General features: G+C 55.2%; 5 protein-coding genes, 1 long non-coding RNA gene and 2 other non-coding genes across 16 annotated transcripts; 3 read left to right on the top strand and 5 right to left on the bottom strand.

The window, feature by feature from the left end:
* The first annotated feature begins 366 nt into the window (after window positions 1-366).
* Window positions 367-502, top strand: LOC125080294 (small nucleolar RNA SNORA18). Its single transcript, XR_007121316.1, has one exon. It is a non-coding gene; the product is annotated as a small nucleolar RNA SNORA18 (small nucleolar RNA).
* Window positions 503-5266: 4764 nt separating this feature from the next.
* CD248 (CD248 molecule) lies at window positions 5267-8042 on the bottom strand. The gene has a single exon (XM_047693695.1). It carries the CDS (start codon window positions 7859-7861, stop codon window positions 5546-5548), a length of 2316 nt encoding a protein of 771 aa, XP_047549651.1. The 5' UTR covers window positions 7862-8042; the 3' UTR covers window positions 5267-5545.
* Window positions 8043-17131: 9089 nt separating this feature from the next.
* Window positions 17132-23680, bottom strand: RIN1 (Ras and Rab interactor 1). Of its 3 annotated transcripts, none has more exons than XM_047691510.1 (10): window positions 23245-23671; window positions 22917-23097; window positions 22680-22794; window positions 22513-22585; window positions 22277-22368; window positions 21388-22125; window positions 20905-21210; window positions 20458-20589; window positions 20162-20313; window positions 17132-19264 (listed from the first exon to the last, which is right to left on the bottom strand). In XM_047691510.1, exons 1-10 carry the CDS (start codon window positions 23328-23330, stop codon window positions 18770-18772), a joined length of 2370 nt encoding a protein of 789 aa, XP_047547466.1. In that variant the 5' UTR covers window positions 23331-23671; the 3' UTR covers window positions 17132-18769. The 3 variants fall into 3 exon arrangements, with proteins under 3 accessions (XP_047547466.1, XP_047547468.1, XP_047547467.1); XM_047691512.1 differs by lacking the exon at window positions 17132-19264 and adding an exon at window positions 19293-19659 and having other exon boundaries at window positions 23245-23675; XM_047691511.1 differs by lacking the exon at window positions 17132-19264 and adding an exon at window positions 19681-19912 and having other exon boundaries at window positions 23245-23680.
* Window positions 23681-24307: 627 nt separating this feature from the next.
* Window positions 24308-29803, bottom strand: BRMS1 (BRMS1 transcriptional repressor and anoikis regulator). 5 transcript variants are annotated; one of them, XM_047691519.1, is made up of 11 exons: window positions 29729-29803; window positions 28520-28665; window positions 28346-28436; window positions 28059-28186; window positions 27798-27877; window positions 27606-27702; window positions 26906-26998; window positions 26716-26770; window positions 25779-25843; window positions 25214-25253; window positions 24748-24849 (listed from the first exon to the last, which is right to left on the bottom strand). In XM_047691519.1, exons 2-10 carry the CDS (start codon window positions 28656-28658, stop codon window positions 25249-25251), a joined length of 753 nt encoding a protein of 250 aa, XP_047547475.1. In that variant the 5' UTR covers window positions 28659-28665; window positions 29729-29803; the 3' UTR covers window positions 24748-24849; window positions 25214-25248. The 5 variants fall into 5 exon arrangements, with proteins under 5 accessions (XP_047547476.1, XP_047547477.1, XP_047547474.1 ...); XM_047691520.1 differs by lacking the exon at window positions 26716-26770 and having other exon boundaries at window positions 24308-24849; window positions 29729-29792; XM_047691522.1 differs by lacking the exon at window positions 26716-26770 and having other exon boundaries at window positions 25779-25817; window positions 29729-29798.
* Window positions 29804-31738: 1935 nt separating this feature from the next.
* B4GAT1 (beta-1,4-glucuronyltransferase 1) lies at window positions 31739-34231 on the bottom strand. Its single transcript, XM_047691517.1, has 2 exons — window positions 32848-34231; window positions 31739-32603 (listed from the first exon to the last, which is right to left on the bottom strand). Exons 1-2 carry the CDS (start codon window positions 33901-33903, stop codon window positions 32412-32414), a joined length of 1248 nt encoding a protein of 415 aa, XP_047547473.1. The 5' UTR covers window positions 33904-34231; the 3' UTR covers window positions 31739-32411.
* A 242-nt stretch (window positions 34232-34473) lies between these two features.
* On the top strand, window positions 34474-34555 carry TRNAS-GCU (transfer RNA serine (anticodon GCU)). The gene has a single exon. It is a non-coding gene; the product is annotated as a tRNA-Ser (tRNA).
* Window positions 34556-41651: 7096 nt separating this feature from the next.
* Window positions 41652-49930, bottom strand: SLC29A2 (solute carrier family 29 member 2). Of its 3 annotated transcripts, none has more exons than XM_047691515.1 (12): window positions 49603-49930; window positions 49276-49357; window positions 47612-47772; window positions 47235-47374; window positions 46701-46835; window positions 45947-46044; window positions 45649-45733; window positions 44946-45082; window positions 44578-44683; window positions 44380-44465; window positions 43427-43626; window positions 41652-42749 (listed from the first exon to the last, which is right to left on the bottom strand). In XM_047691515.1, exons 1-12 carry the CDS (start codon window positions 49629-49631, stop codon window positions 42710-42712), a joined length of 1299 nt encoding a protein of 432 aa, XP_047547471.1. In that variant the 5' UTR covers window positions 49632-49930; the 3' UTR covers window positions 41652-42709. The 3 variants fall into 3 exon arrangements, with proteins under 3 accessions (XP_047547471.1, XP_047547472.1, XP_047547470.1); XM_047691516.1 differs by having other exon boundaries at window positions 41652-42753; window positions 43427-43509; window positions 49603-49920; XM_047691514.1 differs by having other exon boundaries at window positions 41652-42753; window positions 49603-49900.
* A 190-nt stretch (window positions 49931-50120) lies between these two features.
* On the top strand, window positions 50121-50808 carry LOC125078607 (uncharacterized). Its single transcript, XR_007120925.1, has 2 exons — window positions 50121-50175; window positions 50726-50808. It is a non-coding gene; the product is annotated as an uncharacterized LOC125078607 (long non-coding RNA).
* The last annotated feature ends 15403 nt before the right edge of the window (window positions 50809-66211 follow it).

Consider the following 66211-nt stretch of genomic DNA (forward strand, 5'->3'; position numbering starts at 1 on the left):
TCAGTGTATGTGTATTATTCTTTCAAATAACTGCTGAGGTATTAAAATATAAGTACCTCTTTGGGGCGCCGGGGTGGCTCAGTCTGTTAAGCGTCAGACTCTTAATTTTTGGGTCAGGTCCTTACCTGGTCATGAGATCGAGCGCCACACTGGGGCCTCCCAGGGAGAAATCCTTGAACTCACCAAAACCATGCTAGAGGCTGGCCACAGCCGGATGCCCTAAAACTGAGCCTTGACTGGACCCCTCATCTGGACCCCTCGCCCGGATCCCATAAAGTCACAGGTAATGCTTTGTGTAACCAGCAGTATCAAAGCACAAGGGGAGTGTATGTCTTGCAGGCTCCTCGGTGAAAGCAAGCCCCGCCTGTTGAGGTCGACCCCATGGGGCTTTTTCGGTAGACCTGTATCGCTGGAAATGCCTCATAGCATAGATGTAGATGTGTGGTTTCCTTTATTCACAGAACTATGTGTTAGATCTATGGGAAAGAACTACAAAACATCGATCTAGAAGCTGTGCAAAAGGCCTGTCAAATATTTTATTATCTTTTTGAAAATATTTTTTATTTGGGGCGCCTGGGTGGCTCCGTGGGTTAAAGCCTCTGCCTTCGGCTCAGGTCATGATCCCATCGAGCCCCTCATTGGGCTCTCTGCTCAGCAGGGATCCTGCTTCCTCCTCTCTCTCTGCCTGCCTCTCTGCCTACTTGTGATCTCTGTCTGCCAAACAAAATAAATAAAATCTTTAAAAAAACCACACATTTTTTATTTAAGAGACAGAGAGAGCATACATGAGTAGGGGGAGGGGCAAAGGGAGAGAATCTTCCAGCAGACTTCCAGGGGAGCCCAGAGCTGGTACAGGCGGGGAGTGGGGACAGGGGTCTCCCCTGGGGGCTCCATCCCACAACTCATGAGACTCTGACCTTGAACTGGAACCAAGAGCTCAACACTTAACGGACAGAGCCACCTAGGTGCCCTGCAGTCAAATATTTTCAATCTTAGGTATTGGCATATCCCAATAATCTGTACAATTCCAGAGTGTGATAGTTCAGGGATGAATATGATTTGACATTATTCATGTTTAGAGAGTGTCTGGAATTGAGAACCAGAAAGAACCATCTACTCTGCCCCCGAATGTGGCCCTAAAGTAAAGAAATTGGATTCCAAAGATTACAGGTACAGAATTTCTTAAGTATGTCCATATTCAAGTGGAGATCAAAGAAGCCCACCATGAAAGATTGTGGACTGGGGCGCCTGGGTGGCTTAGTTGGTGAAGCGACAGGCTCCCTTCTCCCTCTGACTTTCCCCCCTCTCATGCTCTCTCTCTCTCAAATAAATAAATAAATAAATAAAATCATTTAAAAAGGATTGTGGACTGACACCAACTGTGGATTAAACATTCTTTTTATTTTATTTTTTAAAGATTTTTTTTTATTTATTTGACAGACAGATCACAAGTAGGCAGAGAGGCAGGCAGAGAGAGAGAGGAGGAGGAGGCAGGCTCCCTGCTGAGCAGAGAGCCCGATGCGGGACTTGGGACTCGATCCCAGGACCCTGAGATCATGACCTGAGCCAAAGGCAGAGGCTTTAACCACTGAGCCACCCAGGCGCCCCTAAACAGTTCTTTTTAAAGGACTGTTTTGAAGATTATGATTCTGACTTGGGAGGAACTAAAGTGATTGGGCGTGGAAGGAATCACATAAAATTCCTTAAATAAAAATGTATTGACCAAAACAAACAAACAAACAAACAAACAAACAAAAGCCAAGTTCCCTGGAAGGTGGGTATTTCCTAATCTGAGACGTGGCTATTATTATGGACTGGCTCTGCTCTAGGGGTGAAGATCATGGAATCCATCTGGGTTCAAACCTCTGCTTACTAACTTGGTCAAGTAGGGTGGGTGGGTTCACGCAAGGCACTCAGGCAAGCGCCTTCAGCTTCCTCATCTGCAAATCCTGGTGAGAGCGGCCCTCACTGCAAGGTCCTTCTTGACCTCAAGTGGGTAAAGACATGCAAAGCCCTTAGAACAGGATGAGGGAGACGATTATTTTCATTACGATTTAGCACCGAACCCTACTCCCGTTCATAGACCCCAGGACGCCAGAACTGGAAATCTCATCTGGAAAGCATCTCATTCCCCAGACTTTGAGTTGTGGCGGGGGAGGGGGGTATAGTGGGGGTTGGTGGCGGGGGGGGGGGGGGGGGGGGGGGGCGCTCCACCACCAAATGCCTAAAGCAGAAAGTGAAGGGTGTCCAGCGTGGTGCTGGTACCTACTGGAGCTCAGTAGATGTTAGTGCTGCCCGTCTTCAACCTTAGCTCCCCAGTCTGCCCCAGTAATGTTTGAAAAGCATTCCATTGCGCCCCTGACACTGAACTCTGGAGTGTCCTTGACTCCTGGAACCCCCGTCTAGTGTGGGAGTGAGCAGGGGAATATTTTCAAACGTAGCGATGACACTGCGAGTGTCAGCTTCTACAGGAGGGTCTGTGAGCCTAAACCCACTCCCTCCTGCCAAAGGCACCTCTCTAAGGAAGGTGTTCACGCTTTGGAGCACTAGCTGGGGGAGGGGAGGATCCAGCCTTAAGGATTCAGGTGAGAGTCTGTGTTTTCAGTCCTGGGAAACAGGATTCGTGGGTAAGGTACAGCAAAAGTTCCCCCAGCTGCTGTAAAGACTGGCGGGGGGCCGCTTCAGCTCACAGAGGCCCCCTTGGGGTCTTCCAAATACGACAGAGGGCCCATGCGAGTGGATCTGCTGTTTTTCTTGAGAGCAAATATTTGCCGAAGCAGCCAAAATGGAATAATACAAACATTTAATGAATTAAGCAAGTATTTATTGAGCCCTAATGTGCTTTGGGAGACTGGCCGGTGGCTGCAAGCCCGGGCGCCGAAGGCAGGTGGCGCCAAAGGCCCATTCTTCCACGTCGCCCGTCGGGCTCTCGACCTCATCCCAGAGCTCCCTCCAGAGAACCTACAATCTAGACGACCGGAAACCGTGAGTGGGGAAGGAGACCGGGTGCCAGGACCGGGTTCAAGGGTATCCTGGTCAGGGACGAGGAGTTCGGATCCACACTAGTCTGAGCAAATTCAGAAAGCGGTCGGCGACTTTGGGAGTCCCGGGCCCGGGAAAGCCGAGAAGGCGGAACCTACAGGTAGGCGTGGCTATGCATTCACACTAGGTGGAGCCTGAGAGAAGAGGTATGTAACTGGGGGCGGAGCCTGAAGAGGAACTAAAGGGGAACCCGTAAGCTCCTGGAAGACGGAGTTCGCAGCTCTCCTGGACAGAGGAAGGGTCTCTGCGCGATCTCCTGCACTCGTGAGCCGAGTCTCCGGCTCCGAGGAGGGGCGGAGCTTGTGGTTCTGTTAGGCGGGGCACACAACGCGGCGTGAGAGGAAAGTGTTCATACTTTCTGGAAGCGGGAACCAATACTGCCAGTCTGTGCGAGCCGCCCTAAGGAGGCGGGGCTTATGACCCCCTGGTGGGCGGGGCCATTGTTACTGCCTCCGCCGGGGCGGAGCAATAGTTCTTGGAGAATCTCTGAGCTGGCAGGGGGCGTGGCTGTGGCTTTGGTGGGCGGTGCTTCTGAAGAACTCCCGAGGGGCACGTTGACAGTAGTGGGCGGGCGTGGCTCGTAGCTAGGAGGGAATCTGTGGGATAGTGCCGGCATCTGCCTGCCGGCGACGTTCGCGCCTGGATGAGGAGGGGTCTGAGGGTCGGTGGGCGGAGCCCAAGACACAGCTCCGGGTCTGGGCAAAGCCCAGCCTGGGCGCAGGCGGGGGTTCTGCCTTGGGAGGCAGTCTGTTTAGGCCCGCACGCAGCTCCGCATCTGTTGCTCATTACGGGATGACAAAGAGCCGGTTCTGGGCCCCCTTCCCCACGCCCATCCCCTCCCTCCGACAACAGTGCATTTAACTCCTTCCTGCCCTGACGGCGCTCTGGATACCCTGCCCAGGGTCCCAGGAGGGAGCTCCAGTCTGTGCCATCCTGGCAGGCTTTGTTACCCGCCCCAGGCTGCTTCCACACCTCCTTCTCAGACTCAGGCTTCTAGGCCACCCCGCGACTCCACTGTCATGCATCGAATCTCTCCAGCGGCCTCTCTGAGGTTAAACGCTTAGGCAGGATCTGGCGGGGGCGTCTGGTTTGAGTTAGGGGAACATGAAGCGGGGGCCTGGGGGCGGTGCGTAACGTTCCCTCCACCCCCTCCACGGCGCCCGGTTTGTCCCCAGTTCTGACCCCTCCTCTACCGGTCCCCTGCGGCCGGGCCCAGGTCCAGGCCCTGGGGCTAGAGGGTGGCATAGGGCACCCAGTAAGGAAGGGGCCTCTAGGCCACCCCTCCTCTCCTGTCTGGGTGGTCGTGGTGGTTCTGCTCCGTCCTAATTAGAGGTCCCTTGGAGACTGCAACTGAAAAATTACAGAGGCAGTGGGAACCGGAGCCTCCCCCCTCCCCTCCCGCCCAGGTCCCACCTCTCCTCGTCCCCAAGGCAGTGAGCCCAGGATGAGTTTGCCAGGTTCCTGCAGGCTGTGATCTTTGACCATCCCCTTCTGGATTCATGGGACACCTCAGCATTGAGCAACTTGCCCAAGCTCTGGTCTCCTGGGTTCTCTCTGTCCCAGCACCACCCGCATGGAGAAGGGCAAAATGCAGCCCAAGCCTTGCTCAGAAGCCTGCCAAGGGAGCTGGATATGGGATGTCTCCTCGAGGTTCTGTGCTCTCCCCATCCCAGCCTGCTAGGCAGTGACTCCCACCTCTTCCCCAGAGCAGGGAGGGACAGGCACCTTCAGAGCACCTATAACCCAGAGGAGTGGCAGCTCCCTTGAGTGACCCTGGACCCTAGCTGCCAACTTCTGGGCAGCCTGTGGGGGTGGGATGGCAAGTACCAGAAGACAATTAGAATCTCACCCCTCACTCCCCAGAATTGCCAGACCCAGAGCTTAACTTTGACTCCTAAATCCCAGTTTGGCTGCCATTGATCAGAAGCCCTCGTTCTAGAACGCTCCCCCATTTTTAGCCCCACTTGCTTGGAGTTTTGCTAAAAAGAAAAGCAAATATGAAATTCTCTCCATGCCAAAACTCCCACTCCCGGGCTAGCTGTGTGACCTTGGGCAAGGCTCTGCCCTCTCTGGGCTCCTGTTTACCAGAGAATTTCTGAAGCATACCCTCCTTTAAGGTGTCTTACCTTATTTCCTTGGGGCCCACACAAGCTGAAGGAAGGTCCCCTCTTTTTTGCTGAGTCCTCCCAGGCCCTCCCCTCAGACATCAATGGGGGTCAGGAACTTTGGGTGAGGTTGGCACCCCGTTTATTGGAGAAGACCCCAGCACCCACCCCCTGAGGTCCTGGGAGCCTTGGCGTCTCCTCTGTCATGAGTGCTGGGCCGGGGAGCGGAATTCCCAAGAGTCTAGTCTGGTAGTTGACCGAAAGAGGATCCTGGCTGGGCCCGGGGGAGCAGGAAGCCCTTTGTCCAGCTGGGCAGCCCCCGTGGGTCCCTGGTGCAGCCTGGGCCATGTGTCCAACGCAAGCACTTCCCCCCACCCCGCGGGGGGGGCTGCGCCCCATCACACGCTGGTTCTGCAGGTCTGCACCCCTGTGAGGCTGCCCCGGTGGGGCACTGGTTCTGTTGGGCCCTTGCTCCCAGCGTGGGTGACCCAGCGATAGCAGTCGGTAACTCGCTTGTTGGGTGCGTGGGGACCACAGCGGGTGCAGTACACGATGCCCAATGCGAGTAGGACCACCAAGAAGACACATGTGGGTACTAGGAGTGCCACCAGCAGCCACCGGTCATCCCTCCGGCCGTGGCCTGCCGGACTGGAGTCCCCCAGGGCTGTCGGGGCTGCTGTGGGGGCTGCTGAGGGCAGCCATGGGGCCACCTTAGCGTCCCGGGCACCCTCCCTTGGGACTTGTGGGGGTTTGGAATGGGGGTGTGTAGGGCTGGTGAATGAGGTCTGGTTAGTGGGGCTCTGGGGGGGCTCTGAGGTGAGGGTAGTGTGGGGGGCTGGGGGCTGCCCAGCAGGAGACCCAGGAACTTGATGGGCAGGGAGCACAGGGGGTCTGGAGGTAGTGGTCAGAGGGGGCTGGACAGTCGAGGTAATGGGAAGGTGGGTGGCCTGGGCTTGGAGGACCGGGACATCTGGGGTGACAAGGGATTGATGGCCCCCGGAAGTGGTACCCAGAGGAGTGTGGTTAGCAGGGATCTGAAGCACATGAGCCGTGGTCTGGGTATCAGTGACTGGGGTGTCTGGAAACACAGGGGACAGTTCAGGATATTTGGCTGAGATAATTGGGGGCTGGTGAGCTGGAGGCTGTGCTGGGCGAGTGGCAGAGATAATGGGGGGTTGGTAGGCAGAGGGCAAATCTGGACGGTTGGCTGAGATCATGGGGAACTGGTGGTTAGGAGGCAAAACTGGATGCCTGGCAGGGATCACAGGAGGCTCGGGGGCAGGGGCCCAGGGTGGGCGTGTGGCAGAGATGATAGGGGGACGGTGGGCAGAAGGCAGTGTGGGGCGTGTGGCAGAGACCACCACGGGTCGGGTGACAGAGAGCACCGAGGAGTGGTAGGGGACCCTGGGAGCACTAAGCGGGGGTGGCCAGGTGGGGTCCAGGTAGGGCATCGGATGCTCTCCCTCCTCTGGGAAACTAGGTCTGTAGGCCAGGCCAAAGTCAGGCGGCTGCGTGGCCTCCATCCACGGGATCCCAGGCACCTCCGTCCAGCTGCCATCAAAGGTATCCCAGGCCTCATGTTCATCCTCTTCGTCCTCCCCATTATCAAGCAGCTCGTCCCCTAGGTCCTGGGCAGTGTGGGCTCCCATGGCCCCAGCCGGGCTGCAGCTGATGCCGTCAGCCTCGAGCTCGTGGCCCTCCCTGCAGTAGCACTCAAAACCACCGACGTAGTTGACACACATTTGCTGGCACACGCCAGCGATCTGGCACTCATCTGTGTCCACGCAGCGGTGCGGTTCGTCCTCAGCCGGCCGGAAACCCAGGCGACAGTGACAGCTATAGCCCTGCGGCCCGCCGGGCTCACACTGCTGTTCACACGGAGCCTGGGCACAGGGGTCCTCACAGCTCTGCCCGTCCGCCGCCAGCCGGAAGCCCTCAGTGCAGCGACAGGACACGCGGCCGTCCACCTCCTCCACGCACTCGTGTTCGCAGCCCCCGTTGTCCGGGCCGCAGCCGGGCGCTGGGCACAAGGGCCCGGCCCGAGACCAGCCCACGCCACCATCGGGCTGCTTCACGCAGAGCAGGGACGCTTCTCTGCCAGCCTGGCACGGCACGGCTGCCACGGAGCCGAAGGGCAGCCACTCAAACTCGGTAGACACCAGGTGGAAGGGTGTGGTGTAGACCGCCGGGCCTGCCTGGCCCGCCTCGTCCGGCAGCGCGGGGCAGGAGCCCTCGAAGCCAAACTGGCACAGGTAGCCGTCGACGGCCAGCGTGCACGAGCCCTCGAGCCAGCGATGCTCGCCGCTTGCCTCAAGGGCGGCGCAGCGCTGGGCTGGGCAGGGCCCTCCTGTGGCCAGCTGGGCCCAGTTGGTGAAGGCCGTGTCCTGGTCTCCCGTGGTCCACGTGAAGCCGCGCAGCGGGCGCTGGGGTTGGCACTGGCGGGCCTGCCGCTGCAGGCCGATCCACAGCAGCTGGCCGGCTGGGCCCGAGCCCACCAGGCTGTCCACACGCCGGGCCTCCTCGGGGGTTCGCGGCGTGGCCAGGTCGCCCCCCAGCTCGCGGCAGGCCCGCCAGGCCTCCAGGAAGGTGCGGCGCCGAGGGAAGAGTGCGTAGCAGCGGCCGGGGCCACAGATGGCCCGGGGCTCGGCCGCCCAGGGGGCCTGGCCCAGCGTGGGCACCGCGGCCGCCCAGGCCAGCAGCAGGCGCAGCAGCATCGCGATGCCCCCCGACTGGCCCGGGGCCGGCTCGCGGCCGCTCTTGACAGGGGGAGGGACTGGGGCCTCCGGCAGGCGGGCCAGGGGCGGGCCTGGGCCAGGCTCAGGCCTTGTAAGGAGTGGGCTGGGGCCGCTGCCAGCTCCCCGCTCCCGCTCCCCCGGGGCCGCTGGAGCAGGAAGCAGTCGGGCGGGGGCAGAGGTGGGGGGTGCCGGAGGGGCAGGCGGGGGGAGGCACCGCTAGCCCGCTGGGAGTCGGGGAGAGGAGGCTGGTAGACCCTCAGAAGGTGCCGGCAGTCCGGGCTCTTGGCGGTGGGCTGAGGTCCCTTCCCAGGGACTCACCCGAGATCCTGTCTGGACGCACAAACCTCATCGGACTTGTGAACTGTCTCAGGACCCAGCGGTTCGTCATACATGTGGAAACATGCTCTGACTCATGGCCTTCACATCACACACGTGTGTGTGTGCGTGTGCGCGCTCGGCTACCCACGCAAGGGCACTCTCTTGACACTGCCCCGTCGTCCCAGACTCGTACACGCCCTGACACGCCAACCCCCTGTGGATGCACATCCTAAAGTGGTGTGGTGTCCTTGTGGGGTTCTCCGTGCCCTCGCACGAGACACCCTCACGTTCACGTGCGGCCCTGAATGGAACCTGTTTGATCACGCAGGCGTCGCACATGGGCATCATAAACCCTCATTCATGAACGAAACTCCTGCCTCAACCTCCCCCCACCCCCAAGCTTCCTGGCTCCAGCTGGACCGGGTTGGGGGGGAGGAGGAGGGGCAGGGGGCTGCCCTCCCTTCACCTCTGCTCAGCCTGGGGCCCTGGGAACCTGGGCTTAGAGGGGGAGGAGGCAGCCCCCAAACAGGAAATGCTTCTCTGGGCTCCTGCTGCACAAGGGCAGGGTGCGTGGGGGAGGGGGCAGGCAAGAGCCAGGCTGCACTGCGGGATGGGGGAGCAGGGCTGGCTGGGAGCGGAAGGACGGGGGAGAAGCCATGTATGGGCGTGAAGCTCACAATGTCACATACATGTGTATGTGACACAGGCGTCACATGTGTGGAACCTTCCCTGCCCCCAGAGGCTGCTGTGTGGGCCTGGCCAGGGTCCCTCCGCCCGCCCCTCTTGGAGGCCTCTGGAGGCATGTGCGCTGAGCCCATCATCCAGGATGGTCCCTGGGGAGCGGGCTGTCAGATTAACCCATGAACACCCTCTCCACTCTTAGCAGAAGTTTGATCCGGGGGTGGGGACGTGGAAGAGAGGATCTGCCCCTCAGTGCTCTGCCCCTGATGTGCTGTGTGACTGCTGGGAAGTCGCTGACCCTCTCTGGGTCTCTGTTTGTCTTATCTACAAAATGGGGTAATGGGTCAGGGCCTTTCAGCTCAGCAAGGCTGTTGTATCACAGCTCGTGGTGTTTGAAAATGTGCTTTGTCAGCAGCAAAGCATGAGGCTAATGTTCCTTAGTCTTCTGAGCAAATCTTCTGGGTTGGGGGTGGGGACCAGAGCGCCTTTGCTAATCACCTTACAGTGCCAGGGCTGGCCCTGCAGACTCAGCCAGTCCCCCTGAGAACCAGGGCTTTTGAAACGCTTGCTACCTCCCTGGCAGGTCCTTCTTTTAAGGTCTACATCTATGAAATGTATAGAACTATCCCCCTTCTCGTGAGAGGAAGGTCAATATGGGGCAGTGCATCCTGCCCTTGGCTCAGGCCCAGAGCCTTGAGATCATCCTTGACTCCTCTTTCTCCCACACCCCACATCCAGTCTCTCAGCAGATCCTGTTGACTTCACCTTCGGGTAGAGCCACAATCTGACTGCTTCTTGACACCTTTTTTTGCCCCCCTCTGGCCCGGGCCACAGTCTCCTTCCACCCAGATTCTTGCAACAGCCTCTCCTCTGGTCTCTGTCTTGCCTTCTCCATCCTGCCAGAGGGATCCCTTTAAAACCCAACACAGATCTGGTTACTCCCCTGCTCAGAACCTCTGGGCCTCCATCTCACTGAGAAGACAGGCCAACATCTTGGCCATGGCCTTCAGGGTGATGTGGTTGGCTCCCAGATTTCTTACCCCACTCTCACTCACCCCTCTGCTCCAACTACTCTGGCCTCGAGGCTGTATGTGAAACTCACCAGGTCCAAGCCCACCTCTTGTAGGGACTGCTTTGTGCATTGTAAGATGTTTCTTACATCTTAGCAGAAAGCCTGGTTTCTTCCTAGAGGCCAGTAGCATCCCTCCAGTTGCGACAATCAAAAGTGTCTCAAGACATTGCTGAATGTTATGCCCTCCATGGAGACTCTTGCCCTAGGAGACTGTGAACTCCATGAAGGCATCATCATTGTCTCGTTCCCTACTGTATCCCCAGAGCCTGGAAAGTTCCTGGCCCATCGATGCTGTTCAGTAGGGTTTGTCGAACGAATGAATGAGTGAATGAATGAATGAGACTCAGATAAATGAAGAACCTGGCCCAGGGCCATGCTGGGGGAATCCAGGATGCTCTCCGGAGCCAAAGCCCACCTGCTCCCCACACCTCCCCAGCCTTCCCCAGAAGTCAGACCATTTCAGAACAGGGAGATCCCTGGAAAGCAGCAAACCTTTTTGCAGGTAGGGACACTGAGGCCCAGGGAGTCTTCAAGCTCATCTGTGGCAGGGCTGGGACTAGAACCAAGACTGTCTGACTCTCATTCCAATTCTCTTTTGGCTGCGGTGCCCTGAGGAGCTCTCAAGCGTGGTCTGAGAGCTGGGCACGGCATCGGGAGGTGAGGACGGGGGAAGGCATGACAGCAAGAAGGCACAGCCTAGACAGAGCGCTGGGGTGGGCAGCTCCAGATGCCTTTGGAGACTACAAAGGACTCCACTGGAGTGAGGGACTTCTGGAGGGACCATCAGTAGTGAGGAGGCAATGTCAGAAAGCGGGGAGCAGCCCAGCGTGGAAGGCAATCAGCTACCCCTAAAACACTTGCCTCTGTCGCGGGGACTCAGGGAAGGAGGCATGATGGGAGTTCCCTGGGGCTGGTGTGTGGTGGGTGGAGGGGGCTGGAGGTTGTTGCAATAGTCTGGGAGAGGGGCGGGAGCTGGCTGGAGGACCGGGCCGCAGGGCGGGCCGGGCTGGGGGAGGCAGCCTCCGGAGGCTCCTCAGGGGCTGGCCGGAGCCGGATCCAAGGGTGTGGCGGGCCCAGTCCGGAGTCGGGCAATGGCGCGTGCTGGGGCGTCTGAGGGGAGGCTGCAAGCCGTCTGGCTGGCGAGTAGGCAGGTCAGACCAGAGGTCAGGACTCCAGGCTCAGTAGGGGTGAGGGGTGGGGGGCAGGCCAAAGCAGGAGGAAGAGGGTCGAAGGCCAAATTCCAGGTGGTTTGGGCTGAGATTGCTGAGCCAGGAGGGGGCAGGAGTGGAGACGAGCCAGGCACCTCTGACCCCAACAGCGTGAAGGGTTTCGTGGGTAGAGGTTGAGGCTTGGAGCCGCACCCGGGTGCCCGGCATTGCCCTGCTGCCCCGTCCAGATTGGGAGAGTTGGAGTCGAGCAGCCTAGGAACTTCCTTCCCTAGTCGGGACGGGCAGGCAGTGGGCACAGCATTGGGGATCCGGGGCTGAGTGGACAGAGAGGGGCTGGTTGCGGGGCTCTTACTCTTTCTGCCAGTAGCGTTCAGCCTGCCTCCTCCTGCTTCCCCCCAGCACAGAGAAATGCTAACGGACGCAGTAAACACTTGGAGGATGGGTGGGTGGGTGGATAGAGGGTGCCCGCGTGCGGGAACGCGGGAACGCGCACGTGGATGGACGGGCGGGGAGGTGGGAGAATGGGTGGGTGCCCGGATGGGCGGACAGACGGATAATGGATGGGTGTGGGAAGGAGGACGGGGATGGCCTGACAGATGGCTAAGTGTATGCGTGTGCGGACAAGAGAAGATGTGGAGAGGCAGGGCCGGCCACAGGGATTCGGGCAGAGCAGCTAATTCGCAGTGAGCCACACAACGATGGATGGCGGTCTCAGAATGCGACTCGGGATCTGTAGGACGGCAGGACCGCTGGGAATTACCACTGGCAGGGATCACGTGTGATGCTCCCTTGGTACCATAGTCTGTCTTCTCGGGTGTGGGCCCAAGGCCACTGCGTCTCCCTCCCAGAGGTGGAGACAGCTCCGGACACCAAGTTTGGGTCCCAGTGTGGGTTCGGAGGCTGCAGTTCTCGGCTCTGACCGTGGCCCTTACGGCAAGAGCGCACCTCCCGATGGCCTTGAAAACAGAAGCCCACTTCCCCAGGAGAAGCCTGGTTTTCCAGCTACTGGGACAAGCCAGACAGTGGCTTTGGACGCAATGTGTGGGCCCGTGGGGGTGGGGGTGAAGGCGGCCTGCAGAGGGGTTGGCCTGAAGAGAGCCCAGTGGAGCAGTCTGGATGGGGGTGTTGATCGGATTGGGGGTGCCCCCTGGGCAGGCGTCCTGGAGCCTTGGCACAGGCCCGCTGCCGAGCCAGCACATTGCTTTGTGTACAAATCACCTCCTTTCCTCCTTTTTCTTTTGTCCCCATCCCCCCACCTCCCTCCATTTCCAAATTCTTCCCAAACCGCCCCAGCCTTCAGGCAACTGGTGGGCAGGAGGCGCCTGGTCTCCAGTGGGAGCTGCTGGACGGATGGACGGGAGGTGGGCGAGGTCCCAGGGCAGAAGTGCGGAGGGAGGGCTGTCTGGGGGGAGGGGCAGTGATTTTGGCTTCCTTTCCCTTCCCACGTGCCGGGGCCGCACCCTTTGTGCTTCTGGATGGGAGGGGGGGGAGGGGTGGGGGGGAAGGGGGGTGGTGCTGGGGACTGGACAGGGTGGGAAGGAGAGGCTTGGGGAAGGTGGGGCCCAGGAAGAAGTGGTGTGTCCAGGCCTGGTCCCTGGGGGTAAGGGATTCTGACAGCTGGAGGGGGCTGGGGGATGGCGTCCCCCACGGAGAGATACTGGGTGTGCTCATGGGTGTACCTGGGTGTCTGTACATGGCAGTGTGTCCATGAGTGTGTGTGCCTGCCCGGGGCTGGCTTTGCTGAGGGCCCATGCAGCTGGGTGATGTGTGCGTGTCCCCACGGGCCCACACCTGCACCCACAGCTGTGAGGGGAGGAACGTATGGTTCCCCTGGATCGCCCAACCTGGGCACAGCTGGGGCCCCAGTCCCTCTCCCGCCAGATGCCTGGCCTGAACATCTGGCCACATCTGCCCACAAGGATGGGCGTCTTGGAGCCCAGCACAGAGCTAGAAGGGCCCAGCCCCATCCTCTGTTCAGTGTCCTCCCAGCTCGGAGAGGGACAAGGCTGGCCCTGGGTTACAGGGTGGAGGCAGAGCAGGGACTGCCTGAGTCTGGGGATCCCAGGAGGGACGGCTGCTCCCCTGGCCCCTGCTGTTCCTGTCCTTCCTCTGCTGCTCTTTGGCTGTGGGGGTGGGGACTCTGTGGTCCTCGGGGCATCTGGCAGAAGTCTGCTGCCAAGGGTGACCAACGTGTCACAGTTTGCTGGGGAGCGTCCTGATCTCAGCACTGCAAATCCTGTCTAGTGGGGACCCCGTTCGCGCCCCAGCAAGTGAGGATGCTCCGTCACTCTGTTGCCAGGATGTTTCTTTTTCCACCGTGTCCTTCCCTCTGCTACCCCAGTGTCAGCGTCCCAGTCTGCACCCCCGCACCCTGGAAGCTTCCCTTCTTTTCCTGCCCCCTCCCTGCCCCAGGGATCTCTGGAGTCTCACTGGCCTTCGGCACTATTAGTCATCCTCTCTCTTCCCTCTCTGCAGCCAGGCATCTCCTGCACTCCTGTCACCCTCTGGGGTCTCTCTGTCTCCTCTCCTGTTCCCAGGATGGCCACCTTGTTGGTTTTTCGGGTCTGTCTCTCTGTTGTCTGTCTACTTCCGTGTCTTCCCACTCTGCCTCTGGTGCCTGCCCTGTCTCCCCATTGCTGTTCCAGCGTCTCTGGCTCGCCCCCTTCCCTGGGTGGTCCAGGCCTCCCTCCTCTCCCGCCCGGTACGCACCCCCAGGGCTGGCTGGGGTGGGAGCCAGGTCTGGGGGCTGTGACCAGGCCGGGAAGGGGAACCCAAGCAGACATGATATTTATGTTAGGACTTCAAAGCAGAGCAGAGCCTGAGGCAGGCTTGGTGGGGGCTGGTCTGGGTAGGAGAGGGGAGGGGTGGTGAGCCAAAGCCTGATTAAGGTCAGCTAAGGCCCCTCCCTGGTGAGGGTCTCCTTGGTGACACTTATCTCCCCCGTGGGACACTGAGATCTAGATTAGGGACAGAACAGGCTATTTTGGTACCAAGTTCCAAGAAAGGCACTTCCTGCAACCCCTGCCTCCAGCCCCATCCTGTCTTCGGATGCGGGTCCTCCGAAGGTCCTCCCGGGTCCTCTGGGGAGGCAGGGAGCTCAGGAGGTGGCAGGAGCAGAGGGCTCCATCTCAGCAGGAAAACATCCCTGGTGCTGTGTTCTCGGCTCTCTGGCAGAAGCCTCGCCTGGCAGGGCAGCGAGGGTCTGTAACCCTGTCAGCCCCGACTGGGCCAGCTGGCTTCCGCCCTTCAGGGTCTCTGGGGTCCAGTACGGCTGCCTGCGGTCTGAAGGCCCCAGGGGCCAAGATGGCCGTGAAGTTCACCCCACCCCTGCCCCCCACCCTTGGCCTAACCCCTGCTAAAGACACCCAGCTGCTGGGGCTGGGAAGGCTTAGGGTCAGGGGCCCAGACCCGGGGTGGGGAGGGAGGGAGTGGCCGATTGTCTCATCCTGCGGGCTCAGCTCCGTGTCCTGAGCCCCTCCCAGGGGCCAGACCCTGCAGACACCCCTCAGGCTGGGCCACCCTTCAGGAAGCCCCCTCCCGCACTAGAGGCTTGCTTTGGACCCAAGATCCTTTCCAGTCTGAAGCCAACCCGGGCCCCCAAAGCCCCAGCCCCTGGGTCATTACCCCCACCCTCACAGATCCTTCCCGGGCGCTTCCCGTGAATCACTCAGGCTGGAATCTGATGAGCTCAGGCCGCCCCGCCCCGGGACCTCCGGCCTCTGCTTCCCTCCTGGCCAGTGGGGGTGCCACACCCCCCAAGGGAGTCTCCTCAGCAACTTCCAGCCCCCACCAGGGTCCACCATGGCCTGGCATGGCTGAGTGTGGCAGGGATATGCCCGGGCTGGAGTGAGATTAGTCGGGATCAGGGCTTGGACCTCTTCAGCATGATCAGAAGTGTGAACGAATGTGTGTGTGTGCATGTGTGTGCACGTGTGTGCGCGCGTGGACACTTCCTATGCCTGTGCAGCGTGAGAAGCAAGCCCACATGCCGTGACTGAGCAGAGGACTTGGCAGTGCTAGCTGGGTGGGTGTGTGTCACCTAATATGTAGCACTCTCCATGTCTCCGTGTCAGCCTGTCCCCATGGATGTGTGTCACCGAGTCACATTCTCAACCTGAGAGGCTGGGAGGGTGATGAGGGAATGTCTCTGAGCTTGCAGATCTAGGGATAGCTGTCAGGGTGCGGCTCAGAGGTGGGGCCCGTGTGTGTGTGTGTGTGTGTGTGTGTGTGTGTGTGTGTGTCTGTGTGCGCGCGCGCGTGCGTGTGTGTGTGTGTGTGTGTGTGTGTGGCGGGGTCCAACCCTGCAGGGCAGGAGTGGCTTAGTCTCCAGGTGTTTCCAACACTCTGAGTGTTCCTGTTACAGCTGGGGGTGCCCAAGTTCTCTGTACATGACTGTGGCCTGCAGGGTGTCACAAATTCCGTGTGCAAACGCGAGTCAGGATGCTTCTGTGTGTTAAACTGCGCGCAGGGGGGGGGGTCATGGGTCACAAGACTCCAGCTGGGTACCGAATGTTCTGTGTGGACGTGAGGGAGGGTGATGGTGTGGGTCTCAATGACCGCCTTCTCCCCACCCCTCCCAGGGCCTCTCTTGGGCCACTCCAGAGGCCCTGGCTCCCCGCATCCCCTTCCCAACCTCTGCTGGCAGGACTCCCGTTCGCAGGACGGGCCCAGGGCCCCACTGGGGGGAGGCTTCCCCACGCTGGCACCAGGCCGGGTGCAGGCGGTCGGAGTGCCCAGGGTCCTTGGGTGGCCTCCCGCAAGAACGGGGCCGGCTATGTGCCTGGAAACGGGCGTGCTCGCCCCCTGGCGGCCGCGATGGAGGTTGCGCCGCCCCAGCCGCACAAACTCGGAGGAACTGTTCGGGCGGGCGGCGTCTTACGAATCAATCATTCCACATCCATCCCCTAAGTGCCAGTTCCGGGCCAGGCATTGTTCTGGCCCCCCGAGATTTAGAGGCGAACAAGGCTGACTCGGCTCCGGCCTGGTGGGGAAGATGACCATACACTCACACAGAGAGCCGCTGCGACTCTAGGGCTGCTAAGAGCAACGTTTCCGGGCGAGGAAAGGACTTGGCGGCTGCTTGCGAGCCAAACGCCGGCCTTCGCGCCCGGCTCTGCAGCGGTGCCTGCTGGCCAGGTGCGGCTCGTCTCGCCGGACGTCCTCTTCCTGAAGGCCAAGGTGTGATTATTGCTGAGAGGATAAGTAAATGCGTGCTTCTGTCTTGGAGGAGGGCAGAATCCCGAAGCTCCACGGAAGCTGGGTCCCAGCCCTTTGCCCTGGACTAAACCACTTATCCTGAGCAAGCCTGTTTCCTCATCTGTAAAATGGGAATGAGCTCAGTCTTAGACCAGCCTATCCTTGCCTGCCCTGCTCGGAGTCCCCACCTCTGGACGGTGACCCTTCACCGTGCTGTCACCTGGCCTTGGCCCCTGACCAAGCACGATGTCTTGAGAGGAAAACTCAAAAGGCTCCGTAGCGGGAAGGGTCCATAGTGCTCTGAGCAGGGGAGGGGGTTACTGAATTCCCAGAGCCTGGAAGTGGGACTGAGCACAGTAAGGGGCTAGGAGGGGGCGCCTGGGTGGCTCAGTGGGTTAAAGCCTCTGCCTTCCGCTCAGGTCATGGTCTCAGGGTCCTGGGATCAAGCCCCGCATGGGGCTCTCTGCTCTGCAGGGAGCCTGCTTCCTCCCCTCTCTCTCTGCCTGCCTCTCTGCCTACTTGTGATCTCTCTCTGTCAAATAAATAAAATCTTAAAAAAAAAAAAAAAAGGGGGTTAGGAGGGGTTTGCAGAGGGCCGCAAAGGAAGGGGCTCAGAAGCTTCTGCCAGACCCAGTTCCGGTGAGGCCAGCTCCACATCCGTTTCTCTGAGCACCCCTGGCAATCGGTTGTTCTAGGTTTTCCTCTGGAACAGAACTTGAGACATCCTGTTTGGTTCCCAGAACCCAGGCCCCCCTCTTAACCTCCCAGCTTCCCACCCCGTTGCCCTTCACTCTTCTTTCTCAAACTCCAATCAGGGACGACATTTATTGATTGCCGGTGCGGTGCCCGGCACAGGGCAAGGCGCTGGGGGGTGAGGGTGAAATAGGGAGGGGGACATACAAAGGGGGAGACCCCTGCCAGCAGGGAGCTTGGGGTCGGGCTGTAAGTGGGGAGGCTAGAGCTGCTGGCGGCTCTAGTGACACATCGGAGCGAGGCGCCCAAATTTGGTGCATCTGTCTCTGGACTGTCGGAAATCCCAACGTCCAGGATTTCTACCTTTCAGTTGTCACGTCTGTCCCATGTGGGCTATGATGTCCCTTTGTGGTCAGCACCTGAGGGAGTGCCCCAGAGCCTGGCCGGGGTCCTCCTTCCACCAGGGGACAGCTCTTTCCCAGGGAGTGATTCCTCCGGAGTTTGCCCGAAATCTGGGAGCTGAAGGTTGGTGGCGCTGGGCCCTGCACTGACCCCAGGTCGCCTGGTGGCTGCAGGAATACAGGGTCTCTGGCCACCTAACTCGCTTTGGGCTTTGGCCCTGGAGACGAACTTGCCCCTGGCAATTACCGACTGGCCACTTCCTGGGCCACGCGCACCCCCATGTGGTCATCACTGGCATTTCCTTTGCTCCCATTGGCTCCCTGCCCTGGGCCCCAACTGGGGGTTGTAGGGCCTTTAGGGTTAATTTATTGGTGGCTTAGATGAGAGGGCACGTAGTTGGAGCCTGACACCCTGGTTTGGGTGGGGAGGCTGTAATGGCTGGCTATGTGATTGGTATCTTAGGAGTCACTTTCTCAGTGTGTAATAAGCCATGCCCAGCCTTCCGCGGAGCTCTTGTGAGGTCCAGAAGAGTTAAGTGCAGAGAAAATGGTTTCCAAGCACCCCTTCTGTTTCGGAAGCCCATCTCCCCTGTCCAAGTCCCCTGGGATGCCAGAGTGCATGGCAGAAATTCCCACCTTGGAGAAAGACTGGGGCCTGGGTGCTCCCTGGGCCAGACCTGATCTCTTGGATCTCCCCCGAGTGGAGGGACGAGAGCCTTCGGTGAATGCACACAACAGACCCTGGGGGGAGTGGTCCGCTAACATCCCACCTCCTACCCTCTCCTTCCCTCTAGCCTGAGCTCTGTTTTGCAGCAAAACCATCCATTTGGCCTCTGGGGGACTTGTCGGAGAAGGCAGGGCCCCTCTCTTTCCAGGACACTGAAGTCTGGAGCTGCTGGTCCTCCAGCTGCGCTACGGTTGGCCTGGGCTCTGGGCCCGTGTTGGTTCCCTGAATCCTCCTGACACCCAGGAACAGGTGAAGCCTTTCTCGGCCCTGAAGCCAGCAGCCGGGAGGGGCTGCCAGTGGCCAGGCACCTGTTGGGTTTGTCCCCTGTTGGACACAGGGCACTGAAGGCTGGCTGGCCTCCAGCTGGGAGGGAAGGGAGAGAGGCAGAGGGCCTGAGCCCTGGGTCTGGGGTCCCTCAAACCCACTCAACTTGATTCCAGTGTTCTGGAAGTGGCCAGGCCAGGCGCCACCTCAGCAGGTGTGATCACGGAGGGAAGTATCAGATGGGGCGGTGGTGGACTCAGGAGTGGCTGGGGTGGGGAAGCCTGCAGGGGTGGGGCTGATGGCTCTGAGAGGCCTTCCCAGCAGGCTCAGCTTTCTGTCTCAAATGACCCTTCTGATCACTTCTGGCTACTCCTCTGCTGCCTGGCTTCCCGCAGCCTCTGGCCCCCCTGGCTGAGCAGGGCCCCCCCTGGCCTGGCCCATCCCTGCCTTGGCCCTCTCAGCACTGGTGTCAGACTCTCCCTGGCTATCCCCAGGACCGGCTTTGACCCCGATGTGCCCATCTCCCTGGCCCCCTTTCTCCAACTCCCTGCCTCCTGCCTCTGGCTCCCCACTGCCAAACGCCGGTGTAGCCCCAGGCGAGGCCCCCTGGGTCTCAGGCCACTCTGCCCTGCGGTAGACAAGGTAACTGGTTGCGGGGAGCTTGTGGGCCAGGGCTCCGGGGGGCAGGCGGTGGTAGCCCTGCTCCTTGTACAGGAACAGGCCAAACGTGTTGGGCTGGGTCACTCGGAACTTGGTGGCACAGAGCTGGTTCAGGGTGGCAATCGAGGCCCCTGGAGGCACAGCCAGGGTCTTGGAGGTGCAGCCACTGCTGGGGTCCTGGTGGGCTACTCGGAGGAGGCACTGTGCAGGAAGACAAGCGAAGCCAGAGCTCAGTCCTGCCTGCTCCGTCTCTGGCTGTACAGCTTGAGGTCCCAGGGTAGGCTCTGCAGGGACGGGGTGCGGGGTATAAATCCAGGGGTAGAGCCGAGTGACAAAAGCTTTTTGGATAAAGGGAGCTGCGGAAAGGTGAGGTCCGCCTTGGCTAGTGGGTTAGAGCTGCAGGCTGGCAGCGGGAAGGATGGCCCCAGCAGCTGTCCAGAGCCTGACAGCCCTCCTAGGAGCCTCCCCCGGGGCCAGGCGCCCGTCCTGCATTCGCTCATCTCATCCACACATTGGCCCCAGGAGCCACTTCCTGTTGCCTCCGCTTATAGACGAGGATAGCCAGGCACAAAGCGGTTATGTAAGGTGCCCCACTCCTGCAAACAGAAAGTAGCTGAGGCAGGATGTGAAGCCGGCATCTGGCTGCAGGGTCTAAAGTCCTCACCGAGGCTGGGGAGGGTCCCTGGGCTGGATGGAGAGGAGGGTGCGGGGAGCATGGGTGGGGAGCCTCACTCCAGGGGAGGGCAGAGCCCCATGCAGGGGGGCGGCGGCACTAGGAGCTAAGATTTGGGGCGTGAGTTTGCCACCTGCGTCCCTTTCACCCTCCATGTCACGTCTCTGTTTCCTCATCTGTAAAATGGGATAATAATGGTCCTAAATCTGAGTTTCTTTGAAGCTGCAGGGCTGAGCCCCCAGAGCACACGGAACGCGCCCTCACGAGGAAGGCGAGGCGTGGACGTCCACACAGGGGGCTGCTTCTCTCCCCTGCTGGGTCTCTCTAGGAAAAGGAGGGGACTGCGCAGGATGACGCCAGAACCCCACCACCCCCACTGCGCCCGGGACCCGGCAGTTCAGGCGGCTGGTGGGGAGACCCCGTACCTGGAGGCTGTGGGTGGCCGGCAGGCGGCGCTGCTCCCAGAGGCTGAGGGAGCGCTGCAGCTCCTGCGAGGGGCTCAAGGGCGCGGTGTGAGCCTGGTCCAGGCCACTCAGCAGGGCCAGGCTGGCGGAGAGGCTGGTCAGGTAGTAACCGCCTGGGACACAAGGGGAAGAATGCAGCTCGGGCTGGGGACGGGTGATGCTTCGCCACGCCCTCCGCCCTTCCTGGGGGCGATGCAGCCCCTAAGCGGCCCAGTCCACCCCACACAGGGCGGTGGCGCGCGGAGGCGCTCCCTCACCCTCTCCGGTGAGCAGGGTGGGCTCCAGCAGCTCCGACATGTACTCAGCTTCCAGCAGCAGCTCGGGAAGGTCGCACTGGGCCAGGACAAGGCTCAGCAGCGGAAGGAAATCATCTGCCCCCGCGGCCTCCCCTGTGGGGCGGTAGAGAAGGAAGCTTCAGACTCTGCTCGGGCCCCAGTGTTGGTGTCCACCCTGTGTCTCAGACAGTGACCCTCCCCTCCACCTGCCGGGCCTTGGGGGATGCGGTCTCTACGGTGACCACAGACGGGGGCGGGGCGGGGGAGCGGAGAGGCTGGGGAGGAGGACACTCTATACTCTCTGGGCCTCAGTTGCACCGTTTGTGGGAGGTTGGGCCCGTTTCCCAGTCTGCTGCGCCAGTCTGGGATCTCTGGGGGGCCTGCCTCTGGCCCGGCAGGGCCGGTGGGCAGCGAAAGGAGGGGGCGTACCCGCTTGGGTCCTCAGCGCCGTGTAGAGCAGCTTGCAGGCCTGCAGGAGCCGCTTGACCTGGGCGCTGGGCGAGTAGGCCCGGAGCAGCTGCAGCAGCTTGTGGCGAACCTGCTCCACCTCGGCCGGGGAGGGGAGGCTCACGTGGGCCCCAAAGGCTCCAGGGCCCTGAGCCCGGGCCAGGCGCAGGCCTTCAGCCAGGCGGCCCAGGGAGCCGTTGGTGGAGAGCCGGCGCTGCAGGCGGGCTGCCAGGATGGGCCGGAGAGGCTTGAGCACAGAGCGATGCAGCGACTTCTCCAAAGCGTGTTCTGCAGGGGAGAGGTGGGCCGGGTCAGGGGAACTGGGGCGCCAGTGGAGGGGGGCTGTAGGCAAGGAGGGATGCAAGTTGGGGGGAATCTCCGTGAGACAGGAGAAGAGCAGGAGAGAGGCGGGGAGCGGAAAGAACTAGCACTCCGGAGAGCCCAGTGGAGAGCCCCGGGTCTCACCCAGTCTCTCAGGAGGCAGCAGCTTCTCAGGGCCCAGCTCCTCGCTCAGCATGGCCCGTGCCCGGCTTAGTGCCTCTCGGACCCCCTGCAGCTCCCGGGGTGCAGGGCCAGCCCGCACCTGGGTCAGTAGGTCCTGTACCAGCTGGCCCACAGCCGTGTGTCTGTCCTGCACCAGGGCTGCGGCAGCGCGGCCCACCTGCCGCTCGGGAGCCAGCAGGGAGCAGAAGGCCGCGCTCATGGACCGAAGCAGGGGCCTCCGGCGGCCCAGGCCAGGGGAGGTCACTGGGCTTCCCTGGGACCCTGGCGCCCCCTCCTCTTCTGAACTGCTGGGGGAGCCGCAGTCTACCTCCTGGAGGGAGGGCAGAGGTGGGAGGCTGGGCCTGGGGCCCCCTGGCACACGGTACCCCACTGAGCTCTCCCTTTGCAGAAGCTGGTGAGGGGGGAAGCTTTCTGTCGGGCTGGGGGCTACACCTGGCAGCACGGGGACCGGGGGAGGTGGCACGGCAGGTGGTGACAGAGGGCTGGAGGTCTCTGTGGACACACGCACTTTGAAGCTCCTCTTGAATTTTTCCCGCTTGGTGGGGCCCAGGTCCCCTGGGAACAGGGGATTGAAGAAACACAGGGCAGCCCCCGTGCCCTGGTCCAGCTCTTGTGGGGACCGGGGCTTCAGCCGGGGCAGCAGCTGGCCTTCAGACGGGCCTGGCTGGGCCTTGGTGTTGAGGGAGGAGTTCCAAAATTCTAGGGAGGAGAAACCAGTTGGGGCGTCAGGGAGGTTTGGGGAAGGTGCCCAAATGAAGGCACAGGCTCAGGCCATGTGCCTGCGTGCCTTCACTTTGTTTCTTGCCCTCAGCTTGTCTATCTGTGCAATGGGTAGCAAAAGAGCCCTTACCAATGCCCAGATGGGAGATGGCTTCCAGTTCCTTGTGGGTGGCTGCCTGGCAGATGGCTCTGGGGAGCTGGAGCTGGAGGAGAAGAATGTCCCTGAGGCCAGAGAGGGAAACAGAAATCCAGGGGTGAGGGATGCTCAGGGCTCTGGGGGCTGACGGGACCTGCAGGGGTTGGGAAGACAGACTGTCCCAGGGAGCCAGGACCAAAGGACACCAGGCACCCTGCGGCCAGGCTCACCGGCTGTGGCAGTAGGCGCAGATGAGCTGGACCAGGTCTGGGAACATGAGCTCTGAGCCCTCCAAGGAGACGCCTGAGAGATGGGAAGTGCGGTTGTTCTCTGGGAACACCCCTGCGCCCGGCCCTGACTGCTTCCAGCCCCTTCCCCCCAGGCCAGTCCCGCTCACCCTCAGGGCTCTCCTGGATGTAGTGGCTGGAGACAAAGGAGGGGCCGCTGGCTTCGGGCAGCCGCACGCACAGGGCTTGGCACCCGCGAGTGTTGGATTTCCGCACCAGAAACGTCTGCAAGGGACAGGGGTCGGGCGCTCAGAACCCCTGCCTCTGGCCTCTCTCTCTCTCCCCCACAACCGCCGCCGCCGCCGCCACCCCCCGCCGGCCAGTCCGGGTTCAGAGCCATGACTCACCCCGGGGGGCTCAGTCCTCAGCACGTGCAGCGCGGCCGCGGCGTTGGCCCGCAGCTGCAGCCACACCGGCCGCGTGAGCAGCAAGCGCTCCCGCAGGCTCACGCTGCGCCCCGGCCGCTGGGGCCCGCCCGCCGGCCGCCCGCCGGCTCCAGGCACGTCGTACGGCGGGTCCTCGGCGGGCCTAGGGGTGGGCGGCAGACTTGAGGGGGTGGCGGGGGTGGCAGGCGGTGGGACGCTTGCTCCGCCCACTCCCGCTCCTCGGCCCTGGGGCAGACCCTGCTCTGCCACCCCTCCCCCCGCCCCAGGCTGCCCTTCCAACTTCACTAACTTTTCTCTCTCCGGGCGCCCAGGTGCGAAGTTGGGCAGGCTGGGGGCTCCGAGAGGCCCAGCTCCTGGCTCCCCGGGGCTTTCCATGGCTGAGAGCGCCTTGGGTCTCTCCCGGTTTCTCCCAGGACTCGGGAAGAGAATCCAGCCCCCGAGGCAGGAGCGCTCACATTCCCGGCGGTGAGTAACACTTCCTGAGGGCGGTTCGCCCTGTCACGCCCCGCCAGTTAACTCTTGGGTGTCCACTCGGCCTGGGCCAAGCCCGGATTCCTCGGTTCTGGGCCCCGTCTCAGGGGCCAGGGATCCCATCCGTGCAAGCGCCACTCCGAGAGCCCCAGCTGCCGGCCAGCCGCCACCGCACGGTGCGCCCGGAAGCCTTACCGGCCTCCTCAAACCACACAAGCAGGCGGGAAGGGGTTAAGCAGGGCCCATCTGGGCCCCCACAGGCCCAAGTTTACCCCCCCACCCCCGCACCTTTAAGTCTGCTGGTCAATTGCTCATCTGTGCGAGGCCCTGGGGTCAGCGGGTGGGGGGGGCACCCCCTACTAGCCCCAGATGACTCATTCCTGAGCCTACCTTGGGTGTTGGGACTTCAGGTTGCCATGGAGAGAGGATGCTGTGTCTCCATGGAAACTAACCCCCTTGCTTAACTGAGGTTCTGGGGGTGGTTCTAACACTCGGTGCTCAACAGGGGGGGAGCTTGGCTGTGAGGTCGTCAGCGCCCCGTGCCGCTGCCAGCTGCCTCCTACACGTGCAGGCCCCACCAGCCTGCCTTAGCGATCTGCCAAGTGACTGGGACAGGCACAGACATGACCCAGTCTCCAAGCACAGGCCGGGACACATGGTCTTGCCACATGTTGCTTCAAACTTTGCTCGGGAGCACCCCTGGGAGGTGTGGTGGGCGAGTCCCCCCTTCCCCTCCCTCTGCCCCAACTCAAGAGTAGGTTGGCTCCTGCCTGCTAGTGAGGGGAGCTACCAGGGACTCCAGGAAGAGCCCCCCTGACTCAGGCACTCCCTGGGGGAGCCCTGATTCTCTTGCAAGGTAAATCAGACACACACAGCTCACACCGAGGTCCCAGGAAAGATTTTAATTCCAGTCCCTGAAATCTGGGAGACACCAAGAACCTCCTGGAGAAGACCTGGGGAACCTGCCTTCTCACCTCCAACAGCAGCCAGAAAAGACAGGCCCCCCAAAATATGATGTCTGGCTCAGAGTTCCCATGAAATGGGGCCCAGCTCACTGGCTCAGTGACTGGTCCAAGTTCAGCAGGAAGGATGCTGCTTTGGTGTAAGAGGAGTCCCACCTTCTCTGTCTGGGACAGCACTGAGGAGGCTGCCCTTTGGGAGGCGGCGCCAGTGCACTTGCTGGGGACGGAGGAGACAGTCTTGCCTGGCTAGGGCAGCTCTGGGCCACAGCTGTGCAGGCCCCCCGAGGAGGGCAGAGGAGTCCGGACCAGTGATGGCTGGAGGGGAAGATCCACTAGCAGTACCGGGGAGCTGGCTGGACAGACCCTGTCAGCCTGCCTTCTCACAGCAGGAAAATGTGGATCCTGGCTTTGCGGCCAGCTGCTCCGAGGGGCCCCCGGCTCTGAACGGCAGGCTCATGGTCCTGAGGGAATGCCAGAAGCGGAGAGCACTGCAGGTGATAAGCTGAACCAAGAGGGGGCACCACTGCCTGTCGGGGCTGCGAGGCCAGCCTGGGGTGGCCCAGGGCAGCTCCACAGCCCTCAGCATGGGCCCAGCATTCCAGCACCCCCTACCCAGTCCTGGTTGGCGGGAAGCTTCATCCCCTAGCCCTACCGACCTAGAGCTTCCCTATCCCTACCCCGGCTCTGGCTGCCCAAATCCCCAAACGCCAACCATTCTAACGGGGGCCACTGATCTGACATAACCCTTGTCTCTCTCTGGGCTCTTTCCGAGGACGCTGGGCTGGGGGCGGGGGCAGGAGGCAGAACAACTCCTGTGGGTCTTACCATCTGCTTTTCTCTTCTGAGGGGACACAGCTGCTCTAGCCTGGGTGGGTAAGAAGAAAAGCCCCCCCCTGAGAGCCTGCCCCCCTGAAAGCACCCTCTTCCACATCAGTTTCTCTGGGGTAGGGGCGCTGCTGGGTCGGTGCCTCCCATCCCATCAAAACCTGCCCCAGAAGGAGGAAGGGGCTGACACAGATTGAAAGGTCCCTCCTCCTCGAAGTCTCAGGCCAGCGCCTGGGTTAAGCCATCAGTCGGTTAAGCCTCCGACTCATGGTTTTGGCTCAGTAGGGTCAAGAGCTCAAGCCCCACATCGGGCTCTGTGTTAGGCATGACGCCTGCTTGGGATTCTCTCTCTCCCTCTGCACTCCCCACTCCCCCCACCACACCATTCGCACATGCAAACGCATTCTTTCCCTCTCTCTCTAAAAAAGGCCAATGCCAGGGAACCTGGGCTGAAGGCACGAGGTGCTGAGGGCGAGCAGGAAGCCCAGGTGTGGTGAGCCCACAGAGACCAAAGCTGGTGTCAGGGACGGGGACCCACGAGGGGAAGCAGGGGCCCTGGCCCCACCTTTTTGATAGCCGTCCAGTCCTCCAGGATGTCGATCTCCTGCAGCATGTACACAATGTAAGGACCTGCGACAGGGGTCAAGGAAGCAGGAAGCCCGGTGGAGGGGATAGGTGTCACAGCGGGGAGGGGGCTGAGGACCCCGGCGAGAGCTCAGGTTCTGCCTCCCACCTCTTGGCTCCCAGGTTCCTAAGGCAGGGCCTGTGGCCTCTTCACAAGTCTGGGGGGAGGGTACTAAGCCTCACCCCTACCTCCCCTCTGCTCCCCCTTCATTGTCCCTCCAGTGTAAAAGTCAGGAGGTGAAAACTCTGTCCCCTTCCTGTCCCTTCTACACACACAGACCTCAGTCCCTTCCATCCGGGAATCAACCCTCCTTTGCTCTCCCACTCTCCCCACTCCCACTCCTCCCGGGTTCTGTACCTGATGTCTCCACACCCTTGCCCCCTATTCACCCCTCAAGTCCTTGCAGCCCGGATGCTTCCCTCCCTGCCTGACGCGACAGCCATCACCAGGCGGCCAGGTCCCGAGAGTCTGATGGCCGGAGTACCTGGGTGTGGGGGTGGAGGGCGTGCAGATTCTGTTCTGCATGTGCCGGACGCTGCCAGGAGGGATGAGGGCTCAGCAGGCCCTGGGCTGAAGGGGCTTACGCCTAAGGGTGGGCAGGGGGCAACTGTGTATGGGATGAGGGTGTCCCGGGTTGGGCCGCAGGGGTGCAGAAGACAGAGAAGCTATTGCCATTGCGAGGAAACCAGGAGAGGCTTCACAGAGGAGGTGAGGCAAGCCGTGACCAGGCACAGACAGGCAGTACAACTTTCCGAGAAGCGGGTGGAAAGTGAGAGCAGGCAGGGGAGGCAGGTGGCAGTGGGAAAGTCTGGGACCTGCCCGGGCTGTTGAGGAAAAGCCTCAAAGGAGACTTCGCTCAGGAAGCTAAGGGACTCACTGAGGGGGCGCTGCTCTTTCTCTATGGTCCGCACAGCCTGGCAGAGACCCAGGGCCTTCGAAAATTCCCGACAGCTGGAGTCACCTCATGTGTCCGGCGTGACTCCGCCTTCCACGTGCCTCTACCCACTCCCTGGGCTGGAGCTAACCCCGATGATGTCAGATTCAGGCCACTGTCGGGGGAAGGATACCAGAGACGAGAGGAGCCTTCTTCCTCTTGCTGGCCGGCAGGGAGTCCCAGGTCTTTGTGCTGCTTCGGGCGTGTAGTCTGTCATCCCACCACTCTGTGCCCCCAAAGCCAGAGTCAGGATCAAGGTGCTGGCCCGCCCAGGACACCCTGCCCTTGGAGCTGGGTCCCTCATAGGAGCCAGGCCAGCCCTTCTCCTTCCTCTCCCTCCCAGGTTGGTGGAGAGAGCCAGGACTGGGGGGGGGGGCTTAGAAGCGGAGGTCAGGGCCAGAGGACCGCAAGGCTGTGCGAGCCTTGGGGGGCGGGGGGCGCTGTACTTCTGTCCAACCAGTTTCTTCATCTGTTCAGTGGGCGGTGCCCAATGACCATTGAGGCCTCCCTAGGACCCGCCCCATGAACACAGGCGCTGCGGACATGGGGGGAACCTGTGGCTGTTGTAGGCGTGGGGGTGTCAGAACGACACCTCCTGTTCTAGAAAGAGAGCAGGGGTCAAGGCAGGCGGCAGGGGGGCCCACTCTTGCTGAGCCTCCTTGGTGCACCAGGCACTGGGCAGGGTCCTTTCTGTGCCTGGTTCCGTTTGGGCCACACGGTGAGCCCATGAAGCAAGTTCTCTGGCACGCTCCCCACTACCCCGGCAGGCAGAGCGGGGCGGGGGGGGGGGGGGGGGGAGATGGCACAGAGAGAGTGGCGCCAGGCAGCCTCACCGGAGCTGATGTCCAGGCTCTGGCGGTCCTCTTCCAGTCTCTGGATCCGCTCCTGCAGCTCCCCCTGCAGGGTGTCGTACAGCAGCAGCTTCTCACTCTGGAAGGGGTAGGGCCGCTCAGGCTCAGCAGGGTGGTGGGGACTAGCCACTTCCGCTGTCCCCACCCCCCCACCCTCCACCCCGTCACATTCACCTCCAGGTGCTGTCTGGCACCCTGCAGCTCACACTCGTACTTGTTCCGGATCACGTCCAAACAGAAGCCCTTGTAGATCCCTACAGCGGGGAGGGGAGACGGGAAGCCCGGCTTGGCCAGGGACCTGGATGTCCCAGATAGGGAGCCAGGAGCAGGGCCTGGCAGGGAAGGGAAGAGCGGGGAGCAGAGAGCCCCAGGCTCCGGCAGAGGCAGAGAGGGGAGGCCCGGGGGCTGCCCCAGCGCACGAGACGGCCCACAGACCTGCCACCTGAATGCGGATCTTGAGGCTCCGCTGCAGGCCCCCCAGAGGCTCTGTGTACTCAGGTGCCCGCTCAGCCCCCACTTCCTCCAGCCGCACCCTCAGCTGACTCAGCCGTTCCCTGAACAACCTGGGAAGGAAAAGGCAGAGCATGGGTGTCCCTCAAGCACGTGGCTGGTCCTGCGCGGCAGGTCCTCAGACGCCCCTGCCCAGCACCGGCCCACTGCCTCCGCGCCCCCACGCCCAGGGGGCCCCCAGTGGGACACAGCCCCAGACGCCCCATGCTCACTTCTCCTTTAGCTCCGAGAACTGCTTCTCCAGGTCCAGCATCTCGTTGACGCACTCGCTGCGACGCCGCTCGTAGTCCTCATCGTCCATCTCTGGGACAAGAGGCCAGTCAGCGCTGGCTGCCGAGGAGCTGGCGGGCATGCGTGGGCACTCGTGTGCACACTGGGGTACTCACCTGAGCTCTCCTCCTCGGACTCTGTCTGGCTGCCGCTCCGCTCCTCCTCGCTCTCTTCCTCCTCCCCGTTCATCTCAGCAGCCGAATCACCCTCTGCTTCCATCTCTTCTGTGTCTTTGCTTGGAGGCTGGACAGGCATCTGGGCTCTGGGAGAAGGAGGGGAGCCATCGCTTATCATAAGCAGGAAGTGGCCATTCGGGGAGTCAAACCAAGCCCTGTGCGCACATCTCCCCGAGGCCTGGGAGCCATGGAAATGCTCACGTCCTGGGACACTGTTGCTGATCCCAGTGTGGGGAATGCTGGCCAAGGCGATGGTCTTTAAGATGGAAAACACCAAGGGTGGGGTCCCCACTGCCTCGGGGACTGGACACACACTTGTGATTGGGGCGTTTAAGGCCCCACACAGACTGAAGGACTGGGCCAGCTCCTTGACTCCACCATCTCACAGTCAATCCTTAAGTACACCCTTCCGTCCTCCTCTCCACCCCTTCCTGTTGGTCATCCCCCGGGAAGGCCCTCCACTTCTCTTCCTGAGAACATTCTGCGATTCCCTTCCCGTCTCCCTGTGCTCTGGGTCACCCCCCATGTCCTTCTCTTTTCTCTGGAGCCTCAGGCCACCAGCGCCCCCGCCTCCACTGTTTCTCCGATGCTCCCTTTTGACAGCTCCTGCCCACGAAACTTTAGAGGTGTTTGGGTACTGCCTCCCATTTAGAAATAGCAGAAACGCAAAACCTTGCCCCATTCCATTTAACTACTCCCCATTTCCCAACTCACAGCTTCGCTTTTCAAGGCTCTGGCTGTTCCAACCCTTTCATCTCCCAGATGTTCCGTTCCATTTATCTATGGTCCTGTGGCAGCAGATAACCTTCTGGTGCCCAATGCCAGTATTTTTTCCTGCTTCCCTTAGTTGAACACTATTAGTCATTCTTTCTTTCTTTCTTTTTTTTTTTTTTAAGATTTTATTTATTTACTTGACAGAGAGAGAGATCACAAGTGGGAAGAGAGGCAGGCAGAGAGAGAGAGAGGAGGAAGCAGGCTCCCCGCTGAGCAGAGAGCCCAATGCGGGGCTCGATCTCAGGACCCTGGGATCATGACCTGAGCCAAAAGCAGAGGCTTTAACCCACTGAGCCACCCAGGCACCTCTATTAGTCATTCTTTCTTTTATATACTCATCTAAGATTTATTAAAGACCTAACACATGCCAGGTACCTTCAGACAGTACAGGAGATGCTGGGCACGACAGGGCATGACAGGGCAGAGACAGTCTCTGACTTCAAGGAATTTACAGCTTCCTGGGAGAGGCAGAGCAGCGGACAGTACTGTGGTGTGAGAAGGGCTAAGATGGGGGCGGGGCGTATATGGGAGAGGCATCTAACTGGAACCCGGAGCTTGCTCCAACAGTGAAGGTTTGCAGAGGGAGATCCTTGCCGCAGCATCAGCATGGAGAGCTCAGCCAGAGGATCGCGGAGATGGCTGGGGAGGGAACATTGCAAGCAGAGTGAACAGTATGTGCATAGACTCCAAAATGAGAGAAGGGGCACATGAGTCTAAGCCTCAGAGAGAAATCTGGGCTGCAGGTGTCTGTCACCGGCATATAGAGAGTTCTTCAGGCCAAGGGAGAGGCCAGTGGAACCAGCAGGGCAGAATGTGTGGAGTGAGAAGAGGTCCAGGATGGACTCCCAGGGCCACCAAAGGGGCAGGTGATGAAAGCCCAGCAAAGGAGAAGGAAATTAGCAAGAGGCGGAAGAAGAGAAACTCACTCATGGGGAGAAATAACTTCAGACGGAAGGACGGTGACTGCCAAATGTTGCCAAGAGATACTGAAGAGGAAGACTAAATGGTCCTCCCAATAGTTAATCTCTCCACCTACTGGAGGCTTGATTTCACTGCGATGTTCTTCCAACCTCTCTGGGTCCAGTTCTGTAGACCTTTAGATCAGTGTAAACGCCACTTCCTCCAGGAAGCCCTATGTGTTTACATCTCCTCTCTAATTGCCCATTTTCACATCTGTCTGCCTAACTAGGCTATAGGCCTCTCCTGCGCGCAGATGCCGCTGCCACAATTACAAACGAAACAAAGCACTTTTTCAGGCAGGCTTTTTACTTCTTGGTTGCCCCAGGACCCTGCAGTGGTTGCAAACCTGAAGTATTCTGTTAACTTTTCTTAACACAATTCGAGTTATGTCAAATAACTGGCTCAAGGCGCGGCTTAGTCGCATTCCTCAAGGGTTTCACAGATGATCTGACCTGAAAACCTCAGTTTTCCAAACCAGCCTCATTTTTCCCCATTCTCAAGCCTGAGTTACTGCAGTTTGGCCAATTTGCAATTCCTCTTCATTGTTAATTACATATATATTTACTTTTGTCTCCAGAGGTCTCTAACTCTACCGAGTGAGCAAAATTAAATCACTATCCGGGCGCAAAAGGAGGATAAACACCGCTACTCTGAGTGATCGCAAGGGGTAAAGGATGGAAAAGGAAATTGTAAGGCGCTGAACATAGGCAATTTATGTTTTTAGAAAGTGAGCATTTCCAGGGCAGACCTCCACGGAAGGCCGCTTCTTCTCCCTAGAGAAAGCCAATCTAGACCCCTACGCGGCGCGGTGCGGCGCGGCAGGACCCTCCCGCCCCGTTCCATTCCCGTCTGCGCCGGCGCCGCGGGCGGGGAGTCACTGGCTCTTCGGCGGCCAGCAGCGGGCCCGCGACGCCGCACGCGTCCGGCCGGTTAAGTCTCCGCTTCGGCCCTCACTGGGCCAGCTCCGACCGACTGGCCAGAGACGCCGAACTAGGTGCCCTGAGGAGAGTTACGCACCGCGGGGAGGGGGCCTCCGGGTCGACGTCTGAAACTCCCTGAGAGGTGCCCGCGGCTGCCGGGCTCCCGGAAACGTCGCGCCCGTCCCTCTATTCCGGGAGGCGGGGGCCGCCGCACTTCCGCATACGTTATCAGGAGGCGCCCGGCGCCGAGCTCACAATTGGACAGCTGGGGCGAGGCATGCTGGGATACGCGGGGTCGGTCTCCATAGCAACCGGCCGACATTCATGCAGGCCTTCAGCAGCCGCGCAAGACCCTTGTGGTTTCCTTGCTTTGCGGTCGGCGCCCCTTGGGCCGCAGCTCCTCCCCCGCTTCCCCCGCTCGGTCCCCCCATCCCTCGTGTGGAAGGGAAGAAGCCACGACCCCACCCCCTGCCCGCCGGGTTCAGGAGAGTCATGGAGCCAGCCGTAGGTGTGAACACTCATTTATTTACACACGGTCGCTGGTAGGCAAATAACCCAGCCCAGCCTATTCGAGGGCACAGATCGGGCAGAGAACCTGCAGACCCTTCCTTTCTCCAGAGCTCCAGAGGCCGGAGGCGGCTGGAAGAACCAGGAAGTTTAGGATTCTGCCCAAGAGCTAAGAACTAAATTCAATGCCTTCACCTGATTTCTTCCCCCAAAAAGTCCATTTTGTTAAGTACTCAGACTTCTCAGTTCTGCCCCATTCATACTTTTCACTCTCCTACTGCCCACCCACCCCAGATTGTTAATAATAATAATAACAACAATAATACTGTAATAATATTAATAATACTTCACATTTGTACGAAGCTTACAGAATGGTTCACATATAGCATCTCATCTGAGCCTCCCAACAGTTCTGTGAGGTAGGTATGTTCACCTCCCTTTTTACAGACGGGATAACTGAGGCTCAGAGAGGAAATGGGATTTGCTCAAGGCCACACAGCTAGTTAGTGGTAAAGCCAGGACTTGATCCCAGCACCCCGTATTCAAGTCCAGTGTTCCAACATCACAGCTACCACTGTAAAGTGGGGTGACATTTCTTACCCCTGTCAGGCCTGAGGGACGGCCTGAGGAGGGAAGAGGCTGAGACTTCTCTGACTAGGGGAGAGAAAGGCTCAGCAGTGACGAGGGGAGTCGGGGTACTTGGCCTTCAACTCCTGTTTGAACTGGCGGTAAAGGATCTTATTGTGCTGATTTTCGGCCTCCTTTTGGGGATGGAACTTCAAAGCTTCCTTGAAGCCCTTATGAACCAGGAAACCTTCGTTGAGCACCTCGAAATCAAATCCTGCCACGTGCAGCTCACAGGCCTGTTGGAGGAGAGACAGGTCAGTGAAGCTGGATGAGACTGCTGAGGCCGACACTGACATCCCTAAAGCCCCTCTCCAGCATTCCCACTCCTCTGGAGACATCCTGGGTCCTCCATACCATCCAACCACTTCGTGAACTACGACTGTCCTGCCTCGTTGCCTCCTTTCCATCCAGGACCACTCATAGCTCCCAGAGCCCACCACTCCTCCTGCCCCATGTCCCCTGCCCTCTCCCTTTGGGCACCTGGCTGATCCGATTGAAGCCATACTGGCGAAAGCGCTCGTCGAAAGTGGGCACCTTGCCTCCAGCCACGTAGAATGGTTCCCAGGGGTCCTGCCAGGGCACCACATAGGCAGGCCTCAGCAAGCTCTCTTCTGGCAGGTTGACCCAGCGGGAGTAGTTGGTGGGCGCCTGGCAGGGCGTGCACAGCCCATAATAGAAGGGCCGCACCTCGCCCACTTGGTAGAGCTGCAACAGCTCGTTCTTGTTCGTGGGCATGCGGCGGGCTCGGCGGATCTCGAAGGCGGGCACCACCAGTGCTGTGCCCGCCCACTGCTTGCTCTGATCCAGCATTTCCCGAAGGCCCCTCCACAGCCCCTCACTGGGCACCATGTCCACATCGATTACCAGGGCATAGTTGGCCCCTTCCCGAGCCAGATTCCTCAGCAGGTTATTGGGATAGGACACATTGGTGCCCAGCGCATAGTTGATCCCGGGCTGGGCCACCCTGGCTAGCTTGTCAAAGACCTCCTGGCAGGACCGCAGCAGGGCAAACTCCCCCGGCTCCCGGGGATCAGGCACAGCGGCCTCATAGCGCGAGGGGCACACAAGGTGCATGGCGACCCGGGCGCGCATATCGGGGCAGTGGCTGCTCAGCGCGTAGGTCAGCACCGTGGCTAGCTGCGCCTCCTCCTTGGTGGCCGCGAACACCGACACGGAGAGCGGGCCCTCCCAGCGCTCCAACAGGCCCGACAGGTGCAGCAGGTTGTCCACGCTGGCGTGCGTGGCCAGGATCACATCATTGGGGTCCATGGTGGTCTTCAGTAGGCCCCTGTAGACGCGGTAGTCGCCACTGGCGTCCAGGACGCCCCCAGAGGCAAGAGCGGTGCGGAGCTGCGCCTTGACCTGGTCCACGGACCGCGGGGACGGGGGAAAGAACTCGAAATACTGGTCTTGCTCCTCCTGCCCATGTAGCCCGGACAGCAGCGACAGGTAGAGCAGCTGCAGCATCGCCACCAGCATCAGCGCGGCCAGAAGCAGCTGGTAGAAGGCGCACCGGATGGCGTAGGACATCTGCATGGCTCTCGGGGCTCCAGGGCGCGCAGCGGGGACCACCGGGCCGAAGCCTTTGCCAGCCGCCGCAAGCCCGGATTTACCGCAGCCTGCCGAGCGCAGCCGAAGCGAGCCGAGGCGAGCCGAGCCCCGCGCAGCTTCCCCGCCGGAGAGGGCCTTGGGGCGCGCCAGCTCGCCCCCTGCGCGCGAGGAGGAGCTACTGCATCCCCCGCACGCCGCGGTCTGCAAACCCTGGAAGTGCCCGCGGCCGCGCCTGCCTGGTTCCCAGGGATACTCACCCCCGCTCCCGATCAGTGTGCGACCCCCCGGACCAGGCGCTTTCTGAAACACCCGTGCACTCGCCCACGCCTTAGGGCAGGGAAGCCGTGGCAGAGCTCTCGGTCGCGGCTTGGTGAAGGATGGCGCGGGTTCGCGGCTGCGGCCGGCGGGAAGGAACACAAAAAGTCCTTTTCCTTCCGCTGTCTCTCCCTCCGCCAGGTCCTAGGAAATCCGCACCGAAGATGGGGGCTGGGGGTGGGGCGGAAACTGCGGAGAAGATGAGAGATAAGGGTATGTGGAAAAGAACGCTTCACGTGGGACGAGGTGGCCGAGTGGTTAAGGCGATGGACTGCTAATCCATTGTGCTTTGCACGCGTGGGTTCGAATCCCATCCTCGTCGATCGGTCGTGTTTTACAGGAGGTGAGGGGGTGTACTTTTCTGACTCCCTGGGAAGAGGGCCCGGGGTTCAGTTGCACGTAGAAGACCCGGATTGGAATTCTGGTTGATGCCAAATTGAAGCCAATGTGTTATCTGCGGTAATTAGAGAAGCCTCTTAGAAGGCGCCACTGTTCTGTGTAAATTGGTGAAATTCGGAATTTGGTAGTGGTGGAGTTGCTGACCACGCAGCCGCCATCACTACATGCTTGTTGAATGAGTGAGCAAGAAGCTTCTGAAGTGTCCCCAGTGGCCGGAGCTTGAGGAGAGACTGAAAAGTGGTGATGGTCTCACTGAAGTGTCAAGATCAAGGAAAGCTACATGGAAGGTCCAGCCTGCTATCTGGATAGGAGGGCCTGGCCAGGGAGCGACCCTGGCTTCCCAGTGTGATGGAGTGAAGCATGAGAGATTCCAAGACCAGCGGTGGGGACATTAAGCATCCGCTTTTGGGTCATGATCCGGGGATCCTAGGATCGAGCCCCGCATCAGCTCCCCGCTCAGCTCAGCGGAGAGCCTGCTTCTCCCTCTCTCTCTGCCTGCCGCTCCCTATGCTTGAGCTCTCTCTTTCTATCTCAAATAAATAAATAAATAAAATCTTTAAAAAGAGAGAGAGACCAGAGTTGAAAACCATTAATAAGGGGTCTGTTTTCCACATACCTTTCCCTATGTATCTCTTCTATCTGGCCATTCCTGATTCATACCCTTTTGTGTTAAATCTAATCCAGCCGGTAAAACGCTTTCCTGAGTGCTGTGATTTGCGGAGGCAAATCAATCGAATCCAGTGAGGGGGTGGCGGCTGGAACCTCTGAGGTATTGCCAGTCCATCAGGAGCACAGGTGACAACCAGAACTTGTGATGGGCGCATCTGAAGGAGGGGTTGCCGTCTTGTGGGACTGCGCCAGCAAGCCGTGGGACCTGCTGTTGTCTCCAGGTAGATGGTGTCAGAGTTGAGTTGCGTTGGAGTAGGGAGTTGCTTGGTGTGAGGGGGAAGCCCACACATCAGAATTAGTGTCAGAACTGTGTGTATAGAAATACAATGGGTGGCTCAGTGGGTTAAAGTCTCTGCTTTTGGCTCAGGTCATGATCCCAGGGTCCTGGAATCAGGTCCCACATCTGGCTCTCTGCTCAGCAGGGAGCCTGCTTCCCTTCCTCTCTCTCTGCCTGCCTCTCTGCCTACTTGTGATCTCTGTCTGTCAAATAAATAAATAAAATCTTTAAAAAAAGAAAGAAATACAACGGAATTTTGTGTGTTGATCTTGAATCCTCCAATTTTGCTGAATTTGGTTATTAGCTCTAAGTGTGTGTGTATGTGCATTTTGTAGGATTTTTTTTTCTGTATGTGTATTTTATCATTTGTGAACATGGATGGTTTTACTTTCTCCTTTCCAATTTGGATGCTTTTTATTTCTCTTTCTTGCTGAATTGTCGTAGTTAGGACTTCTGGTGCAGAATTAATCAGATGAAATGGTAAAAGTGGGCCCTTTCCTGATCTTAGGGAGAGGCTGTGAGTCTTTTATCATCGAATATGACATTAATTGTGGATTTTTCATAAATGTGTGTCATCAGGTTGAGGAAGTTCCCATCTACTCCTGGTTCATTGAGTGTTGGTTTTGTTTTTTAAGATTTTATTTATTTGACAGAGAGAGACAGCCGGGAGGGAGCACAAGCAGGGGGAATGGGAGAGGGAGAAGCAGGCTTCCTGCTGAGCAGAGAGCCTGATGTAGGGCTCAATCCCAGGACCCTGGGATCAGGACCTGAGCCGAAGGCAGACGCTTAGTGACTGAGCTACCCAGGCATCCTGAGTGTTTTTATCTTGAAATGGTGTTTGGTTTTGTCAAATGTTTTTTCCGCATCAGTGGAGATGACCTTGTGGCTTTTCCCCTTCATTCTATTAATGTGGTGCATTACATTAATTGTTTTTTTATGTTGAACTCCCTTGCATTCTGGAGTAGATCAAGCTTGGTCGTGGTATATAGTCCCTTTAATGAGCTGCTGGGTTCCGTTTGCTAACATTTTATTGAGATTTTTACATCTATATTCATAAGGGATATTGGTTATTAAGTTTTCCTGTGATGTCTTTATCTGGCTTTGGCATCAGGATGGTGTTGGTCTCATAGAGTGAGTCAGGGAATGTTCTGCTCTCTTGTATTTTTTTGGAAGAGTTTAAGAGGATTGGTGTTCATTCTTTTTTTTTTTTTAAGATTTTATTGATTTGAGAGAGAGAATCAGTAGGAAGGGGGGCAGAGGGAAAAGCAGACTCCCTACTGAGCAGGGAGCCTGAGAAGAGACTTGACCCAAGGTCCCTGGGATCATGACTTGAACCAAGGGCAGATGCTTAACCAACTGAGCCACCAGGGCCCCCTGGTGCTCATTCTTTAAATGACTGGTAGAATTAGCCTGTGAAGTCACCAGGTCCTGAATTTTCTTTGTTGGGACATCTCTGATTATCGATCCTATCTTGTTATTCCTTTTTTTTTCTTTTTTTTTTTAAGATTTTATTTATTTATTTATTTGTCAGAGAGAGAGAGAGAGAGCGCGTGCGCACAAGTAGGCAGAGTGGCAGGCAGAGGTGGAGGGAGAAGTAGGCTCCCCGCTGAGCAAGGAACCCCACAGGGGACCCGATCGCAGGACCCCGGGATCGTGACCCAAGCTGAATGCAGCGGCTCAACCGACTGAACCCCCTAGGTGCCCCATATCTTGTTATTTCTTGTATGTTCAGACGTCTTATTTCTTCTTGAATCAGTTTTAGCAGTTTGTGTGTTTCTAGGATTTATTAATTTCATCTAGGTTCCTCATTTGTTGGCATACAACTGTTCATAGTATTCTCTTATAATCCTTTTTATTTCTGTATAGTCAGTAGTAATGATCCCACCTTTGTTTCTGATTTTAATAATGTTAAGTTCCTCTCTTTTTCTTTGTCTAGTCAAAAATTTGTCAATTTTGTTGACAAATAACCAACTTTTAGTTTCATTGATTTTCTGTTTTCTATCCCGCACCATGTTTCCCTTCACCCTAATATTTATTGTCTCTTTCCTTCTGCTAGTTATGGGCTTAATTTGCTCTTCCTTTTCTAATTGCTTGAGGTATAAAATCAGATTACTGATTTGAGATCTTTCTCTCTTTCTTTTTTTTTTTAAGTAATCTCTACCCAGTGGGGCCCGAACTCAGGACCCTGAGATCAAGCGTTTCAGGCTCAATCGACTGAGCCAGCCAGGTGACCCCTTCTTCCTCTTTCATGTAGGCATTGACACCTACAGACTTCCTCTCAGCACTGTTCGGGCTGCATCCCATAACTTTCAGTGTGTGGTGTTTTCATTTTCTTTTTTCTCAAGGCATTTTCCAATTTCTCTTTTGATTTTCTTTCTTTCGAGTGGAGATATTTTTAAAAGATTATTTATTTATTTATTTAACAGAGTGAGAGAGATCACAAGTAGGCAGAGAGGCAGGCAGAGAGAGAGGAGGAAGCAGGCTCCCTGCTGAGCAGAGAGCCCAATGTGGGGCTCCATCCCAGGACCCTGGGATCATGACCTGAGCCGAAGGCAGAGGCTTTAACCCACTGAGCCACCCAGGCGCCCTGTTATACAATGTTCTTAACTGCACTCCCTATGCCATACTTTTCATCTCCATGACTTATTTGTCAGCAGGTGGAAGTTTGTACCTCTTCATCCCTTCTGCCTATTTCATTCATCCTCCCATCCCCTTCTTTGTTCTCCGTACTTATGGGTCTGCTTTTTGGTTTTTTTGCTTGTTTTGTTTTTCAGATTCCACATAGGAGTGAAATCATATTGTGTTTGTCTTTCTCTGACTTATTTCACTTAGCATAATACGCTCTAGGTTCTTTCATGAGAGAAAAAAATTCTTTTTTATGACTGAGTAATGTTCCTGTGTGTGTGTGTATGTGTGTGTGTGTGTGTGTGTATCACATCTTCTTTCTCCATTCATCCATCAATGGACTCTTGGGCTGTTTCCATATCTTTTGACGTCTTTTTTAACCCATTAGTTCCAAATGTGTTAATTGGTACATATTTGGGAATTGTCCTCTTTTTGTTATTGGTTTCTAGTTTTATTCTATCGTGATTAGAAAAGATACTTTGTAGAATTTCAATCTTTTAAAACGTAGCACAGTTTTGCTTGGTGTCCTACTTGGCGATCTATTCTGGGAGATGTTTCTTGGGCACTCAAGAAGGGGGTATATATGTTCTGCTCTTTGTAGGTGAGTGCTCTGGGTGTGTTTGCTTGGCCTGATGGTGTGCTCAGGTCCTCTGCGTCCTTGATCTTCTGTCCGGTTGTTGTGTTCCTCATCGAAGGTGGGGCATTGATGTGTCCAACTATTCTTATAGAAATGTGTATTTTTCCTTCAAATTCATCCATTTTTGCTTTGTATGCTTTTTGGGATTTTGTTATTAGGTGTGCATATGTTTATGATTATTATACCCTTTTATGAATATATAACATCCTCCTTTGTCTCTTAAATAATTCTTTTTTAAAAAGATTTTGTTTATTTGACAGGCAGAGATCACAAGTAGGCAGAGAGGCAGGCAAAGGGTGAGGGGGAAGCAGGCTCCCTGCTGAGCAGAGAGCCCAATTCGGGGCTCTATCCGAGGACGCTGGGATCATGACCTGAGCCGAAGGCAGAGAGAGGCTCAACCCACTGAGCCACCCAGGTGCCCCATCTTAAATAATTCTTGACGTGAACTCTCTTTTGTCTGATATTAGTATATTCATTCTGGCTGTCTTTTGATGACTATTGGCATGGAATACCTTTTCTCATTCTTTCATTTTTCAATTCATTTGTGTTTTTTGCTCTAAAGTGAGTTTCTGGTAAACAGCATACGGTTGCATCATTTTTTAATCTATCTGACAACCTCTGCCTTTTCATTGGAAAGTTGAATCAATTCACAAACCAGGAGGCCTCGTCCTCATAAAAGGGTGAGAAACTCGAGGTCAAGGATTGGCCTTCAAATGTTTGTCTCTCCACCAGCCCTATCTCAGGGCTTGCCACATAACGCCCTCTACAGGTGTTTGCTGATGGCAGCTGGCTGCTTCTGAGGGAAGCTGGGTGTGCTGGCAGGACTGCGTCAGGCTGGGGAGGTGGCTGGGGAGTTGGTGGGGGCCAGGGGACTGGGCATCAGGAGAGGAATGGACAGACGCAGCCCATCGGCCTCAGTATGTTTCTGGTACCGAAAGCCGGCTGCATATTGACTGAATGGGCAGGTTGGGCTGAATTTACCAGGAAGGAGGATGGGAAGAAGGAATTCCAAGTTGTGACATCAAAAGGATATCTGAGGGATGAGTGTCCTCTTTCTGGGCCCATCCTCCCTCCACCACTCAGCCCAGTGTGGGCTTGCTCTCGAAGACTGTAGACCAGCACCAGTGGGTTCCCTGGGACTGTTGCCCGGACTGCGAGGGTGGGTCTGGCAGGTCTGGGTTCAAAAGGCAACAGTCTGTGAAGGTGGAGAAGAAGGGGGCCCAGGACGTGAGTGGTCCTGTTCTCACCATTCCCAGCCAGGCGGTTCGACGAGGCCTCGTGGTCTGCACAAGATTCCTTTAGGACTACAAGCCCCGTTTGGTAGACGTCTGTCTGTACTCCAACCCCGACCTCTCCCCAGGACTCCACACACTGACAGGCAAGTCCCCATTCCCAGTGCTTGTCCGTGAAAGGACCTGGCTTTGAACCCAGAATGCTGGATCAGGGGCACCTGGGGGGCTCAGTGGGTTAAGCCTCTGCCTTCGGCTCAGGTCATGATCCCAGCGTCTTGGGATCGAGCCCCACATCAGGCTCTCTGCTCAGCAGGGAGCCTGCATCCTCCTCTCTCTCTGCCTGCCTCTCTGCCTACTTGTGATCTCTCTGTCAAATAAATAAATAAATAATTAAAAATAAAAAAAAAAACAAAAACAAAATAGTTTCTATAAAAAAAAGAAAAGAATGCTGGATCAGTTCACCCGCACTTAACCACTAGGTTAAGCGGCCTCTGAAGAGGCAATCACCCTTTTCTCTCCTGGATCTCTCCTCTGTCTACCCCCCAATTTATGCCTCATCGCTAAGGTCCTTCATCATTCATCCCCAATCCACTGCTCCAGCCTCATCCTCTCCCCTCTCGCTCTCTCACATCTTAGGGGCTCCCCAATCCCCCCAACCAGAAGTCCCCACTGTTCCCTGAGTTTCCTGAATATGCTGTGTCCATGCCACCGCCTTGCTGTCTCTGCCTGGGACGCCCCTCCCCAACCTGGGCCTTGTGTGTGTTTGCAGGGGTCGGGGGAGACACAACAAAGACTATGACTCATTTTTTCCTTCCTTTGAGGCCCCGCTGACGGGACACTTCCTCAGAGCTGCCACCTTGACTTTCCAGAGCATCGTTTTTGGGAATTTTACATTCCACACTTCTGAAGGGCCCTCACAGACCCCATCCCATGTTACATTCTACTTCCCACGGCCTTGGGGTGGGGACCTGTCTCCTTTGTGTCAGGCTCACCAGACCAGCCAGGATCTGGCACAGTGAACAGTAGTCAAAAGAATGAACCCTCCCTTGGGGGTTCTGCCCTGTGGCTTCATTTCAGCCCCCAAGGTCCTATCTCCCCTCTGAGCAGGGAACCCGTGCTGGCTCAGGGCCGGGTATTTAATAGCTGCTCAGTGAACAGTCCTGGCAGGCGGGAGGGCACGTGGGCAGAAAGGCCGGTGCCTCCAATGGCTTCGCTTTTCTCTGGGCTGGGCAGGATAGTACAGGCATGTGATGAGGCAGGACTCTTGTCCATCCTTCCAGAAAATTCACCGACTGCCTCCCCGAGGCTCCATTTTTGAGAAGGGGTAGGGCTGGGGAGGCAGAGGACCCCAGTGGAGGGGGAGAGCGATAGCTGTTCACGCAGCCAGGTGCTCTGCCCAGGAGCACAGGCCACTGTGTGGTCAAGAGGGCCCAGCACAGGGATGCCCATGAATCTCCACCCCTCTCAGGGCCTCAGTTATCCCATCTGTCAAATGGGTACCATCAGCCCTATCCCCCCGGCTCATCAAAGCCAATAGAGCTGAAAGTGCTTTGGAAATAAAGACTCAGTGAACCAATTATACAAATGAAGAAGGTTGTTATTAGACCCAGGAGCAGGGTTGGAGGGAGGAACAGCCAAAATGTGGAGTAAGTGCTTAGGACTCCTGCCTTGAGCCTCTTGAAGGAAAGAGAAGCAGGTAGTGGGCAGGAAGAACAGCACCTACAGGGAGGAGGGAGGTGGGGGCTGGGTCCCAGCTCTGCCACGGACCAGTTGTTTCCCCCTGAGACTTGGTTTCCTCACCTGCACTTGGGGAGCGCACGATCCCTGCCTGGCTCCCCACAAAGGTCTCAGTGTGACTCCGGGACAGAAGAGCTTTGCACACTGTAAAGAGACGCGCACCCGTGAAAGCCCACTGCAGCTCTGAGACCGAGGCCCAGCTGGGCTCTGGGGAGTGGAGACAGTTAGGTAGGTGTTGGCAATGAAAACACTGTTTGGGACCCACAGGGTCCCGTGAGTACCCTCAGATCCCTAATGTCTGCTCCTTCTCCCTGCCGCCCTCAGCTTCCCTGGCATCCTCTGCCCTGGGGTCTGAGAGATTTGATCCTGGGGTTACTGAGGCCTAGGGAGATGAGGAAATCCCCACTCCTACTCTCAGCCAGGGGCTGGGCCCCACCAGCGACACCCTTGGCAAGACCCCACTGGTGGCCTCCGATCCCCACAGGTTAGCAAGTGCATTTCTTGAAATTAACAGATATACTCTTGGCCCTCTTTTCCCTGATTGGCGCCCTTGGGATGAGGTCTTGTGCGTCTCTAAACAGTCCGTCTCCGTGTGTTGGCTCCATTCCTGGGGGAGGGTCAGAATGACCGCTGGTGAATTTTTCCTTGCAGCTCCCAAGTGGACACCAGCCAGGGAAGGAGAGCAGCACCCCACCTCCTCCTGGCACCTCCAGACCAAGGGGCCCCTGCCCAGCAGAGGCTTGAACCTGGCTCGCCATTCCCCCTGCGTTGGGGTCTCAGCTCCGAAGGGGCAGTGAGGAGAGAGCTGTGGGCAAGCCCTGGACGGAACACTTCAGAGCAGAGCCTTGAAGAGGAAGGAAAAGGCGGCTCCACAGGAGAGCCCCAGGGCCAAGAAGAAGGTCATGAGCGTGCCAGCCACCTCCCTCTCATGTGGTAGCACCTGCCTAGGACACACAAGAGGAGGAACTCTTAGGGGACACCAGGCCAAGTCTTGACCCAGCACCAGTGCCCTCTGCTCCCCTTACAAAAGGGCACCTGAACTCTAGTCTGGGCTGACCCCACCTCTCGGTCACCGTAACTAGGCCCTTCTCTCTGGACTTCAGTTTCCTGATCTATCAAGCCAGGCCCCTGCCAAGGACATCTCTCGGGCCCCCGCAGGCCCAGTTTTAGAGGATTCTAGATTCCACTGCCTTCGAGCGCCACAAAATGTCCCAGCCTTGTCCTCCCTGTCAACTTTACTCTCTCTGGATTCTCAACTCCATTGTCCCTAAAGTAAATAGCCCACGATCCCCCACTGGATCAAGACATTAGCTCCACGTTCAACTGAGAATTTGGAGAGGCTTTGGGGCCTAGGCCCAGAGAGGAGGCTCTGGAAGTTGTCCCCGGGCTATTTCATTGGCAGAAATGTGTCTCCCCATGCCTCCCACCCCCCAGCCGCCCCACCTGCTCAGGCTCCGTCTCCCCAGCTCCTGCCCCGAGGCAGGCTCAGTGTGCCGGGGCTGGGGGGTCACCAGCGAGGCCTAGAGACAGCTAGGTCCAGGCTGGCTAGAAGCCGAATGGGCCCCCTCTCCGCCGGCCCACCTCCCCAGCCCCAGGCCCTCCCTCCTGCCCCCATACCTGGGCGCCAGGCACATGGTGAGGGACATCAGATAACCGTTGGATACAGCGAAGAGCAGCATGAAAGTGATGAAGTAGGCATCCTGTGGGAAGAGGATGGGCAGCCGGGACCTCTCGGGCACGTGGCACAGCATGAAGAGTGGCACGAACAGGATTCGCAGGCCGACAAGCAGAGGCAGCAGCCGGCTGTCCTCGTCCGGCTGTGGCAGAAGCTGGGCTGAGGGCCGTCCTTGGGAGCCCGCCCCGGCTGGACTCTGTCACTTGCCCTGACCTCCTACTCTGTGTGTGCCGGGGAGGGCCCAGCACGGAGGCCTCTGGAGGGTGAGGGGCTGGGCCAAGGCCACCCAGCAATCAAGGACTGGCCGGGGGCTAGCCCCCTCCGTCCCTTCTGAGCTCAGGTTGGCCTCTCTCTGTAGCAGAACTGGGGGAGACCTTACATGGCATCTTTGGTTTCCCAGCTAGGCTCCTCCAAGGACGCCTGGGGGTTCCACAGACCCCTCTGGGGCAGGTGGGGTTGCTGAATGAGATTGGAGGCTGGGGATCCAGACCCCAGCCCAGCTGGGATTAGAGCAGCTCCTCTTTGGTCTGCCTCATTCTATCTCCTTGGAAGACTTCATTTAGAAAAGTAGCACCTTGGCTAAAGGCAATCCAGACACTCGGAATCTTGTCCAACCTCTCACATGGGACAGGAACCTCCAGGTAAGGGTCTCTGGGCTGGATGCTGGGGACACAGGTCAATTGGACATGACTTCTGCTTTCAAGGAGCTCATTGTCCAAGCCCTGCTTTGCATACCTCCAGGGGCCAGGAGCTCACTACCTCTTGGCCAGCTGTTCTGTTGTCAGACCTAGATTGGTCCGACTTTGGGGAGATCATCTTTCTGGGCTCTTTCACACCCTCTGATCCCCAGCTGCTCCCTGGAAGTATCAGGTGCCCCCAGCCCAGGTATGCTCACCCACAGGAAGTAGGAGGTCAGGCTCCGTCCTACCCAGTCCATGATGTTGAAGAGAAGGAAGCAGCAGATGGGGTTGAAGAACCGACCTGGGAGAGAAACAGGGCTCATCCTGGTCCCTCCTCCCCCCTCTCCCTTAATTCCTCTGCCCTCCTCCCTCCCTCTCCCCTGCCCTGCCCTCTTCTGCTTCCCAGCACTCACTCCACTTCCCAGGACTGGTGGAGCTGGTCACCATGGCCGTGATTGCAGGGAACACAGACAGAGTGACAGTGAAGACAAGCACAAGGCACAGCGCTGTCAACCAGATCTGAGAGCCAGAGGCAGGGGTGTAAGTAGGCGGGGCCAACTAGGGCCCCAAACGCAGCCCCAGCCTCCAAGCACTGGCCCCGGAGGCAAGACACCCGAGGCCTGGCCTCACTGTGTTCCTGACACACTATGACTCTGGCACCTTGAAGTGGACCAGGGGAGCATGAAGGCCCCACTCCATTTTAAGGGTCTTTAGAGAGGACTGGAGAGAGTAGCTCTCTCTTCCCCAGGGCTGGTGGTTGGAGGCCACATCCAAGCCAAACCTTTTGGAAGACAATGAAAACTGAAGGTTTTCCTGGCTTCTGGGGCTCCTCAGGCTCCAGCTCTGGCTCCTTCTCAGCGTCCAGATCCAGAGTCAGGGCTACCTTCTGGGGGCTGTTGGGAATACCATTCTTCTCATCTGGGGCAAGAGGGGAGGTCAGCGTCATGCCTGTGGCAACCAGGCTCCATGGAGAGTGATTCCCAGCAGTTAAAACAAGTGGCTCTCCTCCAGCCCGGGATGTAGGCAAAGAGAATTAACCAGGGAAATATGCTAAGCTACTTCTTAGGAAGCACATACGTGTGTCAGGCAGAGTTAAGCACCTTAAACGGATTATCTCCCTGCTACTCCTTTCCAGATAAAGAAACGGAGGCTCAGAGGGGTTAAGGGACTTGCCTAAGGTCACCCAGCTTGGATGTCGTGAGGCCGGGATTTGAACAAATGCATTTGGACCCAGAACTAGCATGTTGGCGCTCTACTGTCTCCCCATTTTACAGAGGGGGAAACCGGTGCTCTAAACCAACAGGGATGGCTCTGCTCCCACTGGATTTCTTCTGGGCCTGCTCACACGAGTCTACTAGGGATGAGGACTCCAGCTGGGGAGGTGTCCCAGAGGGGAAACGCTTCCCTGCGGAGGTAGCTTCGGCCTCCCTTGGGTACCCCCCCACCCCCGCGCTGTGCGCCGCCACTCAGGGTCCTGAACTCACCAGACTGGAGGAGCTCAGCTTTGGTCTCCAGCTCCTGCCCTGGAGCCTGTGATGGTTTCTTGGCTAGGTAGTAGCGGGCAAACTCCTGCAGAAGGAAAGCGTTGGCCCTGCCTGGCGTGGCGGAGGCGTCTGGCTCCCTCTCCACCCTGTGGACTGCGAGGCTGGAGTCCCCCAGTGGCTGACTCCTCTGGGGATCAGGTCCCTTCCTCCTCCTCCCCTGGCCTCTCGCAGGGCCTCAGACTCAGAGCTGTATCTGAGATGCTCTGAAGTGGGGCCTCGAGCCCAGTACCAGGCTCACCAGGTGGGGCAGGCTCAGGTAACACACGATGGACATGAAGATGCCCACGCAGGGTGTGATGAAGTACCCCAGGGCGGAGGTCTGGGCATCCACGCCACCTGTGCAGAAACTTCAGCTGCAGAGTGGAGGGGGCTGGTCCCGCTGGCTCCCACGGGCGGGGTAGGGGCGGGGCTAATGACGCTTGTCCCACTTCCCATCATGCACTTCTCAGATTCACCTCCTGGCCTCTTCCACTCTGCTGCTGACAAAACTCAGGAACCCGTGCAGGGCCCCGGCCCAGCCCTTTGCTTCTTTCATTCCTTCCTACTTGTCACTTTTGTTGAGCACCTATTATGTGCTCATTTTTACTGCATGCTCCCTACAGTCTGAGGACAGAACTCTTAAGAAGCATTTCAGTGGGAAAACTGACACAGGTGTCCAGTGCCCCTGGCTGGGGAGCAGTGGAACTAGGATTCCAACCAAATTTACCTGAATCTTAAACCTGTCCCCCCTTCCCTGCACCCCAGGCTGCTGCCACTTACCAGCGTCAGCCTCAGGAATCCTGCCCCAGGCCCCAGGTTAACGCAGTCCTCACCTGATCATTCTCTCACTACAGAGCCCAAGAGCCCCACTCCCTACCTCCAAACCCAACCCCAGCTCACCATCACCTCCATCTCTACCCAGAACCCAAGGCATCTCACTCCTAACACACTCTGTCTGCTCCCCGGAATCCCAGAGGCCACTTCCGCCCCCCCAACCACCCAAGTCCACTTACTGGCCATGGACATGAGCATGGCCAGGGCAGCGAAGATCCCAGCCAGGCCCTGGCCACTGAGGAAGAGGGTGCTGTAGGTGGAAGGCATGGTGCCCAGCTGCCCGAAGAGACTGCCCTGCAGAACTGCACAGAAGGCTGTGGAGGGAGAAGAGTGGGGGCTGTCGCTCAATGAGGCAGGTCTTAGAGGCTCCCTGGAGGAGGCGGTGGCAGGGTACTCAAGAGACCCTAGATTAGGTCAGGCAGGCATCAGACTCTGGGCATCCTGGTGTAACACCGTCCCATTCATTCTTCTTCTCAGGTGCAGCCATAGGTCTGAGGGACTAGGGGCCAGGAGACCTGATCTTAGGTCACTGTGGGTTTGGGACAAGTGACTTTTCTGGGGCTCAGTTTCTCCTCAGGGATAGGAGTGCAGCCGCTGCTGTCTTTCCTTCTGGGATACGTTGGGCCCTTTCAGTTACAAAGAAGAGGCTCAGCTGAAGCCCTGGGTGCAGGGGGTGGGGAGGTGGGGAGGTGGGGAGGGGCGGCGGTGCTCACAGTTGATGAACCAAACAGACGCCATGGTGATGGAGAAGAAGAGCCCAGGGCTCATGTCCACCTTGACCAACGCCGCCGTCAGGGCAAAGAGCAGCAGGATGACCAGCAGGCTGCCCAGAATCCGCACCGTCTCAGGGACGCTGCTCATAGGTAGGGGCAGAGTGGGCATTGGCTGAACCCCCGGCCCGGCAGGGGGAGGCAGGCAAGAGATGGAGCCCAGGGTTGGACAACGGGAGCTGGATGGGGCATGCAGGGGGAGTGGAGGAAGGATGGGAGGTCTTCCCTGGGCCCAGGGATGGATGGAGTTCCTTAGCAGGGGCGGTGGAGGGACCACAGAGGGGCAGCCTGCAGGGAGCCCGAGGGGCGGGGCCTCTCACCACTGGTACAGGAAGGAGTTGAGGAGCGTGAAGAGCAGCAGGGGCAGCTGGGACAGCAGCGTCACCCAGTTGTTGAAGTTGAAGGTGTCAGCAGGGCCGGTGTGGTTGCTGTCCAGGGTCCCGGTGGTGGTGTTGGCCCCTGCCAGCCGGCCCTGGAAGTACTGCCAGGATGCCAGGGTAGGGGGTACAGGTCACCCTCCGACTTACCCTGAGGAACCCGCCAGCTTTTCCTCTCCGTCTCCTCCCATGCTTGCCATTGCTCAGTTAAAATCTGTGGGAGCTGTCTGTCCTTGTACTGATCCTAGCACCTGGCACACAGTCAGAGCTTGATGAATGTTCCCTGAATTGAACAGCTGATGTCTGGGACAGAGCCCAAGCCCTAAGAACCCCCAGCTTGGGCCTTACTCCATCTTTGAATCACCCCTCCTCTGCAGAGCCCTGGTTCCAGCCTCTACCCCCGTTCCTGCAGCAGCTTCCAGATTCCTGAAGATTTACTGAGTGGCTACTGTAAGCCAGGCCCGGCCTAAGTGCTGACCAACTGTATTCCCTCTGGAACACACACTCATTAAGCTTCTGCTTAACTTACTCCTCCCCCCTACCCATGGTTCCCTGTTGCCTTCAGGGCAAACCCCCAAGATTTTGAAACAGCAGTGGGAGCCCTTCAGAACCAGATCCTGACCTCCCTTTTGTGTTGCATCTCCTGCTCCATCCTGCTAAGCTCTAGGTTCCCAGGCTCTGGCCCTTTCTCTGAACAGGCTGGCATTCCCCTGCCTGAGTGCCTTTGCAAGGCTGTCTTCTCCACCTGGAATGCCTTCTCCCTTTCCTCCTGCTACCTCCCAACCCCCAAACACCCATGCTTTACCTACCCTTCTCCCAAGTTACAAATCACCTCTTCTATGAAGCAGAAGAAATTACTCCCTCCCCCACCCCACCGGGGACCCAAAGGACTTTGCTCCAAGCGTGGAGTGGCAGGTGCCCTATTAAATTATTAATAGCTCTTTGGCACACAAGTCTTTTTCAAGACCAGGGGCTGATTTAACTTTGGGTCTCCAGGGCCCAGCAGAGAGCCAGACACTGAAAAGGCATCTGGAAAGTTGCTGCACTGAATATGTATGAATAACTCAGTCCTAAAGAGAATACAAACCCCACATTTCTGCCTTCCCTTGAGAGAATGCAGGCTCCAAGAGGGCGGAGGTTTCCTCTGTTGTGTTTCCCCCTATAGCCCCAGTGCCAAGAACAGGGCCTGGTTCACAGTAGATGCACATTATTAACTGTTTGTTGGATGAATGAATATAATTTGTTTTTATTCAATGAAAACCAAAGGCCTGGATAACCCACTTTGGGAGTGGATTAGCCCAGGAATGACTAGCCAGGGAATAATGACAAACGGGGGTGGTGGGTGGGTAGTTCTTGGCTAGTTCCACAGCTCCCCGCCCTGTTGGTGGCCTTGCCCCTCTAGGATCTGGGCGTCCCCGAAACCTTGACGTTTCCTATCTGTGAGCGGGGCGCCTCCCCTCTCTGAGGCTCTTTGCTTCAGTGGACAAACGCTCAAACAGGCATAATGAGGAGTCAAAGGCGGCGCGGTGGGAAAGCGCCTGGTATTCCTCGCGTCCAAGGCGATGGTGGTTGTGGCCATGAGGCTGGGCACTCTAGCCAAGTCTCACCGGGATGGCCGTAATGAAGAAGTTCCAGGGAAGGAGCGTGCCCAGGCCCAGGATAAAGAAGCTGATCCCGACCAGGTGGTAGCTGTGGGGATCAGTCAGAAGGTCACCCTGAGGACGCATCGCCTCCCCGCCCCCCGCCAGGCCGCCCCCTCCGCAGAGCGGACTACAACCCCCATCACCCTGGCTCAGGTAGCTGAGGGAGGAGACTGATGGGAATTGTAGTTCCATCTAGTCTGCTTTGAGCCTTGGAGCTCCCGAAGGCAGCGGGTCTGCGCTGGCCACCGCCACCCGGATCCCCGTCCGCACCCCACCGGGTCCCCAACTCGCCTGTCTTGTGGGGCGTCTCCTCGCGCCATGGCCGCCCAGAGGGATGCGCCGGGATGGGAGGGAGGTGGCGCGCTGCACCTGCGCCTGCACCTACGCCGGGGCCCGAGGGCCGGGGGATCGGGAATACTGAGTCTTGTGGGCGGCGGACAAAGGGAGGGGGTCGGGTCTCCCCGAAAGGGGCGGGGGCGAGGCGGGAGCGGGGGAGGAAGGCCGGGACCGATTTCCAAGGGTGTCAGGCTCCTCGGGCTCGGACCTCGCTCCGCCTCCGGGGCGGGGACAGAGGGTCGTACCACCCCTCCCCACCTCCTCCTAGCTCGGACTCTGGACTCAGGCTTTGGACCTGCTGGAGCTCGAGGACCCACGACTACCCTCGTGGTCCCGGGTGGCTCAGAGGCAGCTGACCTGAGAAGGTCCCCGGGGCCTCCCCGCCGCGCGGGCGCGGGTCACCGACCTCGACGGGAGGGGTGGGGGAGGCGGTAGGGGAGGTACCCCGCCCCTCCCCCGCCCGGAGCTGGAGAGCGGCCCGGGTCACTCCGCCAGTTCCGAGGTGGTGTCGGACCCGCGCAGCGCGGGGTAACTCGGGAGCCCGCGGAGGAGCTGGCTTGTCCAGGGGTAACCTGAGCGTCTGTCACCAGCGGTCCTGGGGGGCTGCGCCGAGCTGGGTGCTTCGGGAGGCCAAGGAGAAGGCCATGTGCGGTGCTGCCGAGCCCGCAGGCGGGTCTGGAAGAGAGACGGACCGACGGCTTCTTCTCCTCCAAGCGGTGACTGGGGAAGCGCCGGGCCTTTGGGGCGCCCTGCGGAGGCGTGGGCCCAGCTGGGAAGTCCAGGCGGGCTGGGCGACAGTGAGGCTGAGCTGCATTCCGGGCAGCAAGGGGTTAAGCAAAGGCTCAGGAGGAAAGGGTGACCCGGAGAAGTTCTCCCAGCGCTGCGGCCAAGCCAGCAAACAAACAAACAACTTTCTCGGGCTGCCCCAGGTCACGTCACATCAAACCTATTAAGACGCACCCACCTCCTACTTTTTTTTTTCCTGTGAAAAACTTCTAAAAGATTATAAACCGCTGCAATTTTGGAATTAATTTGCTCTAGCTCAAGTAATTTACAAATGGATCTGTTTGCTCTGCAGTTCCCCTGCGTACAGGGGATGCTGGAGAAGTGAGAGGCTCCAGACCACAAATGACTTTCATAAGCAATGAAATTTTACGACCACTTCCAGGTTACGTGTGTGTTTCTCCATTTGACTGTGAGTCTATGGGACGACTGTGCTGGTCTGGGCCAGTGTTTAATACTGCAAACACCTGGTGCTCCTGCCTGGTTGGTAGCAGGTCCTCGATAAATGGGTTGTAATAAATACGGCGATTGAGGGAGAAAAGGGACAGCATTAAATTACAGTGAAAGAGAAAGTTATTCTCTATTCAGTTTGCTTTCAAGCCTTCAACATATGTCAAGGGGAAAGTCTCAACTTGGTGCTAACATGTTTCTAGCACATGTTGGTCTCTCTTCCTCTTTCTCTGACAAAGAGATGGCTTCAGGGCGGCTGCTGACAACTTTGTTTAAACAGAAATTAACGTTTATGTTCCTTCTTTAATTTTTAAAAGATTTTCTTTTAAAGATTTTTTAAAATTTATTTGACAGAGATCACAAGTAGGCAGAGAGGCAGGCAGAGAGAGAGGGGGAAGCAGGCTCCCCACTGAGCAGAGAGCCTGATGTGGGGCTCAATCCCAGGACCCTGGGATCATGAACTGAGCCGAAGGCAGAGGCTTTAACCCACTGAGCCACCCAGGAGCCCCTATTTTTAAAAAGATTTTATTTATTTATTTGACAGAGAGAGGGAGAGCACACAAGCACAAGTAGGGGGAGTGGCAGAGAGAAAAGAAGAAGCAGGCTCCCCACTGAGCAAGGAGCTCTATATGACCCCAGGACCCCAGGACCCCAGGACCCTGGGATCATGACCTGAGCTGAAAGCAGTGGCTTAACCAACTGAACCACCCAGACACCCCTCCTTCTCTATTTTTAAAAAAATATATATTTTATTTATTCATTTGACAGAGATCACAAGCAGGCAGAGAGGCAGTCAGAGAGAAAGAAAGGGAAGCAGGCTCCCTGCTGAGCAGAGAGCCTGATGTGGGGCTCAATCCCAGGACCCTGGGATCATGACCTGAGCCGAAGGCAGAGGCTTTAACCCACTGAGCCACCCAGGCGCCCCTCCTTCTCTATTTTTATTGTTGCCTTATTTTTAGGGCTATTGAGGCTTCTTCGTATTTATGATAATGATATGCACTCTTCTTTGAAAAATAACATGTATAATATAAATGTTTGTAGATTTATTAGAATTAAATAAACATTAAACATTAATAAATTAAAATATAAGTTTGTTAAAATAAGAGAAGATTGAATTTTTATAATTTTTTAAAATTTTTTATAATTTATTCAATTTAAAAAGAAATGTGTTTATTGTACACCTGAAACTAATGTAACACTGTGTGTCAACTATACTTTAAAAAAAAATTATAGGATGGGGCACCTGGGTGGCTCAGTGGGTTAAAGCCTCTGCCTTCGGCTGGGGTCGTGATCCCAGGGTCCTGGGATTGAGTTGGCATCAGGCTCTCTGCTCAGCAGGGAACCTGCTTCCCCCTCCTCCTCTGCCTGCCTCTCTGCCTACTTGTGATCTCTCTCTCTCTGTCAAATACATAAATAAAATCTTAAAAAAAAAAAGTATCGGAATGCCTGGGTGGCTCAGCTGGTTGGGCGACTGCCTTTGGCTCAGGTCATGATCCCAGGGTTCTGGGATTGAGCCCCGGCCTGCTTCTTCCTCTGCTGCTCCCCCTGCTTGTGCTCTCACTTTCTCTGTCAAATAAACAAATAAAATCTTTAAAAAGAATAAATTAATAAATAGTATAAAAGATAAATTTGTTTGTAATTTAATATAAATTCAAAATTAATTTCTGGATCAGTGAATCATTTAAAGACAATTAGGTAAGGGCACCTGGCTGGCTCAGCTGGAGCAGCAGGTGAGTCCTGATCTCTGGCTTGTGAGTTCGAGACCCACGTTGTGTGTAGAGCTTACTTAAAAATAAAATCTTAAAAAAGCAATAAGGAAAATTAAGTAAAAAGGACTGCAGGGAGGGCACAGCTATGGCTCAGGTTTTTCAAAGAAAGGCCAGGAGGAACTGAGCCTGGGGACACTGCATTTGTTGAAACAGTGAGTGAAGGAAGGTGAAGGTGAAGGCATTTTAGGGAGAGAACAGCCTGTACCAAGACCAGGGAATCTGGAATGCTGGCGCCTTCTGAGACACACAAACAGATCCCTTTGGCAGGCCTTGAGGGAGCAGGAGGCTGGATGAGATTGCTGGTGAGGACAGGAGGAAAGAGTCTGGATTTCCATTTAAAGGAGATGTTCTCAGGTGCGCCTGGGTGGCTCAGTGGGTTAAACCTCTGCCTTTAGCTCAGGTCATGGTCTCAGGGTCCTGGGATCAAGCCCCGCATTGGGCTCCCTGCTTGGCAGGGAGCCTGCTTCCCCCCACCCCCCGCCTGCCTCTCTGCCTACTTGTGATCTCTCTCTCTGTCAAATAAATAAATAAAATCTTAAAAAAAAAAAAAAACACGAAGGAGTGATCCTCAACTCTCAGACTTAGTCAATCACAAATATAGCAAATGCTCTGTTGCTCTCCTGCAGTGAATTAATATGTAATAAAACATATCTGTACAGACACACACACACACACACACACACACACACACACACACACACACACAGAGTATAATGTATGTATAATGTCCTAATTGTACTACACAAGATAAATAAAAGGATTTAGTAGTAAAATAGTGTGTGTTTGAATACATAAATGCTCAGACACAGTTGGGCAGTGGGATGGGAGCCCCCCTCTTTGTAAAACCACAGTGAGGGATGCCTGGGTGGCTCAGTGGGTTAAAGCCTCTGCCTTCGGCTCAGGTCATGATCCCAGGGTCCTGGGGTCGAGCCCCACATCGGGCTCTCTGCTCAGCAGGAAGCCTGCTTCCTCCACTCTCTCTCTCTGCCTGCCTCTCTGCCTACTTGTGATCTCTGTCAAATAAATAAATAAATTCTTAAAAAAAAAAACCACAGTGAATATAACCATGTGCGCACAGTGCGGACGGGTGGTCAGCACACCACTCAAGGACCACTAGCTTGCTATTGGTGATGCGACTTTCTGAAATGGTAACCAAGTCTTGGCAAGGTTCCAAACAAACCAAGTGCAGCTGTCTCTCCACCTAGACAGTGGCTGTGTTACGGAAAGATGCTGTGTATTCTCAAAACTTCCAAATAATACACTGTGTCCGTGGAGAGAATGGGGGTTAGAGGCCAGGCTCAGAAAATCATCCACTTGGTTTTCAAAATAAAGAAAAGATTTTATTTTTACTACCGTTTTAGATCTATAGAACAGTTGAGTAAATAGTACATAGATTTCCATATATTCACTCCCCTACCCCATTCCCCAGTTGCCCTTTATTATGAACGTCTTGCTTTATTGTGGTACATTTGTTACAACTGATGAGCCCGTGTTGATACATTAAGTTAGCCCATAGTTCACATTAAGATTCACTCTTCCTGTTTATATGGATCTTGTCTGATGCATCATGTCATGTATCCAGGATTATGGTGTCATACAGCATAGTTTCACTGCCCTAGAAGTCCCTCATACACCACCTCTGCCTCCCTCGCCTCTGTTCCCTGAATCCCTGGCAAGCACTGATCTTTTTACTGTCAAAATAGTTTTGCCTTTTCTGAAATGCCATGTTGTAGGAATCAGATGGAATGCAGCCTTTTCAGACTGGATTCTTTTGCTCAGCAATATGCCTGTATGGTTTCTCCATCTTTTTGGCTCAATAGCTCTCTCTCTCTCTCTCTTTTTTTTTTTTTTTTTGTGCTGAATAGTGTTCCATTATACGGATTATGACAGTTTGTCTATCCACTTTCCGATTGCAGGACATCTTGGTTGCTTCCAGTTTTGGGCGATCATGAATTAAGCTGCTGTACACATTTGCATGCATGTTTTTGCTTGGATGTACATTTCCAATTCAATGGGGTAAATACCCAGGAGTATTACTGATGGATTGTGTGGTCAAACGATGTTTAGTTTTCTAAGTATCTCCCAAACTTTCAAGTGTGTCTACAATTTTGCATTCTCACCAGCAGTGAACGAGCATTCTGGTTGCTCCACGTCCTTGTCAACATCTGGTATTGTCAATGTTTTAGATTTTGGTCATTCCAATAGGTAGGTAGTGATATCCTGTTGTTTTCCTTCGCAATTCCCTGATGATGTATTATGACAAGCATCTTTTCACATGCTTATTTACCATTTGTGGATCTTCTTTGGCAAGGTGTCTGTTCAGATCTTTTGCCCACTTTTGAATTGTGTTGTTTTCTTATCGCTGAGTTTTAAGAATTCTTTTTATATTTTGAATATAAGTCCTTGATCAGATATGTGTTTTGCAGGGCACCTGGGTGGCTCAGTCCATTAAGCATCCGACTCTTGATTTCAGCTCAGATCATGATCTCAGGGTTGTGAAATCAAGCCCTGTCTTGGCATTTGCCTGTCCCTCTCCCTCTGCTTCCCTACCTCTCTGCCTCTACTCCCGCTAATGCATGCTCCCTTGTGCACTCTCTTTCTCTCAAATAAATAAATTTTCTTTAAAAAGTTTCTAAGGTTTTTTTAAAAGATTTTGTTTATTTGTCAGAGAAAGAGAGGAAGAGAGCACAAGCAGGGGGAACGGCAGAGGCAGAGGGAGATGCAGGCTCTTCGTTGAGCAGGGAGCCCAATGTGGGACTTTATGTGGGACTTGATCCCAGGACCCTGGGATCATGACCCGAGCCAAAGGCAAAGGCTTAACCGACTGAACCACTCAGGCATCCCCTAAGGTGTTTGTTGTTGTTGTTTTTAAAACACATATATGTTTTTGCCAATATTTCCCCCAGTGTGTACCTTGTCTCTTCATTTTCTCCAACAAATCCTTTCACAGAGCAGGAGGTTTTAATTTTAATGAAGTCCCTCTTACCATTTTTTTTTCTCTTTCATGGATCATTCTTTTGGTGTTGTATCTAAATGCTTGTCAGCAAACCCAAGTTCACCTAGATTTTTTTCCCCTATGTAATCTTGTAGAAGTCTTATTGCTTTGTGTTTTACATTTTGGTCTAAGATTCCTCTTGAGTTAATTTTTGTGAAAGATTTAAAAAATATTTTAAATCTAGGGACGCCTGGGTGGCTCAGTTGGTTGAGCAGCTGCCTTCGGCTCAGGTCATGATCCCAGCGTCCTGGGATCGAGTTCCACATCGGGCTCCTTGCTTGGCGGGGATCCTGCTTCTCCCTCTGCCTCTGCCTGCCATTCTGTCTGCCTGTGCTTGCTCTCTCTCCCTCTCTCTCTGACCAAAAAAAAAAAAATATTTTAAATCTATATGAATGCTCAAGGAGTCAGTTAAATGTTGTTCAGGATGCAGGACCTGTTTTCCTTGTGTAGGACTCTCTTGTGCATTTAGGGATAATTAATATCTCTGGCCTCAGCCACTAATTGCAATTAGTGTCCTCTCCTCCCATGACTGTGATTACTAGGACAAAATTCTCCAAGATCCTGGGAGGCAATATTGTCCTACTAAGCATCATTCCCCCTTCCATCCCCCAAGAGATGGGGGAGGGGAAGCTCAAACAACATGATGAAAGGTCACGGCAGTTGCTATGAGTTTTACCATGGCATTTTGGATGCATCCATCCCAAACTGATTTTTGTCTGGCTCACTTGGTTTTCAACTTCATACAAATACAACTTACTTTTTAAAAATTCAACACGTTTTTGAGATTCACTCATGATGTATATGGTTATTGTTCATTCACTATTCACGGATGTGTAGTATTCCACAGGCACACAGTGTTTATCTTATTGGATAAATGTTGCAAGTGTCCGGCTTGTTTCCACTTGTGTTCTAGTCTAAGCAATGCTGCTCTGAGTGGCGTTGTACCCACTGCGTGCCTCCTGTGGGCATCTGTGCAGGAGTTTCTATGGATCAGGGTTTCTCAACCTCAGCCCTATAGACATTTTGGATCTACTGATTTTTAAAAAGATTTAATTAATTAATTAATTAATTAAGAGAGAGAGATGTAAATGACATAAATAAGAGTTATAAATGAGAGAGACAGAGACAGAGAGCGTGCAAGCAGGGGGAGGAGCAGAGGGGTAGGGAGAGGGAGAGAATCTCAAGCAGACCCCGCTCTGAGCGTGGAACCTGATGTGGGACTTGATCCCTGTACGCTGAAAGCACAACCTGAGATGAAACTAAGAGTTGGTTGCTTAACTGACTTTACCACTCAGGCACCCCTAACATGCATTATTATTAACTAAACTCCTCAACCCCCTCTAACCTGTGCCTTTTTCTCAGTCTTTCCTTGTTTTTTCATGACTTTGACATTTTTGAGAAGTACTGGCACGGAATTCTAAGGAATATTCTCCAACTTGGGTTTTTCTGTTTTTACTATGATTAGACTGGTATTAAGGGCAGGGAATACTCCAACGGTGACACGCCTTTCCATGAACAGTATCTAATATCAACATGACATCACTCGTGATATTAACTTCGGTCGCTGGTCACATTGCCAAGTTTATCCACTGCAAAGCCACTATTTTCTTTCCATACTGTATCCTTTGGAAGCCTGTTGCCACATCTGCTCACAGTCAAAGGTGGGCAGGGCTTGGGCTGCCCCCTACCTCCTCGAGGGGGGAGGAGCTACGTATACCATCTGGAATTCTTTGCAAGGAAGCTTTGTCTCTTCTCTCCCATTTACTTATGTCACTGTGGACTCATGTATGTATATTTTATGCTTTGAGGTATAATCTAGTACTATGTATTTACTTTGCTGCTCAGATTTTCCCAGCCGTGGCCACTGGGAGTTCTTTTAAGTTGGCTGCTATGTCCTTTTGACATGACCCCATCCTTTTGTTGTTTTAAGTACTGCCTTGCTTTCTGCTACTACAAAATGTTTCAGGTTCATCTTGAGTTTCCCCTGGGAGCCCTGAATCAGCCTTTCCCCCAAGGAGTCCTGCTGCTTTTATTGGAGAATGGTATTTAGAAACCAAAATCTGGGGACTGGCAGTCAAAGTGACCTTTTAAAAATGAAAATGAGGTGGGTGGGGCGCCTGGGTAACATAGTTGCTTAAGTGGCTGATTCTTGGTTTCAGTTCAGGTCATGATCTCAGGGTCTTGAGACTGAGTCCTGTCCGGGGCTCACCGCTCAGGACGGAATCTGCTTGTACCTCTCCCTCCCCATTCACCCGTTCTCCTGCTCTAACACACCCTCTTCTCTCTCTCTCTCTCTCTCTCTCAAATAAATAAATAAATAAATCTTTTTTAAAATTGCATTATATCAGCTCCCTGCATACACTGGATAGATTCCCACTGTTCTCAGAGTTAGAGCTGGGTCTGTGCAAGGCCTTTAAGATCTAGCTTGGGTGTGCTCCCGACAACCCCAGTCCCAGCTGGCTCCGCTCCCCTCAGCCCACCAGCCATGCCACCCCTTTTGTTTCCCAGGATACTGCAAATTTTCTATTCTTGAAGGCAATGTGAGTGTTTCGTTCTCCAAGTAACTCTGACCCCTCCTGAAATATTCCTTCCCGAGAGAGAGAGGTCCTGGCTACTGACCTCCTCCTGTCCAATCTCCAAATCTAATTAGAGTCTCTGTTGCAGGACCCAGTGTTTTCTCTTCTGTGGCAGAGACTGCCTGATATCTACAAGAATCCTTTCTTTTCTTTGGCAGCAAGAGACTCCTCACGGGGCATGTGACACCATCCAGGTGTCACTTCCCAGGTTCCTTCGGAGTTGGGCTTGGCCATGTGCTGAATTTCTCTAGATTTCTCTAGTAGAATTTGACTGGAGTGACATGTGCCACTTTCTAGACTGGCCCATAGAAACTTCCGTGTATGCCTCCATGCCTTTTCCCATCCTAAAGGCTGGAATGGGGACAACCAGGGATTCATGGAAGCTTTGTGCAGAACATGGCAGCTCTAGTCAGCCCTGAGCTTGAGTCATGACGTCATGCCCAGTGCTCGGGCAGAGCTCCCCCCAAGCCTGGCCCTGCCACTTTAAACTGTTCCATAAGAGAGAATCAAACACTCTGGGGCCTGTTTGTTTCAGCAGCTTAGGCTACCTTGTTGCCAACACCTTCCAATTCAGGTCAGATGCTTTCAGTGATGGGTGGCAGAAAGGCTGGAGAAAGGCTTCTGGTCTGAATGGAAGATCAGGCTAGTGCTGAATGTTTTCAGCTCTAACCCTTAGAGATGTGGAATGAAATCTCTGATTCCACAAATGTAGTGCAAGGCTGAGCTTGTAAGGAGAAAAGGGAAATCGGGCATCCTTGAGTACTAGAAACACAGAGGAACCTGAGTGTCAGAGAAGCAGCCTGTGAGCTGAGAAGTTGGCAGTTGTGGGGCGGGAAGGGGGGTGGTTGAGAAGGGTTAGAGGCTTGTCATTGTCTTTGTTGCGTTGTTTGCTTTTCTTTTATAGACTTAAAAATAGCGTATTTTGAGGACTTAACTATATGCCAGCCACTAGTCTAAGCTCTTTGCATGAGTCCACTCATTCAATCATCACAACCTTATGAGGGAGGTGTTGTGAATGCCCCCATTTTACCGACAAGGAAGCTGAACCACAGAGACCTTAAGTCACTGATCTGGTCTCCCCAGTATAAAGGGGCATAGCCAGGACTTGGAGCCAGGCTGGGTTGCTTCTGAGCCTGTGCTCTCAAGAAGCACGTGCATACAATATGCCAGTGCAAGAAGGAGAAAGATGAATAAAAGCTTAGTGTAAGACTCCGTTTTACTTTGGGAGTAATGGTCCTGGCACGGCCTCCCTCAGAGCCCATGCATCACACGGTTCCCAGAATCTAGGGAGGATGCATTGAGGCAGGAGACAGACCTCTGCTGCCATCGTTTTCCAGGCTGTCTGCAGCCCTCCCAGACAAGCCTCTTTAAGGGTTGGGGGAAGGAGTCAAATTCCTTTTTATTCTCTACACACATTCCTTTTGAAGAACCAAATGCCATGAGATTGACTAACACAAGGCTTTGTCTATGGAGATAGCAGTGCAGTCCCCGTGTCCGGCGGATCCTGGGAAGCCCTTCCGCGAACCAGCAGGGTGGTGGCTGTCTTGGGGAGCAGCTATCTGATCTGCTGTTAGCAGTATGTCCAGGTCTCCCCTTCTGTAGCTATAGTTAAGACCTAAGCAGAGAGGGACAGGAATCAGGAACGTTGCATTTTCTGCATCCTAGGGGTCCTCCAGACCTGACTCACTTTGTTCATTGAATATAACGTATTCTCTCTTAAGCATAGGAAGGAGCTCTTTCAGATAGTTACAGAGAACTCAATGGTGGGGAGGAGATGTTAACCATTCTAATGGGTCCTATCTACAGGGACCCAAAAAGCCCATCTCAACCTTGTCTGGGGTTCCCACAAGGGGGCAACCTAACACTTGTTTATGGATTCTCCAAGGGAGAAAGCTTGGTTTTTAACCTCACTTAAGAACAAAAGATGAAACCTCAGCCTTTGAGATGGGATGAGTTTGAAATGGTACCTTTGCACAAAGCTAGGACTTGTAAAGGCTGCAATCGCTTTATTAGGAAGACCAACAAGCTTCCCCCTGGGCCACGGAGGCAGTGAGAAAGCTTGCCTCGGCTGTGGACCCAGCTGGGAAAAAGAAATGTTTTTTCATCTTCAGGCAGACGTGGAGCTCGAATTAGCCCATTGGGTGGTAAACTCAAGCTGAGAAATTATTTAAAAAATAACCCCAAGCTATTTCTGTGTCTTGGATGCCCAGCAGTAGCAACCAGGGGACCACTTTGGTGGCATAGAAACCCTTCTTAAAGAAATCACAGCCAAATGAAGAAATAATTTCCCATGAGCAAGGATAAGGAGATGCAAAAATTGAAAGCATTACTTATCTCAGGAGCTAACTCATGCTTCCAGATAGGAAGAATTATTCTTATCACAAAGACCCCCATTCTCAACAATTTAACATGTTATTTCCGTATTATCCTAATTAAAATCTTAAGGATTGTTTCATAGCATTTGAAAACTGATTTTGGAAAAAAAAAAAAAACCACCCTGAGTTTTGAAATCCATCGTGAAGAAAAAATGAGAGAGAATAACTAATGACAGTTTGAAAAGCAACCAGGAAGTCAGACTTGCCCTAAAGACTATCAAAGGATATTGTAACATTATTGTATGAGTTAGAGTCCAGCCAGAGGACATGATCCACATAGTAATTTGAATAGGGGGAATTTAATATAAAGAATTATTTCCAGGGGATTGGATAATGGGGGATTTGCTAGTAGGAATTACAGAGAATTCTAAACAAGGGGATAGTGGATCCAAGGAGCAGTCCCCATGAGTAGGGCTGAGATCGAGTGCCCAAGGAAGAGCACAAGCACACATAGGCTGGGGGCCAGATCTGACCGGAGAGGGCAGAAGTCACCGTAGAGTTGCCCAGAAGATGTGCGGTGGGAGGGGGACGGGGGGAGGAATGGAGCTGCTGTGTGCTGCTGGCCACCACCTGCTCAGGAACTGGGAGGTGGGAAAGCTGACATCAGCAGAAGCTGGTCACTGGAAAATCCGGTCTTCCTGAGGCCCATGCTCAGGGAAGCTGTGCCCATGAGGAACCTATTGTGGGAAAACTGCCTGCCCGAGAGCTGAGCGTTCAAGGGGCAGAAGACACGAGCAGACGTTTCTCCAAAGAAGACATCCAGATGGCTAACAGACACATGAAAAGATGCTCGACATCATTCATCAGCAGGGAAATGCAAATCAAAACCACAGTGAGTTCCACCTCACATCTGCCAGAATGGCTAAAATAAAAAACTCAAGAAACAACAAGTGTGGGCGCCTGGGTGGCTCAACTGAAGCCTCTGCCTTCAGCTCAGGTCACGACCTCCGGGTCCTGGGATTGAGTCTCGCATGGGGCGCCCTGCTCAGGGCGGGGAGCAGGGCGTCTGCTTCTCCCTCTACCCTTCCCCCCTGCTCATGATCTCTCTCTCTCACTTTCTCTATCAAATAAATAAATAAAATCTTTAAAAAGAGAGAGAAAGAAGTGTTGGTGAGGATGTGGGGAAAAAAGGAACCCTCGTGCACTGTTGGCGGGAACACAAAGTGGTGCAGTCACTGTAGAAGGCAATATGGAGTTTCTTCAAAAAATTAAAAATAAGGACACTTCAGTGACTCAGTTGTTAAGCGTCTGCCTTCAGGTCAGGTCCTGATCCCAGGGTCCTAGGATCGAGCCCCACATCGGGCTCCCTGCTTCTCCCTCTTCTGCTCCCCCTCTTGTATTCCCTCTCTTGCTATCTCTCTGTCAAATAAATAAATAAAATCTTTAAAAAATTATAAATAGAACTACCCTACAACCCAGGAATTGCACTACTCCTCTCTCTGCCTGCCTCTCTGCCTCCTTGTGATCTCTCTCTCTCTCTGTCAAATAAATAAATAAAATCTTTTTAAAAATTTAAAAATTAAATAAAATAAATTGCAGTGTAGTTAACATACAGCATTATATTAGTTTCAGGTGTACAATATCGTGATTCAACAGCTCCATGTATCACTCAGTGTTCACCAAGACAAATTTACTCTTTTTTTTTTTTTTTTACAAATTTACTCTTAATCCCCTTCACCTATTTCGCCCCTTGTTTTTCGGTTTGACTCTTTTTTCCTTTTGCCCATTTGTTTTGTTTCTTAAATTCCACACATGAGTGAAATCGTTTGGTGTTTGTCTTTCTCTGACTGGCTTATTTCAGTTAGCTCAGCACTCTCTGGGTCCATCTATGCTGTTGCAAATGGCAAGATTTCATTCTTTTTTTTTTAAGACTTTATTTATTTATCAGATAGAGATCACAAGTAGGCAGAGGCAGGCAGAGAGGGGGCGGGAAGCAGGCTCCCTGCCCAGAAGAGATCCCTATGTGGGGCTCGATCCCAGGACCCTGAGATCATGACCTGAGCTGAAGGCAGAGGCTTTAACCCACTGAGCCACCCAGGCGCCCCCATTTGTTTGCCTTTTTAGTGGCGTCTACACTCAACATGCAGCTCAAACTCAGGACCCTGAGATCAAGAGTCACATGCCCTTCCAAATGAGCCAGGCAGGCATCCTGATATTTATTTATTTATTTAAGAGTGAGCGCACAAGCAAGCGTGAGGGGCAGAGAGAGAATCTCAAGCAGGCTCTACGTTCAGTGCAGAGCCTGATGCTTGATCTCAAAATCCTGATATCAGGACCTGAGCGGAAATCAAGAGTCTCATGCTTAACTTACTAAGCCACCCAGGCACCCCGATTTTTATTTAGTTTTAGTTACACAAATGACACAGGAATATAAACTGTACCGAAAGAGCAAAAGTACATAGTGTAGAAAGTAAAAGTCACTCTTACACACATTGTTATTCATTCATTCAAGAAATCTGGGTTAGCTGCCCATTCACACGTTACTTACACATTCAAGATTCATTAGTGCACGTGCAACAGCGCTGTATGCCGTATGCTGTGGACATATTGTGGCAGTAACCTCCCCATTTTCCCATAGCTGCGTTCTCTCATTCCAAAGACAGTAAAATGAAAATCTTTGTATCACGACATAGACTTTGTACATGCAGAGGGTAACTCAGAGGATCCAGGTTCTGGAGGCAAAAGAACCATATCTTGTCGTTCCCCAAGACTAGAGTGAGAAGGCTTTCCAGTGGGGCTGGTGCCTTTCACATGTGTTAAAAGGAAAACTGAAGTTGCAAGACAAGTCAGGGGCTTCCTCATTACGACTGCTTCCTGAAGATGTAGTAAGGTTTAGCTGTGTGGGTTGTTTTTTTTTTTTTAAGATTTTATTTATTTATTTGACAGAGAGAGAGAGATCACATGTAGGCAGAGAGGCAGGCAGAGAAAGGTGGTGGCGGGGGGAAGCAGACTCCCTGCTGAGCAGAGAGCTGGACACAGGGCTTGATCCCAGGACCCTGAGATCGTGACCCGAGCCGAAGGCAGAGGCTTAACCCACTGAGCCACCCGGGCGCCCCTAGCTGTGTGTTTTTTAATCTAATTTCAAATGATCATCTTCGTGGTCCAGCTTCTTCTTCACTTTCCCCCAATTGACTGAACATGGAAATAGCGAGAAAGACACATATGATTTTTTTGACATAAAATCCAGAACAGAGATGCTAACAGCTCCCAGTGAGTCACCAGCCTCGACTTCATCTGAAAGCCAATGTGGTATTTCTCTTCTGCTTCAGCTGAACAATCATCTTGGCATGATCTCCACCTATAAGCAGGTCCAGCCAACCACCCATTATTTTCTGACTGTGTCTCTGGTGTCCTCACAAATTTCTGCAGTTTCATCTCCAAAGGCAACATGATCTGTGTCATTTCAATAGATTTTAAGTCATCAAATACCAAGTTATTCTGCATTGAAAGAGCCGTGCTCAAAAAATGTTAAGTTTCAAATGTGACTTTATTTCTTCTACCATCTTCGAAGCCTAGAGTTGCAAAACTAAGCAGCAGCTTGCTTGAGGATTCCAGTCCACTGAGCGGGTCTTCCTTCTTTGGCTGCGGGATCTGCCGGGCAGTACACACAGTCCCAGGACAACTCTCCATGGGTGCATTAGCCCCCTGTTGCTGGAAATCCTGTCCTTATCAATAGAGGGCGCGGAAGAGCCACTGAAGGAAGAAAGGGTTTTTCTGGTTCCGGTGTCTCCCCGAACAGTCTCTTGTCAAGCTCCTTTCTCTAGTGCTCATTTCTCTCTGTCTTAATTCCAGTGTGAGGGCACCTGGGGGGTTCAGCAGTTAAGCATCCAACTCTTGATCTCAGCTCAGGTTTCGATCTCAGGGTCATGAGTTTAAGCACCGTGGTGAGCTCCACACTGGGCACAGAGCCTTACTTAAAAATGAAAATTAAAAAATTAGGGGCGCCCGGGTGGCTCAGTGGGTTAAGCCTCTGCCTTCGGCTCGGGTCACGATCTCAGGGTCCTGGGATCAAGCCCCATGTCGGGGGTCTCTGCTCAGCAGGGAGTCTGCTTCCCCCCCCACCGCCACCACCTTTCTCTGCCTGCCTCTCTGCCTACATGTGATCTCTCTCTCTCTGTCAAATAAATAAATAAAATCTTAAAAAAAAAAAAAACAACCCACACAGCTAAACCTTACTACATCTTCAGGAAGCAGTCGTAATGAGGAAGCCCCTGACTTGTCTTGCAACTTCAGTTTTCCTTTTAACACATGTGAAAGGCACCAGCCCCACTGGAAAGCCTTCTCACTCTAGTCTTGGGGAACGACAAGATATGGTTCTTTTGCCTCCAGAACCTGGATCCTCTGAGTTACCCTCTGCATGTACAAAGTCTATGTCGTGATACAAAGATTTTCATTTTACTGTCTTTGGAATGAGAGAACGCAGCTATGGGAAAATGGGGAGGTTACTGCCACAATATGTCCACAGCATACGGCATACAGCGCTGTTGCACGTGCACTAATGAATCTTGAATGTGTAAGTAACGTGTGAATGGGCAGCTAACCCAGATTTCTTGAATGAATGAATAACAATGTGTGTAAGAGTGACTTTTACTTTCTACACTATGTACTTTTGCTCTTTCGGTACAGTTTATATTCCTGTGTCATTTGTGTAACTAAAACTAAATAAAAATCGGGGTGCCTGGGTGGCTTAGTAAGTTAAGCATGAGACTCTTGATTTCCGCTCAGGTCCTGATATCAGGATTTTGAGATCAAGCATCAGGCTCTGCACTGAACGTAGAGCCTGCTTGAGATTCTCTCTCTGCCCCTCACGCTTGCTTGTGCGCTCACTCTTAAATAAATAAATAAATATCAGGATGCCTGCCTGGCTCATTTGGAAGGGCATGTGACTCTTGATCTCAGGGTCCTGAGTTTGAGCTGCATGTTGAGTGTAGACGCCACTAAAAAGGCAAACAAATGGGGGCGCCTGGGTGGCTCAGTGGGTTAAAGCCTCTGCCTTCAGCTCAGGTCATGATCTCAGGGTCCTGGGATCGAGCCCCGCATCGAGCCCCGCATCGGGCTCTCTGCTCAGCAGGGAGCCTGCTTCCCCTCCTCTGCCTCCTTCTCTGCCTACTTGTGATCTCTGTCAAATAAATAAATAAAAAATCTTAAAAAAATAAAAAGGCAGGAGCGCCTGGGTGGCTCAGTGGGTTAAAGCCTCTGCCTTCGGCTCAGGTCATGATCCCAGGGTTCTGGGACTGGGCCCCGCATCGGGCTCTCTGCTCGGTGGGGAGCCCGCTTCCTCCTCTCTGCCTGCCTCTCTGCCTACTTGTGATCTCTGTCTGTCCAATAAATAAATAAAATCTTTAAAAAAAAATAAAAATAAAAAGGCAAATAAATGAACTTAAAAAAATCAAATCAAGAACATTTTCTTTTTTAAAATCATAAAAATAACATTTTTACATTTCTAATGAAAATCCTGTGCATGTTTCTGATAACAAAAACCTAATCTAGATGCAGACATGCCGTCATCAAAATCGTGGCGTATGGAACAGCTAGCCTAAGTGTAAGGGCTTTACACTATGAAAATTTTAAAATGAAAACAGGAAATAATTTTGATCTTAGGTTAGGGAAGATTTT

The sequence above is a fragment of the Lutra lutra genome, chromosome 10 (assembly GCF_902655055.1).
Source record: "Lutra lutra chromosome 10, mLutLut1.2, whole genome shotgun sequence".
Lineage (NCBI taxonomy): Eukaryota > Metazoa > Chordata > Mammalia > Carnivora > Mustelidae > Lutra > Lutra lutra.

Bases quoted from the DNA above. Each gene is read 5' to 3' on its own strand.
- CD248 (XM_047693695.1), bottom strand. From the start codon at position 7,861: ATGCTGCTGCGCCTGCTGCTGGCCTGGGCGGCCGCGGTGCCCACGCTG.
- RIN1 (XM_047691510.1), bottom strand. From the start codon at position 23,330: ATGGAAAGCCCCGGGGAGCCAGGAGCTGGGCCTCTCGGAGCCCCCAGC. The intron at 21,211-21,387 runs GTGAGACCCGGG...TCTCCCCTGCAG, and splicing joins GCTGCCTCCTGAGAGACTGG to AACACGCTTTGGAGAAGTCG. The intron at 19,265-20,161 runs GTACGGGGTCTC...CTTCCTGCACAG, and splicing joins CGGCCACCCACAGCCTCCAG to TGCCTCCTCCGAGTAGCCCA.
- BRMS1 (XM_047691518.1), bottom strand. From the start codon at position 28,658: ATGCCTGTCCAGCCTCCAAGCAAAGACACAGAAGAGATGGAAGCAGAG. The intron at 28,187-28,345 runs GTGAGCATGGGG...TTTCCTTCCCAG, and splicing joins TTCTCGGAGCTAAAGGAGAA to GTTGTTCAGGGAACGGCTGA. The intron at 25,844-26,905 runs GTATCCTTCCCC...CCCCTGTCGCAG, and splicing joins GAAGGCTCCTCTCGTCTCTG to GTCCTTACATTGTGTACATG.
- B4GAT1 (XM_047691517.1), bottom strand. From the start codon at position 33,903: ATGCAGATGTCCTACGCCATCCGGTGCGCCTTCTACCAGCTGCTTCTG. The intron at 32,604-32,847 runs GTGCCCAAAGGG...CTCCTCCAACAG, and splicing joins GCTTCAATCGGATCAGCCAG to GCCTGTGAGCTGCACGTGGC.
- SLC29A2 (XM_047691514.1), bottom strand. From the start codon at position 49,631: ATGGCGCGAGGAGACGCCCCACAAGACAG. The intron at 43,627-44,379 runs GTGAGCATACCT...CTTCTGCCACAG, and splicing joins TGACCTCCTACTTCCTGTGG to CCGGACGAGGACAGCCGGCT. The intron at 42,754-43,426 runs GTATGGGGGCAG...TGTGTGTCCTAG, and splicing joins ACCATGTGCCTGGCGCCCAG to GCAGGTGCTACCACATGAGA.